We start from the raw sequence: 72,089 nt of genomic DNA, 5'->3' as shown, positions 1-72,089 counted from the left end.
TTCTCCGCGCGATGCATTCTCCTGCGAGAAAACTGATGCATCATCCTGTCGATGGCGTGATTGCAACGTGCCCGCGAGTAGCGACATTAGCAGGTGAACAATCACTCGTAGTCAGAAGTCTCGACCACGGTGAATGGGCGTGTCTCTTCTAGGTCACTAATCCGCGGAGGCGTGCAGACTGACTCGCCCTTTTATAATGGGAAGTCGCAGATGAGCCCCAAAAAAGGGCCCCGTTCGATAACAAAATCAGCGCATGCATGAAACAAAATACTGAAGCGATAATGTCCAGCCCTAGTCACGTCTATAGCTTTGAAAGTGTCGTTTTGATTTTCGAGCACGGCTGAATGACGTGAAATATCAGCAACGATAGATGGTAAAAAGGACAATCACTAAATATCAGATCACCAAGTCGTTTACTTATTTTGTGGTCACGAGCCACTAGGTCCTACCACTGCTCCTGATCAAAATTGATCAGGAGCAGTGGTATATAATTATGCTGACATGAAGTGGTATCCTGAAATGCGTAGATTATAGAAGGTCCTACAGCGAAACATAAATGAGGAGTCGTTCTTACGATGATTTTGACTTCCCAGTACCCTCAACCATAACTCGAGGAGAACAGGGGTGAGAGGTAGAAGACTCTATGCATATATCCCAATTCAACAGAGATTTTTCTCATCGGTCACTCATCGGAAGCAAAGATTGTTGCTTCCGGCCACCCACCGCATTGTATCGGATCGCAGTCTGATGAATCCGACTTGTGTTGGTCGAGTATCAGGTGAGTGTCAGACATGTTGAGCGTGATCCTCATCGAACAATCTTGCCTCATCGTATCACCCCACGACATGTCTGATACTGACCTGATAGTCAACCAACACAAGTCGGATCCATCGGACTGCGATCCGATACACTTCGGTGGGTGGTCGCAAGCGATAAACCTAGCTTCCGATGAGTGACTAATGAGAGAAAATCTTTGTGGAATGGGGGTATTAGTGGTGGTTGCCGCTTTGCTCGTGTGTGTGAGTCATGATAGATATAATGCACGTGTATAGTGACGTCATTGAACAGTTGAATGAGAATTGTTACTTTGCACACACAGTATACCGATCAACATGCATCTTGCTGTGGAAACAGCTTAAAGTCACCGGTCTCTATTATTACGACGCCAGTGGCGTCAAAAATGCCCAAACTTTTAAGGTGGCGTGGCGGATCGAATTTCATCTTCTTTCCTCGCATATTATTCAGCGAAGAAAGAACTCACAAACGAAATGAATTTTTCTTAAAATATAAGATTACACTTCAAGCCAGCCTTGAGATCTGATGTACGAATCTCTGCGGAAACAATGTTGAAACGCGAAGCAAAACAAAGCCAGAAAACAGTCTTATAATGTGATTCTACAAAGTGTGTACTTTGACCTGGAACAATAATCAATACACCCTTTCAAAATAGGAGACAACAGAAGAACTGATCAGCAATCAGTAAACAAAGCTCGAATTAACATGTAGATAGAATGGAAAGAGGGAAAGAACAATGAACAGATAGAAAAAGAGACCGAAAAGGATACAAATGATAGAGAACAGAGCCAACAAAAAGAGGACATATGAAGAACATATAGGCAAAGGAAAGCTGAAAAGAACAAAATTTGTATGTAAATACAGCCGATTATGATGCCCAGACGAATCCGCAAAATGTATACCGCTCTCTCATCATTATCACCATCTAATGTCAACATGCAGATTCTGAATACTCAATTTAATCATTTCGGAGGCGGTGTGTGGTAAAAGAGTTGTGTAATCTGTGAGCAAATTTCAGTTAATCTGAGGACAATAGAACTTATAGCGTCTCTATAAATGTCGTACTCATAAGCATTCGAAGAAAAGCAGGAGTCAAAAGTACTGTAGCTTGATGGTTCGTCTCATTTGTGTAATATGGATTGCAACGCTGAATTTTTTAAACAAATTTATGACGTATCAATACTCTGTAGGAAACGCGATATCCTTCCATTCAATACAATTCGATGAAGAGTTCTGACAGAGACGAGAGTTACATGAGGAGTGCTGTCTACGCCCTTGACCTTTGCTCAAGTCGCTGTCTCACTTACACCGCTGTCGTCAGGTGCAATCATGAGGCTATGGGTGACTGACAAGACTGAACAACCATAGGACGACATAAAACGAGCAGCCGACAGAAATAGAACTAAAGAGAATCGAAAAGGAGCGTAACACCAGAGACAAGACACCCTACTTCAAACCCGTGGGCTATTATGATAGGGACAGATGTGCACAAACAGGACAATCAGGAAAAGAAACAGCACAATAACAGCAATGATAATCCTCGTTCGTCACTCACTCGTGACAGCAAGACTCTGTTGCCATGACAACTAATGTCACGTGAGCCTCAGGATGCGGCAAGATCTCAACAGAGGAAAATTGTATCATAAATATTCATGGTTTAAAACCGTACCTCGAGAGGATGATAAATTATTTCGAGGGGCTTGGATGGGTATTAAGAGGGGGTGACTTAGACTCGCTTCAAGACTGAAAAAAATATGGTTGTCGGGGGTGGGGCAGGGTGCTTAAAAACAACATTTTACACTTTTAAATTATGTTATATATATACCTCTTAAAGGAAGTAAGTTGTAAGATACTTTTACGAGGGCTATCCAGCAACCTTTCTTTCTCTAACTGTTGATTTACACACGCGCTCACACGCGCATGCACACAAACATCAATACACTTGGTGCATAGCACTTATCTCGCGATGACAATTCATAGACATGAATGCATCAATCATTTGCAGAAATTTCCAGTTGTCTGAATATTGACCAATTTGTGAAGGATGAGCTCATGCAGTTTCATCGGTGCTGAAGACTGAATTAAATAGAAAGGCTGAATGTGAACGAATAACGGTGAGAGCCAAATTTTTAGTATGGATTTGTACTGTCGTTAAGAATTTAAGGAAAAAGCAGGGAAGGTCTGAAAGCAGGCTGAATTAATTCTTGTTGACAAAACAGAAATATGTGCTTCCATTATTTTGTGTAAAAACAGGACAATAAATCAGATCACTGAATCTTATTTTATGGAATTACATTTCATGGGATGCACTTTACAACCACGTTGTCTTCGCACTTCCGATCTGTGTGTGTATGATTGTGTGTTTGGATTAACATCTCTTTTGAATATTGGTTCTGATATGATAATCATGTTCCTCTGTCATGATGTTTAGAGCATTGAAAATTGACAAACCTTGTTGATGATTTAGTTGTGATGTCTTCCGATTACAATGATCATTATCATGTTCATTATTCTAAATACTGTAATAATGATAAGCTCTGAATATTATTCAGGGTAATGATAACAACAATGATGCTCCTTTTTGGTACTCCATTACTTATCTTGAAGAAAACATTTTATATCGATATATACAGTTTTATCGAGTTTGTGTTCCAATTAGCACTTAGTGGTGATTCGGTATGTGCTTATAGCACACAATATTGGTTCTTCTTCTCTGTCTTCAAAATGCCAATTTGTCTTTATGTTTACTGTGTCATTAAAAAAAAAAACCGACGACGACTACAACAACAACACTTCGAGGGTAGCTTTTTCGCTCCTCCGTGCGGAAATCTTCCAAAGCCCGCCTTCGGCGCAACTTAACGAATCTCTTTTTAAAGGGTAGACGCTTTCTCGTCTGCCGGGCAAACTCCACAGACTTAGAGAGCAATAATGAGCAGCGCCGAGGGTACTCTAATGATATCAAGATGAAACGGAGAGGAAACATTCCTAGAATCTTAGATTTGGATAGGATGTTGACGTATGAACCTTCCGATTTTCGAATAGATATCAAATTCCTTAGTTTTAATAAACTCACCTTCGCAGTATTTTTTTTTCGGCCGTAATATTCTGCTAGTCATAAACTGATTTGATTACACACACACATACACACAGACATACGCACACGTACGCACGCACACACACATACATTGTTATATACTTGTTGGTGGATATGAAGACAATGAGACCTGTTAGAAGGATGGATTGACAGAAGAATTGAATGCGTCTGGAAACCGATTTAAAGTTACAGAGAACAATTTCAAGTTACAAGAAATATACGAAGTGCTACATGCACAACGTTACGCTAAAATGGCTACATGCGGAGATAAACAGCACAAGAATTAATGGAAAGTCATGTGGAAGACAGAGTAAAAAAGAAAAAATAACATCGGTAATGAGAAACTTAAAGAAAAAACAGTTTAGCCTTTTGTGACGTACACATTTCAATTTCGATATCAACATCGGTTTTTTTTTCCTGCAACTTTCTTTTTTTCTCATGAACACGACACAAACGAAAATGCAGAGCAAACTATAACAGGAAATTCAGTAAAGTAACATTTTCTCTGCAAATCTCAAGTTAACAAACAAAACAAATAAATCGTTATTTTAGGGATAGAATGCAGTTTATTGTTGCATTTTCTCTTCTAAGACAAGTTCCATGTTGCAGGGCCGTAACAATAAACATACATCATTATGACTGCCCTTTCCTCGTGACAGAACGACTAAAATCTGTTTTCAATGATTTACACATGAAAGAAGGGGGGTGGGGTGCTGGGGGAGGAATCGAAGGGAGCAATCACGAATCTCCTGCTTTGATTTTACTTATAAAGATAGTATAATGCCTAAAGGAACAATAATTCATATCTAATAAGCTGAGTAATAGTAAGGGGAGCCATTAGTAAAGGTATAGAAGACGAAGTAGAAAATGAGGGCGGCGAAAACAATCCCAAAACACAAACAAATAAAAAATGCATTTCTATACTGACGAAGCACTATACAGGCTAATTCACAGGTAATACGTGTGCGTGATATGTTCATAGGTGTATGTAAACGCACATATGCTATGTTGAAATACTTATGCATTTATGGAAAGGAGATTAGGGAAATTGACCGTCTTCCCATTACAGTTGCAAGAGCAATCCCAGTGAGTCAGGGCACACAGCTGATATTTACCCGCAGCCAGACCGGATTGTTTCCGAGATCTCTCAAATTTTTCCCACCTCCCGTTCCCATGGTGATGAATCTGAATCACATATTGAGTTTCATCTCCCGTTGTGCTCTTCCACATCTTGGCAGAGAGGGGTGAAAAGCTCTTTTTTTCTCCTCTCAATACACGGAGGCTGCCGAAACTTTATCAGTCTCGGTGAAGATGCCATACTTAGTAAATGGCTGTATAGAGCTTGCTGAACTTTTACTAAACACCTTAATTCAAAATCACTTAAGTATAGAACGCACTGCCTTTCCGAAGGTTATCCAAGACAACTGCTATTTCTGACTTGACTATCAGGCTCTACGAAAATATATGCAGGGCAATATATGTGAGAGCAAATATGTGCCGTTGACATGCCTTTAGTTATGAATAACTCACATTGTGTACCAACAATAGGTAGAAACGGTTCTTACTTCGAACAATATTAATCAAAACCGACATTTGGATTGAAGATAGCTGAGTTACATATTAGTTGGCACATGAACCTCATTACGCAGCATATAGAGCAATGCCCCAGTCACTGGTTTTTATCATTATTTCCCGGCAATCTACATGATGATCACAATAACGTGGGCAGCTCTGAATAAAAACTGAGAAACAAAAAGATATACACATTTGGATGGAAAGAGTTCACCAAAGAAAGGGTATAAAGCAGACGATCAAGAAGAAGAAAAGGAAATAAGAGAAAAGGCCTGAGGAAAGAAAAGGAGGAAGAAGAGGACAAGTCAGAGTCAGGAGAAAAAAAGAAGATCAATGAGACAAAACAATAAGTCTGCAACTGAATCGATGGATGAGGCTCAAAATGTAACGTGTCTTAGATACGTCAAAACTAATTTTATCCAACAGATGAAGATGAACGAGGGGGATGGGTACGAGAACAGAAGTGATGAGAACAGACGCGGTGTGCGTGTGTGCAATTATTAGCGTTTCGCACAACCAGATGACTTTGGGATATTGGCAAGAGTTTCAAGCCAATCCTCTCATGAGATTAGACCTAGGTCGCTGACTATGAATATGAGGTTTGAATAAGCACTGCCCGGACGTACACAAATGCGCAACTTGAAACGCCGTGTTCGAATATCATAGTAGTGGTTGAAGCTGCACAGATCCATTGACGTAAGCTCCAACAATATCGACACTGCTTGCAGGAGTTTTCATGGGAAGAACTTGGATTAACCGCAAATATAAATAACGCAAGCCTTCATGAAAATATATAAGGCCTGTTCACGCGTAACTTTTTTTTTTTAATCTACGTGCGATTGAAGAACTCTGGCTGCTAAAATTTCCACGGGATTTCCCTTCTAAATATTAACGCCTTCCTTTTCCTTTTATATATGCAATGTAATGTGTTTGCAAATGGTCGACAGTCGACTCACCGTGTTGTCTTATACCAGCATCTTAATATAAATGCAAACATCTGACAATATTCATTGAACATATAGGAATGCCAGTTTTTCAGGCAAAATCGGAATTCAGGCCCTGATAATATGAAAGTTCAGGCCCTTTTGTGTACAAAGTAGCTTTATGTATATGTATTTCAATCCTTCCCTTTCATTCTAACTGGCATCCCTGAATTTGAACGTCAAGAAGCCTGCGTTATTCTTCATGTGAAGTGTAGTATTACAGTTCAATGTGCCACCATGGATTGATATATCTATAGCTCTCGTTGTTTTCTGAATTTTGACGAAAACGCGAAGAAGCATACACAATCTCAAGCAGACTGTATTTTTATAGATTGAATAAACTTCATAGTTATCACTTACTCGATTGTTGTACCAGTGGCCTATTTTATACTAATCTTCAGCCTCCGAAATATGAAAATTATCCATTATCTTCATAACATGATATAAATTTATCCTTTAACGAAAAGGAGTATTTGCGATACATCTATTCATATTATTTGTGAGTGTGTACCTACGTTCTTGACTGTGAATGGTATTTTTTTTTTTTTTGGGGGGGGGGGGAGGGGAGGGGGTAGTGTTTGTGTTTTGCGTCTTGTTTTTATCTTTGTTTTGTTTTTTAATCATGAGGGTCCAACCGATATTGTTTGTCAGTATACTTACACGATAGCCAATACATGGTTTCCGGCTAGATTACAGTCACTGCGAAAAGAATCAGTTGCTTGACACTATAGTAAAAGCTCGTTTCGACAGAAAAATCAGCATTCATGGCATGACGTTTTGACATACGTTTTCAGAGCCTTGTAAGAAAGTTTCCCTTCTGGGGAGAAAACACAACAAAATGAGAACAGTAAAACAAAACTGAGCCAAGGGACTGAGGCAACAACAACAACAACAACAACAAAAATAGGTTGATATACGTATAGTTAGCGTAGGACCCGGATGGTATAGACGCGGGAGGAACTAACAAATGCAATGTATAAAGTTTGTTTCCTGTGTGAACACGTTAATATTGAATTGTCGATTCATGCAGGGAGGTGGGAAGAGACCTCCCTGGTTCATGCGTGTCAGCCTATCACTCTGTTCGTTACTACTCTAACACCGCCAAATACTACTTGTGTGTCCCTGTACCCTTCCAATCTACCAATGCTCAAACGATTTGAAAATCTGTAAGCAATTGGATGGTGCTTCAAAGCAGCGAGCATTTTCTATTGTTAGAACGTAACAGATGAAAAAAAAAAATAGGGCGTGACGTTGACTTATCATCATAACGATATCGGGCTTTATCTCATAGAGGAAGGGTAGACCTCAAATTGACACCCCGTAGTTTGTTCGGAAGTGTCTTTGTTTGCTTGTTTGTGTTTTGCATGTGTGTGTGTGTGTGTGTGTGAGTGAGGGTGTTGTATGTATGTATAGGACTCCCTATGTATGTATGTATGTATGCATGTATGTATGTATGTATGTGCGTGTATGTATATGTATATTAGGGGTGGGGAATAAACGGGGAAGGCTGGAGCACGAAAGATAGGTATGAACTTTAAGTAGGCTTGTAGAGGACACTGCTGATGATGGAACCGTCGGATACGAGTATGAATGATGAATATTCAAGAATTGTGTGGGCGTGGTGGGAGAGATGCTCCACTACTAATACCACATCACAATACCCGAGTTTGACCTAACATGATATGGGTGTATGCACAAGCGACTGTTGGGAGTAACCACGCTTCATCTTATTTACTTCTACATTGTATTTTGAGTTTGACATCGTTGATTGCGTTTTCGGCCAACAGTCGGGCTTTTACTTTTTTCTACAACTTACTTTCTAAAATGATCTCGACAACTCACAAACCCTTAAATTCACACACACATGCGCTTTTATTCTGTCATCCATATCAATTTGACCAAAAAAGGACATAATGTCCAATGATAGAATTATGAGCAAGGTCGAAAAAGAGGAAATGCCATGTGGTTTAAAGCAGGCAATCTGGAATTTGTTTCCTGTTCACACTTGCTTCTTCTCCTTCTTATCGAATCATCCAGGGCAAGACGGAGTGATATGTGTCTGTATGTTTGAAATGTGTCATACCTACACTCCCTTGTTTGAAGTCACGCTCTTCTCACTGGATGTCCACGACCATCTCGCAAAAAACCGTGCCAAGCAGCACGTTTTCTTGCCTGCAGTAGAATAGCACGGCTTGCGCTCAGACGCCTGCAATAAGGAGTTAGGCATTTTGCATGGTTTTGTCTAGTTTTACAGCTTTCGCCCTTCTTTCAAATGAAAGTGGTGAAACATAACTGTTCCAATATACTTTGTTTAAACGCTTCAGGCAAATCGATCGCACGTTTTTCTAAATCTTCAGAGAAAGTTTCATACCCTCAAAGCCCTATGGATAAATGTTTTCGCACGTTCCGTTTCGTTCTGTCAACAGCATCGACGCTCTATCTTTCATCTCGGCCCTCTAACCGTCAGCGAAATCTTACAAAAATCCCAGGTCCGTCCGGAATGATAGCGACGGACAGATCGAGGTTCATTTCTAACACACTCAGCGTATTTCTCTTGCCGTGTTTCATTGCACATAAACATGATTATTGCTGAACAGTTGATCAACTAGTCTGCCACTGAAGTCATTAGCCGTGGGTATTATTTCCATGATATGTACGTAACTACTACAAACAATGCATAAACCATTTCCGTATGTAAATGTCACGGGGATGGCAATGGCATGATTTGATAAAAGGTTTTTCATCACTATTATACTTCAAGATATAATTGCAATTTTGTTTGGAACCTATGTCTTACATGTAGCCAAGTCGTTGACTCTTATCCGGATGCGAGAGACTTCAGAGATAATGAGAATTTGTCTACGAAAGTTTTATGAGACTGTAGCCATGGTTACATACACTGTACTCTTTGTCAAGAGTCCTTTTCCCATTTCTGTTTTATTTCTCTCTTGCGTGTGTTCTTGCCTTTCTACTTACGTATCCCAATCGGCCTCAGGACATAATGACTTTGGATGATCATATTAACGCCGACGTACAATAGTGGATGATTGCTCTGAAAAGATGCGAGCGCGAGGACAAACTGGTTGCATTCCTTGGATGTAACGACTTTTGTGTGTCACCTGTACCTTGGGGAAACATTCTCGAGTTGTACGTTGGTGGGGGGAGTGAGATTTATGCTGAAGGAGCCAGAGGAAGAGAAGAGAAAGAGGATTAATAGAATGGAGGAAGAGAGGGGGAAGGAGGGGGATGAGGATGAGGATGAGGATGCCTGGGAAGCGACGAGAAAAGCCTCGAATAGAGAGAGCAAAGGAGATAATACAATAGTAGGGACAAAGGGGCTGTTTGTTTGTTCACTTTTTTTCCAGTTACAGAAAGTGGGGGAAGAGTGGGGGATTAAGAGCCAAGGGTTCGTAGTGGTAGGTTGTGGGTTTGAGATGGCGTGTGCAAATCGAACTCCGCGCTACATATTGCACCAATACACTGTACTGTTATTTGCTACCCTGACTGTCCTCTCCGCCCTCGTCCACGATTATCTATAACATCCGATTCTCCATTCATTTACAACGGAGATGTCCAACACAATGCACATGGTAAGTGTGCAACATTTGATAACATAATTGTGTACCTGACCATGACTTATTAAATAAATTGGCCTACTCTAGTTGGAATTATCGATTTTATTTCGACATTTCATAGTCATGATCAGAAGTCTTTACACTAACTTACTGTAGAATACAACTGTATCGTCTGAACCAGGCGCAACATGTGGCGGCTCATTCAATAATCATGTTTTAAAGCCTTTAATAAAGGAAAAGTGCTCTGTGAAAAAAAAAAAAAAAAACACCCAACATATCAAAATACTACCCTTCCCCGGATAAATATCGAACTAAATGTAAAGTTTGTATTTGATACATTATATCCAATCATATTATTTGCACTAGGACAATGCTGCCACAGACCACAGCACCGTCACAAGGGCAGTGAATACGGTGGGAGAACGCTTCCCTCGCTGTTTGTTCATGCCTACTTATGTGTTGCTGACATGTTCTTTACTGATTTGATGTAGAGACGCTCTTTCAGAGAATAGTGTTTGCTTCTATGATGTGCAATTTGAGCGAAGAGTACGAGAATAGGGAATATCCAATATAAATTGAGAGTATAAAGTTACATCCTGAAAACAAGAAGAAGCTAGGCGGTATTAAAGATCAAGAACGAATTAAAGAAAGTTGAAGTTGCTCGAAGATTCAGAGAAGATTAGAGGCTTCAGACGCTAATAACTCCCGGGAATCTTTGAAATCATATAAGATTGAAAAATAATGAGCACTACTTCTTTACAGTTGGAATGCAAGAGCTTCACTCTTTACTGAATGCTATGGTTTTAATGTTCGCAATGAAATGGCGCCATCTCTCGGTGTAAATCTTGTCAGGCTGAACATGAGGAATATATAAAAAAAAAAAAAAAATCATTGTGACGGTAATCGTGGGAACGGTGTCATGTGTAGCATGTCCATGTGCTTTTCATGGAATTTCAGCCGTACCATAAAAGTTACACCTACCATGCACTTTACATTCAGAGTTTCGAAATTAACAAATGTCAAACCTTTCTTATTTGCCATGATCACAATGTGACTTTGTTTATTCATGGCATTGTCATATCTCTTCTGAAACTTTAAAAAAAAAAATCAAATCTATTTCATGGTCCATTATGTGCATCGCTATTCTGACTGAATTTATCTGCCATGACGGCAATATTGCATTTATGATTTTTTTTTAATCATATATGATTTTTTTCCTTTCCACCGTGTACAAAATCTATTATTCATAAATTCTAACATCAAAACGAACTACATAATGAATGTGATGCAGACCTTCATCAAATTGCGTTTGCATTATTTGGTATCCAAAATTTATTGTAATCTTTTCATTGTTTCAAGCGATCAATCTTACAAGGAAAGAGGTGATATAAGTATTTATAGCATGCAGATGGTCCTTATAGAAGTGATAAAAACACACAAACGCACACAATGGCAGACGCACGCACACACACACACACACACACACACACACACTTTGATACACAGAGATTCATTTTCCATATATAATCGATAATCTACACACAAACGTAATTATTCATTCATATCATGGCTATAGCCAATTCCTCTTGTTGTGAACATGAAAGGCGACAGACTGATTTAAATTCTTCTCATTTATCCTGTAGAAGGACAAAGATAGTGAGTTCATATCCAGTCTCTATTTATAAAGGCGATACTCTCGAAAATAGTGACACTTGAGTATCATTATATTTCCACAAACATTTCCCGAACCCCGTGACGTGTGTGCTACACTCAGAGGTCAATTGCTGCTGCAAGTATCTCGGTTTGCTGCCCTCTATCGGATTACACTAGCAATTTCAGTGACAATCATTAATTTTCGTAATGATTTTATTGGTCATCGAATGCAAATAGATAAATATTCGTTTGTACAATCCCTTGGATTTATATGTCATGGAAATTATATGGTCGTTTACGTTGACTAAAATCAGGTAGGAAATCATGTCCTGTGAACTTGTCGAGATTAACGTATCATTTTTGCTAGTATTTTTTCAAATGTTAGAAAAACATAAACTGTGTATAGTGTTGAGGGCTTCGAGAACTTCAGTGTAGAAATACTGCTACAAAGGTGTGTGGAGCTGGCGAGTTTACTACATTTGTTTGTGTAAATATTTTCCTTTCTCTACCACATCCTCATTCTAGTCAAGGATACTTCCGACGGAGAATTAAACTCACTATAAAACAACTTTGTGAATACTATGTGACATAATGTTGGGAGCCGGGCGTCTTTGAATGTTCCACCGTTAAATGGTGCTTTATAAAAATGATGTTACTCTCCTCATCCTCATCATTATCATTATCATCAAAATCGATATCGATTCAAAGATACTTAGGCCTACATGACATATAACAGTTCGAACAAGCGGTGTCACAGTACCGTATAAAGACCGCTAGTATTTATTAGACCTCAAGCGTTCCTTAAACTAGTAAGTGACTCTTCTAAAAACTCCAGAAAGTTCAAAAAGTTTGCGATTAGGTTGTCTTTCCGTGGATTACTTTGGCATCTTAATGCAAACTTAGCGGTTTACCATGGGCACGCGACGGTGCCGTCATTTGCGCACAAACCATTCTTTATCTCTGTTTTCTGATTTTATTTCTATCCCACTGACACAAATCAAATCTTGTTCGAATCTGTTGCGTGTACTCCACTTCGTATATAGCCACATACAACTGTTGCTGATAATCTAGACACCGTAAATTGTGCATGCAGTTAGTAACGACATTCCGCATTTTAGGAAAACACGTATAAGGCAAACACATGCACACAAACATGAGAAAGATTTCGGCGAACAAAGTCATAGTATTGTAATGAGACCATTATTACTCCTATGACCACGAGAACTAAAAATCAGTGTAGAGCTCATCCGAAGCAGTTGTCTTACATTTAGCTTGAATGTTTATCATACATCTATGTCATGTGATGTTTTCTTATCGATCGTGATAATGTATTTGTCACAAAGTTGATAAACAACACATTTTTTTTTTTTTTTTTTTTTTTTTTTTTGCTGGTCTCCTTCAACCCAACAGTCGATTAAAGTTGCAATATTTTTCCCCGTCTCATTCGAGACATGAAGCGATTATTGCTTATCACGTTTTACTGTCACGGCACATTCTATTAGCTTTCAACAGTTTTTAGATTTCAGAGAGAAGTAGGAGACTGAGATATCTGATTAGTTATTGCAGTCACAGCGGTGCATTGTTTCAATCTGGCACTGTTATGTAAGCAAAGTTCATTTCAATCTCAACCTACTGTCATCAGAGGTCGTATGTGACAGGTCAAGGGACTGTCCAGTATTGTTTTCCCCAATTGCTTTATTTTGGCTTCGTAGACCTTTCAAGGAGAGTAGCCTCAAAGAGGGGAATGCGTGGCCAAAAAACAACGAGTAAAATAACAATTTAACTAGATCAATCAAACTTTTAAGAGCAAAGGTAGAATACATATACTAGTAATCGATTTACTGCATCAGAATAAGAGCACTGTCAAACATGACATCCTATAAACGAAGGCCTCAAAATATAGCGGTGTTCTAATTGGTCACATGGCTGCTGCTCGTCACGTACATTTGTGAAAATTCGTATTCATTTGGCGATATTGATCCACTTCAGAAACCGCACTTAAAACAATAATATTTTCCTTTGAAGTAAATGTGTGCAGATTAAAGCCAAATCACGTCCTCGCATAGGACGTAAGTTAATTTCTCATGACCATTCGGAGTAAAAACAACCACCCAGGTTTTCGTTATTTCCCATAAGATTTGGGTCGTCCCCTTACATGCATACTCGGGTTGTCGTCTGTTTAGCACGATTGGAAAGTTTGTGTGTTTCTTCCCCATCTATGAAAGTGCAATTAGAGTTTTATTGATTTCATAATCAAACACGATGCCCGTGGCTGTACATGCACAAAAAATATAATTGTACATAGCAACTTCGAGGCGGGACGGTAAACAGAAGATGGCGCTGTCACTCCTGTGACTTGGTTTTGAATTAGATGACTGAAACCAGTCGTCGCTTTGAAAATCATTTTGCTAATGATTGGAAGGTATTCGATTCCTGTCTGATTGTCGAGTTTCATAAGGAATACATGCATTCGAGCGTGAGCGCGTGTACTTTGATCATGTGATTTGTTTTGTGGTGACTTCATGAACAGTGGTGCGTCTTTTTCTGTTCAAGAAATGAAGTGACAACCGTGTTCCCATTTTTGTTTGGATTGGTTTTTATTTGGTTTTATTTCTGCGTTCAAGCAAATACAAATTCAGCACAAATTCTCAAATTCTAAAGATACAGAAAACGAAAAAAATGCAGTAATTTATATTATCTATCAATCAAAATATTACACAAATATACGATAAGCATAAGCTATAGTGTTGTACAATAAACATATACAAAACATGTAAATAAGATATAGATTTTCCTCCAGTAAATGAGAGAGATAACTTAACGTGGGGGACCGCAATCGTGAGCTGTTAAGCTGTAAATTGATGGGTCCTCAATAAAAAAAAAAAAATGTTCGGCGACGTACATGTAATTCTCTTGGGAGAATTGAGTAATCAAGTGGGAGCAGTTGCGCAGGTGTAGGTGCAGAATGCATAGTTAAATGATAAAAGAAAAAAAAATTCCGGTTATTGGAATATGCATTGCTTTAAATTAAAGAGTGGGAAGCATAATAATTGTATTAAATAATGTAGCTTTTAAGGAGCAAATCCCTTCCCATCTTTAGGGAGTAAAATACGTGTTCCCTTTTTGCGGTATTTACGACTCGTTTAAAACATCTGCAGGCGAAATAAATTCTCGTTTTCAACATTTTCAAAGTTGTAATATCTCTTGTCTATTTGTGACATGCAAGTAATAATAATCATTAGACAAGACCTGCATTCTAGATGTTTATCCTAGTCCATGTGAAGTTTGCCTATTCATGGTCTTCTGTTACTTTCTACAAACATAAATGGTATAAAAGTCTCTTACTTTCTTTTTAATTCAAATATTTCATAAATCAAAACATGCACATTCTGCCTTTATTATTTATTAGTTGTTTATTCCGGTGACTACAAACGTTTGTTGACTCAAGGTGAAAATCATCAAACGGGTTTGATAGAGGCACTCTGTCATCATTCCGTCAATACGAGTGATTAAATATCTTTCTTGTCCTTTACTGTTTTTCTATTTTTTCAGGTAACGTGCATAATGCCGTCACACTAACGTACAAAGATATTGGTATTCGCTGCTTCCAACTCCGAGCACCTGTCCCGCTGTGGCGCTCTCCCGTCAGCAATGAAACGCCGGTCTTTCGCTGAGCCCCATGCCACTTTGAGCCTATTGGCTGCTCACCACCAATCTCCGAGTAGTGGCGTCGGTGGGGGAACGGGAGTCGTACAGCCATGGATCAGCGCTACGGACACACCGAGCAAACCTCGCCGGAGTCCCGGCAAGACCGCACGTCGATTCTCGGCGTTCGTGGGAACAAACATCGGGCTAGCGACTCGAAGGGGGTCCGCCATGCCTGTTTTGCAGCACGAACCGGAATTCGAAGCTTCCACCAAGCCCCAGCAGGTTCTGGGACTAAGGAACGAAGAATGGAACAGGTACGTGGCTCAAATTTGTCAAACCTTCCCTCTTGAATTCTTTGCTGTTACGCCTACCTCGCTGCAGGTGGGTGAGAGAGCTGTGTTAACCTAATATAGCTTCGTGTATTATGTTGGTGACCCGCGAGCGTCCCGTGAAGTGTGGCTTGTCGCGAGCCGCGCGTATCGTCTGCTCCGTTTTCTAGCTTTTCTTTTGCACCGCTGTGCATGCGATCCCAATCTTCAATTCATCATGATAACCAGACATTTTGACGTCATGATCAATGTGTTCAATGTGCAGTCAATCTACGATGTTAAAACTTAGGATTGACACTGAACTTGATATCTAGCTGGCTTGATATAAGCTTAACTACTTGCAATAAACGCATCGAATTGAAAACATGGCGGGGATCGAATATGCATCTCCACTAGCTTATCACCATCCTACCTTTTTGTATGGTACAATGACCTCGTTGTATGACATTACAAACGTAGAGTGGAAAATAATGTCCCGTGACAGAAATAAAGGCCTACCCTTCTGCGAAAGTGTGATAACGACATGAATAAAAGGACCGGCAAGTTCGTATGTCTGAAGCCAGATTCCCAGTAAAGAACGAGTGTTGGTAAACAAATTAATGGAGCATGACTTCTGCATTGTCAAGAACGGGAATACAATAGTTTTGCGGTTCACACATAGTTAGGACATGTTTGCTCTAGTATTACAATGAAAACAACAGTGTATCCCATCTTTGAGCAGCTGAAATATTTCGTGGGGTACTTTTACCCAAGTGGATTAACGTGGCACTGTGTTTTACCAAGGCCTCCTTGGTTTTACAGCGTTGTTTTATTAGTATACTGAGTAAATATCAGGTCGGGTTTTCGGCTGGAAAACTGATAACAAAAGCGAGCTCGGTCAAAGTGCACTCGAGGGCCTGCGGTGTTTTCAGTGTTATTCTATACGCTGCCGGGTAGTATGCAGTTTACGATGGGGGTAGGGTTGTCGTATGTACTATAGAGTAGCCCCTTGTGACGCGAGGGGGAGGGGATGAGTTTGGAGTGGAGCGTGGATTGGTACTAATGGAGGTAAGTATAGCGTGTATAGTGAGATGATGGTGATATCAGATTGCAACACTCATAGAGTGTCAGTTTTGTGAAAATGTGATAGCGTTCCCACCAGTTACCCTTCTCATTTTCTTCGCAGACAACATTTCTTGGAGTGACATTTCAATCGGAAAATGTGGCATCACATTCTTTGATACATCTGAATGTCTTGTAAATTAGAAAAGATAGGCAAGATTTTGATGTGAAGTATACCTCTGGTTGAACAGTAGAAACAATTCTTGCCTCATATACGTCTTTCAGTCATGTCACTTTAATGTTGCAATATTTAATTAGATACTTACATTCAACATTATGTTGCAAGCATGTACTCTGAGCATGGAGCTACTCTGTTAGTAGCTCCATGCTCTGAGTGATTGATATTGCATTGAAATGGGAGAGAGGAATAGAATCTTCAAGCTAACGAGCCATTTTGTTGACCACAGGGCCTGCTTGGTAAAAGGATAGTTGTGAGTAAAAATTAAAAAACAAAAACAAAAAACTAAACAAAAAACAAACACCAATGGAAAAATCAAAAGCTTCGAAGCCTTCAGCTAACGATTGCTTTTAGTTGAATACATTCGAGCGTTTCAAAACAGATCATATGCACCTCCTTATCTCATGCAGTGGAGGTGAATAGGCCTACTCACATTACGGTTTGTTGTCCATTATTTAGTACATATGATGCCCTTTTTTCCCCACGCAATGGCAGCGAAAATTACAATGATAACGGCAATGGACAGTGACAATAACAGGATGTTCAGGAAATCAGACAAAGTTCAATCAACCTGGCAACTTGCATGTCTTCAATGTATTGAGTATAATGCCCACTCAGCAAATAATGAAAGTAAACACTTTTTTTGAGGTTAATATTTTTCAGAGAAGATTTTGATGAAAATCAATGTATCATATACGATACTGAAGGTAATTCAATTAGCTATCAACCTAGTAGGTCAATACAAAGGGAAACTTTACGTATGAGTGAGCACACATATGTTTTGTCCTCCAAGGCACAAAAGTAAAAATTGCAAAAATGGACATGTTGTCTTTCATTTGCATATGTCCTTCAAGATAACAATAATAACAAAAGACCAAATAGGCTTAAAGGGATGGTACAGTATTGATGGAGATGAGAATTGAGCTTTCAACTTTTTGCAAGATACCAAGAAAACGCTGATGAAATAGTGCAGAGCATGCCATTTTAAGAGGAATTCAAAGTTTATTTGACGAAAATCGGATTTGGAGTGACTGAAACATCCAAAAACAAGGTAAAACAAAGCGATCGTAAAAAAAAAATGTGGGTCCCACACTTTATTAGAATCGCTCTGTTTTGGATATCTCAGCCATTTGAAAACCAATTTTCATCAAATAAACGTTGAATTCCTTATGGAATTACATGCTCTTTCATATTTCATAAGAGGTTTCTCATTATCTCACCAAAAATGTTAGAAACCTGAAATTAGGTCTCAACCAAAACTATACGATCCCTTTAGCACAATGAAATAGACGAAAAAAAAAAATCTCGTTCTCTTTATCTATTTATAACCTCAAACAAAAGCAAAGTGAGAAACTGAACGGGGAAAATAAGAATTTTCTGTCAACTCAAACTTCGAATCACTAAGGGAATAAAGGCACAAAGATGATTAAATCAACAGAATTTCGTAAATTTAAGAATCCATAAGACAAATTCAATAACCAAATATTATTTACAATTTTTCCAATTTTGTTGAATAAATTCAAATTTCTACCACATTTTGTTGATATTGCGTCTTCTCTCATTATACCCCCGCCAAACGAAGTTTGAAGGGGGTATATAGGAATCAGCGGACGGTCGGGCGGTCGGGCGGTCGGTCGGGCGGTCGGTCGGTCGGTCGGTCGGGCGGTCGGTCCGTTGCAAATCTTGCGTCGCGAACTACTTCCTCAGTTTTCAACCGATTCCCATAAAACTTGGCACAGATGTGTGCCTTGGGTTGTAGATGTGCAAGACGTATTTTTTGACAGTACCCAAAAGTACGTTGCCATGGTAACGGCATATTATGGGCAAAAATGGGTACAAATCTTGCGTCGCGAACTCCTCCCACAGTTTTTGATCAATTTTTATGAAATTAGGTACAGGTGTTCATCTGAATATGTTAATGTGCAAAACACATATTTCCGCAGTGGCAAAAAGTGCGTTGCCATGGTAACGGCATGTTATTGGTAAAATATAGGGCAAAATGCTTCATGGCAAAACTGCTTCATCAGTGTTCTTCCAATTCTCATGGAATTCATATTGAATGTTTGTCTTAGGATATAGGTCAGCATGACACATTTCTTGACAGTGACAAAAAGTATGTTGCCATGGTAACAGCTCACATATTATGAGCCAAAATGATGGAAAATTTTGTGTTGCAAACTACTTCCTCAGTTTTTGCCCAATTTCCATGAAACTTGGTACAGATGTGTGCCTTTGGTTGTAGATGTGCAAGACGCATTTTTCGACAGTACCCGAAAGTACGTTGCCATGGTAACGGCATATTAATGGCAGAAGATCAAGGAAAGATCTGGCGGATTTAACTACTTCCTCAGTTTTTTGACCAAAGCTTATGAAATGTTGTTTTGACCAAAGCTTATGAAATGTTGATTTGACCAAAGCTTATGAAATGTTGTTTGGCGGGGGTATAACCAGTCGCTGTAGCGACATTTCTAGTTTCATTTGAATTTGGATTTAACACGAAATTATTCATTTCGCCTTTTTTGAAGTTTTTGCCTTCAAAGATATTATAGAGATCATAGGTTTGATTTTGCAACTTAATTGATGTTTGTTGATGTATGTTAAATTTGTCTTTTGTTCTTATTGTTATATGGAAGAGCACTTACGCATGAATGATAACTTGTTCATTTTTTTTTCAATTTTTGTCGGCCTCATGCCAAAAGGGCCATAACAGTGTACAACGTCTATGGTGTTAAGGCCATTTTGGCATGAGGCCGACGTTTTTACTTTTGTGCATTATAAGAGAAAAGCAAAGATGTTAACTCATGCGTAAAGTTTCCCCTTTTTATTAATCTACCAGGTTGATAGTCGATTAGATTTTCTTTAATGGTCTAAAATACATAAATTTTAGCCAAATATTCTATGAGAATATAAACTTGAAAAAGTGTTTACTTTCTTCTTTTCTTTTTTTGCTGAGTGTATATAAAGTAGCGGATTAGAACCAAACGCAAATGAAATTACAAAAGAACGGGAAAAAAGACTCAAAAGAGGTTGACGAGCCTTAATTGCATAGATAACTTTACAGATTTTGATTTTGAATATGTCAGGATTCACACTACATTGTATGTGAGATGGATGAGTACCTACCAGTGGCATTCTGTTGCAGATACACTGTATCCACACTGTCGCACATACTTTCTTGAATATTTTACAGAGTGTACTGCAATGGCTCAAAGGTAAAACATGATGATGCTACAGTTACTTTCGTATGCATGGCGTATTAAGAACTATTCCAGTTTGAATTTAGTGGGACCATTCACATCGGCCTTTGTACCTCAGTGCGGCGTGTGACAATAATTTGCTTACATAATATTTTGAGCCAATGACACATGAATATGCCTTTTCCTCCTCACGTTCACTTGGGTATTTAACCCTGTATCACAGCTAGATAGGCGAATGATCGAGCTTATTGTACCGTTGAAAACTCTGCGTAATTACGGTTGCAATAGTATTCATTTGGCCCGGAGTTTTTTTCATCAAATTCACTGAAGCTTCTGCGACGATAGTGTACGCTGTGTATAAGTAGTTCGATGACATAATGGAGAGCCGAACTGGTAATCATGCAGGTGATATGCTTTTTTTTTAAAGTGTTTCATAGTTTTAGTGTTTCATATCATGGACCTATGTCTACTGGAGAGATAGGGAGCGGGCTTGGCGCGAATTTCCTTGAAATGTACCTGACAAGTGACATTTTACCCGCATTTTAACTCATACCTGTTACACTGTCAAGAATGGATGTAGAACGGGACGGTTGAACTTCAACTTAAAGATGGAGTTGATTGATTCATTCAATTACTGATTACACTACCACAAAATTATGACTTTGTTTATGATATGACTTAGATGGATAAAAAGGAGACACTTAACGCGAACATTCAAATCGAGTCTGGCACCTTTAGTAAATTATCTCCTCATTAAATGCTTTCAGCCAAAATGTGACAATGTATTTGTGCCTATGATTACACCTATAGCTGAAAGGTATCATGATACTATCACTCATTTCTCTATCACTTATTCTCATTACTGGAAATGATCGTGCAGCAAAAATGACATTTTCATTGAAAAATACATGGCCAAAAGGGTCGACGATTTGGTCTCATATTGAAGCCGGTGTCTTGCCTAACCCGCGCGTGATTAAACAATACAGGTCCAACCCCCCGCTGTATCATCTTAATTTAAATCTGGGAGCTTTCCACGTCCCTGCTTTCGTCATCCGTCACGCTTGAGCATTCGGTGTGCGTCGTCGTCTATCAACTTGTCATTTCCTTTGACAGTGAAACACTATCTTACGGGCGGCAATGGCGACTTAATATGCCCCATGCCGCACTCGATCAGGTCATTTTAATTCAGCTTAATCGAGGATATGATGAGCGTAGAAAAGTCGGCCTCCCCATCCATCAGTCCTATATAACTGTGAGAATCAATTCCCCACTTCGCAATTTCGCGTGCCCATGAGAGGTATGCAGCATTTTTTTTTCTGTGAGTCATTATTCTTAGTGCAGTTCTTGTAGCTATGGTCATGCGTGTAATGAAATAACGAAGAAGCCTGGTGGTGGAATTTTTCTCTCCATTACCATCGATTACTCGACTGGGACAACCCAGCTTCCACGCTGTTCTCCTTAGCAAAACTACCCTACATAATGGGAGACTGGGAAGTCTTATTTTAGCGATGCCTTCTGATGCCACGGAGGTACGAGAGAACCTTGCTGATACCAACCACACACTACAGGAGTGAGATGTACGTAACTGGACAGAAGTAAAACTGCACTAAAAAGTGCAAGGTGCATTTATCAACAAATACAGATGTCTTGTTCTTGTTTCTATAGTGTTGCTCTCATCAATGCTAAAAAAAAAACAAAAGTGAAAAGAGCAAAATCTGAAAATTAAATCACGATGACGTCAAGGGGAAGGGGATGAATTATGCAGATGGCACACTTATAAGAAAACTTTAAGAAATTAGTCAGTGCTACAGAATTTGATTATGGTATATCATCCCTGCTGATCGACGTTCCATCAACTTGCCTCCTCATTTTCAGCAGTAAGCATAATGTTTGTATAACATGTAAATTTGACCTTTTGAAACAAACAAATGACCCTTCTTGTTGTTGTTTCAATTTCTCTGTTTTCTGTCTATGTCATTTTTACTCTGTGCGACCTACAGTCTAGCGTGAAGGAAATACGGAGTGTTTCCTGTAAGATCGCGTTGATTGCTGCATCTTCGCCTAATGATAATTCCTAAGGCTGAAGTCGGGTGTAATACGACTTTTCTCGCGCTTCCGCATAGCTCTCCGGATCAAACCTACTGAGTAACCTGTGGATTTAGACCTTCTTTGGTTTCACCACAATAAGAAATAAGATTGCTGATAAATTGATCTCAACTTTGTTCCGCTGTTGACTCTCATATATAAGATCTTGGCTTTTTGCCCATCATTTATTTATATATTTATTTATTTTTGATGAGCACAATACAACAGAAAGAAAGAAATTCAGGATTCCCTGCGCTTCTTGGTACACATAGATATATATCTGTTCAATCTCTGTACGTCTCCTCTCCACTCACCCTTCTCTCTCTATAGTTATCTATATCTATGTGTCTATGTAACTATGTATTATAAACAGTTATATATATATGTAATATTATATTTGTTATATCATGTTATATCATATCATATAATATACAGAGAGGGGGAGTAGACGCGATCATGGATAAACGTGCAGTGTGCTTGCATGAGTGTGAAGCTTGTGCGTAAGTGTGCATACAATTTGTATCTACTTGAATATGTGGGCGTAATTAAATTCGTGATAACGTGACAAGTGTTGCAAGTGAGAGGGCATATGCTTTATTTCAATATCAAGTGGTATCATATGACAGTGTGTGGCTCGCATGTTATTACGTTTAAATATCACCAGTTCGTGAATTATAAATGTCCTGTATATATGTTCCAATAAAAAACAAACAAACAAACAAACAAACAAACAAACAAACAAACAACTCGTATTTCGGTCGTCTAAGTCCGTATCACGAGAATACGAGGTTACAATGCAATCATCATAAATGTGAAGAGTAGATAACATCAAACATTATCATTGCTGTCTTGTTAAGTTTTGCATCAAAGACTCAGCCTAGTGGTGTGTTTTGCAAAGATGCCTGCAATTTCTATATAGTTGCAAAGATCGCAGTTGCTATGACAGCAGCCAGGAAATAATCACTCAGTCGAGAGTTTTCAGATTGTTGCCGCAGTAACTGCTACTGTTGTAACTAACAAGGACTACAAACATATTGAAACGGGTCACAGGAAAGTGAGTGGATTCAGTCGTAGTGTGAAATGCAAGTGTGAGGGACGAGAAGCGAACGTATACCCCAGGTCTACCGAGCATCCTTTCACAAATTGCACGAAGGCGTTTTTTTTTTTCTCCCCCCAAAGAAGTCGAGCCTTCTTTATTAGCACGATTCATGAATGTGTCCACAATTTGTGATATGATCTAGCTTTTTCTTCGAGTGCTCGTACAAAGTTCAAACGCACAAAGTTCATAAACGTGTCGGTACGATAGGGTCAGGTGGAAAGCTTCATTTAAGGGCAAAAAACGGTAATTCATATCTGGCTTCGGAGATGGGCGCAAATCTCAGGTTACTTCGTTCATTACATTTGCTAATTTGAAATTATTTATAAGGCAAACTCTGTTTTATATGCTTTCACAGTCTCTCAATAAGAATATCTCATTCTGTAGAGACAGATGGTGATTCGAAAGCAAACAAACAAACAAGAAAGGAGAATCAGTAATCACAACTCATGTCATCAATAGAAGGAAGGAAAGTGTATTCCGTACTGGGCATGGTTTTATCATGTGTTTTTATTTCATATATAATATGCCCCTGTCGTTGACTGATTTAGAAACGTAAATATGAATACGACCTCCGAATAGGCCAGTGTAATTGATAAAAATCAGCTTGTAATATTCAAATAGGCTTGTTCCTCAATCATGCTGATTTAATATAATGTAATGATTTGCTTTCCATTTCCTTACTTGACCGTAGATTACCACTCTTTATATCAAAGGAAGTTTGTCTCAAAATGTCTTCATGTAGACGTACAAACAATTCTGATAGAGAGATATATTGTGCAATAATACTTTTCATAAAGGCTCATCTTTGTGTGTGAGAGAGTGTGTATTTGCGTGTAGAAATGTAGGCATTTTCCTCCTAACATGTCTCTATATCACAATATTTAGGCCTAATATTTTATTATGATTTTTTTTTTAAAGGTTAGGCACTGCCTTCCTATCGGCACCCAACAATTTTATGTGTAAATTAAATCATAGTTATTAATTTGTTCGAAGTTCGTCTTTTGTTTTTGTTTTTTTATTTGTATGAAATGTGTTGAATAAACGCAACGAAACAAAGGTAGAAATGACTAATACTATCTATGCTTAGATTGCAATATAATTGTAATCTGCATCTGAAATAAGACAACACTCAACGATGATGTAATCGCCAGATAACCGTCCGTTAGGTTTGAGAACTAGAGAAAAATAGAGAAATGATATGAAAATATATTTTTTTCTATATTCAAGCAATAAACCCTTCCGAATAAAAATTAATCATTTGCTAACTCGTAATAACTCCTCACTCATTTAATTAATGCTAATGATGCAAAATTGTCTGTTAATATTATCTAAATTTTAAAAACAAAAGAAAGAAAATAGATGGATCTGGACAATTTCAGTGGTAAACTTGCGCAGAAATAACATCACCGCATATGATTATCATAATGTGATTATGACCTATATACAACTGTTTCGAGAAAACTGTGTGAATTTTAGTAAATCTTTCACTGTTTATTTGACTTCACTTCTTGTCACCGTAGAAACAACTTGAGCATAGTGTGGAGTTTCCCTTTAAACAGAGTCTTCGCAGCGAGTCATGCTGAGAGTGTCAATGCATAATGCGTCACCTTCCCCACCTCAACTCGTTGTATAACAAATTCAGGGCAATTTCTCTCGTGGTCGAATGAACAAACTCGCTTGTCTAGATCGCATTATTTGATTTCGTGTATCTCTGCCTTTGTGTTTGCGTGTAAAATTTATGATATCTCTCTCATCCATCTATAGGACAAAATGATAATTATCAAACACACATACACACACGCACACACGCACACACACACTCACACACTCACACACACGCACACACACACGCACACACACACGCACACTCTCTCTTTCTCTCCCCTCTTTCGCATGTGCGCATGTCCAACAAATTTTCATGAAGACAAATTAAATCAAATTTTTTTTGTAATTTTTTTTAACTTCATTTGTGTATGTATGTAGGCCTATGCATGTATGTATGTGTGTAGGTGTGTGTGTGCGTGTGTGTGTGTGTGTGTGTGTGTGTGTGTGTGTGTGTGTGTGTGTGTAAGTATTGTATTTTTCCACATCTAATGTGGCCGCATGTCGCGATCTCAAGTGAGGCAAAGGTATATAGTTTGGAATAAAAGAACGGAAGTGATGCCGAGGATATCAACCTTGATAGCGGTATAACACACTGAGCAAGGGATACAGTAAGGAAAACGAAGCAGCAATGTAGGGGAGGGCAGTGCTGCGAACCAGTGCAGAAATCGGAAGTTTACTGTAAACTATCAAATCAGCCGTTACCATGGCAGCAGAATCTGAATTCTGATTCCATTCGATACGTTTAACTCTCCGTGTAGCTCTTAATTATTCATCATACGCACTACTGAGTATTATGTTGACGCCATAATGGAAAGGTCCTGCAAATACATTCTGTGAAAAGTACTGATGAATTTAATTTCCTTCAATTACGTAGGACGAAGTTTTAAAGTGCAATTCCGCTTTATAGGTTAACCTTAGCATTAATGACGTAACATCTACATACTGAATGGGACGATTTCATTGTAATCGTATACGTGAAACAAGAAAGCTCGTGGGATTTAGAAATTGCACGTATTTTGATAAAACGGAGTAACCACATAAAACATGCAAGTGGATGAAGTCGTAAAGTCACGGCTTTACAAGTCTTCTATTGACCTATAGGCCTACACGTATTCTAATTGAATTTCCTCTTTTTACCATGAAATAAGAAACTGTAGCCTTGACATTAAATTTTGGTAGCATTCCAATAAGTTAGGAACGTTACTCTACTCCCCCCTCCGTGTGTTTTGTGTGTGTGTGTGTGTTTTCTTTTTTTTTTGGGGGGGGGGGGTGGAAGTAAAGTTGCTAAATGTTATGCTAAAACGTAATTCCTATACATGTTCATATGATATGTATATACATCCCTTTTTTTCTGTGATGTGAATTGAACTGGTCGACACCTCAGCTAGTTTGCATTATGCGGCGCGACCAATATCAATATGCATTTCAAACATGTTCCCTTTTCCATAGAATAATATCTCCAATTTTGATGAAATCATTTTCATGTTGTTAATCTGATTATATCTCTATTCATTGTAGTCAATGTGAAAACGGTGAGAGATGCATGACAGACGTTCGCATTTTTCTTCAGTCACGAAAGCAACATGTCAAAAACAAACACCGTTATCATATTCGCGTAACTTATTATGCTTCCTCAAATCGAATTCCCGTTAGTTTTTGTTTATTGACAGACGTAAACATTTATTTCAAAACTCTCTTTAATTCCATGATATTATGTAGTCCTACATGTATAATCACCGATTATACCAACACCCAAATTCAATCTCATGAAAATACAACTCTACTTCCAGAAAAAAAAAAAAACAAACCCGAAAGTCACAGTTATTTACACTAGTGACCCCGCTTTAAGTACTCATGTGGTGGTGCATAAAAAATACGATGACCCATTAATGCAATGATTGTATTATAGTCGCTTTTGCGCCATGCTTTTCAAAGATGCTGCACGCTTGCATTGTAATTACATTCGACTCTTATTGGATGACACGATACCCTTCAATATTTTTCCGCCGTCTACATCATTAACCCAACAGCGCGAAGCAATCACCCGCCACTTCAGTTCACCTCTCGGCCTCCACCAGACACGTGTTTCATACGCCTCGTAATCGCTTCGTGATTATGTCGAAATTAATCTGACATTTCGGCCCAAGGACGCCATATTAGGCACTTTGCTGCGCGTGTCGAAATTGAATATGGAAATCTCTCTCCGTTCGCGGATTTGCGGTCTTGCACGTATAGACTAAGGGTGACTCCCAAAAATCATGTAGTACAGTGTACATACACAGTGCACCTGTATATACGTGTATGCACAATCACAGTGATAACCATTTCAGCCGATGGTGATAATTTCACATTCCTTTCTAGTGCTCATTACGCTCCAATAAATCAACTTAAAGCTCACGAGATATTGGGAAAACAAAATGTGGCGGATGCAACTACTTTATACTGATATGTTAATCGCACGTAACATTGCATATTGTGAATAATGATTACAATACTCATAGTAGTTGTACTAGCTAATATATTTATAGAGTTTGTTGGAGTAACAGCATTTACTTGTAGGGTGATTTTGATTATTCTAGTGTTGATGACATTAAATACACATGTAGTGATAATGAGAAACATGAGAACACTGATGTAAATGCAGTGATGAAAATAAACGTGTACATTTGCAACTATTACTGATACCCTTGCTATGCAAATGTTATCGGCAGTGATGAAATTATAATCATCAGTATTTCCGTAATAATGAGTTAGTTTGTTGTTGTTGTTGTTGTTGTTGTTTACCATACCATCGTGTCATGATAAGTGATTAGTCTGCAATGTACTAGTAATCGTTACGAATGATCCCGAAGAAACAGAGATGATGTTGGCAAATCGCCTTGCGCTGAATGAATAAGAGAAACCCAAAGGTCGGCATCAAGCCATGTGCAGACGAAATTACACATAAACGCGAGTAATTGATAACAATTGCTGCAATCAGTGGCCGTAAGATCCCCAAATCGGATATTTACAGCTATATAAAAAGAAGAAGTTGGCTATACAGTATTTAAATGGCGTAGGCAGAACGTTGCTCTTCTGAAAAGACCAGACGTGTGGTTGCGAGACTATTTTTCCTTGACGCATTAAAACACAAGATGGCACTGTGCATGTAATTGAATATGTCAATGAACGGTACGTGCAGAGGAGGAAAAATGTGCGAATTTAGATATAACGATTAGATCAATATTTTGAAGAATGATTCGTACTGCTTGCGTCAAATAACTCACTGTTTTAGAGTGCAAGTCGTGCGTTCGGAACTGTGTATTTTGATGTTCCCATAGTAAACCCGTTCTAATGCCTAGGTTTAAAGGCATTTTGACCGAAAAAAAAAACCAACAAAATGTACACGTCTTTGAACACAGTCTGTGCATAATTTGATTACACATTCTTAGAGAGGGGAGAGAAGAGGAGGGAGGGAGGGGGAGATATAATAAAGTGAGAGAGAACGAATTGGTGACAACGGAGGAGCTTTGCGGGTAAAATTTACGGCTGATTTAGGACTTTAAATCAGTACGCAGATTCTAAAGTATTTCTCACTTTTTTGAAAGTGCATCCTGAAAACGTGTTCCCCAACAGAATTAAAGATCCTATACATCTACGAAAATCACAACCTTGTTATATGATAGATTTTTTAACCCAGTCAATGGGCGATGTTGTATAAAAAACTAGTAATGTCATCTAACCTCGAGCAGACTGGACGAATGACACGAGATAGTAGATTTTCGCAGACTGATATCAAATTTGTACGTAACTTGGGTGTCACCTATATTATGCAGCCTTCGTAACCAGTCTTTCCATTTTTTCTTTTTTAATCCAACCTTCTAATTCACTTTATCACCTTCCATATACAGGAACATGGCAATGGAAAATGAGGTTTGAACATTTTATCTTATTGTGCAAGTACATAAAAATCAGATTTATGACCAGAATGGCATATCTCCTCTTCAGACTGAATTATGATATTGTGTGTAATCAGGAAAGTAGTACCCAAACAGATTTTGCTTATGAATTTTTAATTAGAGTGATTAGTCAGCCAATGAGATGAAGACCGTATAATATATGAAAAGAACAGCAACATGAGGCAGACGTTTCGGCTAGTTCTGCCTGTGTTGTAACAAGGGCCCTGTCACTCGAATCCAGTGTTATTAATCAAGTTTCGCACTCATGTTCCATTCCTCGCCCTTTCAGTAAACGGTGCCTTACTGTGGTTTGTGTTAAAGCATCAGAAGCCACAGGATGTTTGTTCTGTGCATACTAGAATCTTTCTATCATGTCGTAATTAGGCTGTATAGTGAGATAGAACATCATCATGCCTAACAGTCTGACATTCATGACAATTTTTGTCTCCAGAAGCATCGTTTTGAATGGGCTCTATTGCAGCAGAAAATGTCCTTGTGAATTTCTATTTTTTATCAGTGATATTCAGTTATCATAAGGAAGGACTAATGAATCTATACTCGCGTACTCCGTGCCAGTGCAGAACAAGTATGAACAGTCTTGGAAAACTTTTCATGATGATTACCACTTATTTATCAATAATTGCAAGGACCAGTAATTCAGCTTTCCCCGAATCAGTGTTATCGAGCGAATTAACAATTTGAATTTCAAGCTTTTATTCTGATACGAGACGAAGACCTCCGAAATAAAGCCGACATTGTTTACTTACTTATTGTTTACTTACTAATATTGAATTCTTTTTCTTAAAGCCTCCAACTGCGCAGTTGACACGATGGTGTTTTCCTCCTGGCAGTAAAAATAATTGTAACATGTCGACATATCTTACTTTGTAGTTTTTTTTTAGACGATTACCTGAGCTTTAATACCAGTGTAATTTAAACACATCCTGTTACCTGCAGATGAAATGAAAGAAATCAGAGAATGTTTCTAATCGTCCTTGCTTGAACGGGAGACATGTTGATGTGTGGAGTGACTCTCGCCGTGCAAAATACATGTTCAATACGCCGTCCTCGGGTGAGCTGTTATCTCTAAATCAACTGCTTCTGTTGCAGAAGCCTACTTCCCGAATCTCGACTATCCCTTTTGTTGTTTTTCTCTTTTTGATTTGTAAGATACATCCAAAATATTCCTCCGCCAAGACTGCCAGTGTCTCTCTCTGTCTCTTTATTGTACCTTCTTCTGTATGCTCACAGAAACCGATGTTGCTGCATTTGGCCTTGTATCAGTCTCTGTCTCCTTCATTTCTGTTTCATCAAGGAGACAATTTATTCGTCGCCCTAGATGTTCTTGTTTGGCCTGCCGAACCGGCTTTCATTCAGTCTGTCGTCGGAGCGTGGTGAGGAAGGCCGTGAGTTGCGTTCTCATCAGCCCGCAATATTGTGCCTCCTTCTGCCGGCTTCTCGATCACGCTCATCCACGAAGAGAAAGAAGACAAAAAAAATAAAGAAAGAAAGAGAGAAACTGCCACGGCATTCCTTGAACTTGTCCTTATACATTGTTATACTAGCTAATAACATGATATGCTCAAACAAAGCATTTTATACCTATGATAATTACACATGATCAAACAGGTTGCAAGTTACTGCTACCCCTTTTGCACGTCCCGAACACGTAACGTTACTACTTCATGATTAGCATTTCTTGGTTAAGTCCTCTCACCTTCAAAAGACTAGAATGTAAGTTCCTGCTCAGATGAAACCATACTCCATTTCCATAGGAAAGTCATTGTGACGGTAGTGATTAAGAACAAATCCATATTCCGTGGTTCAAGGATAATTTTTTTCCGATGAGCGAAGCAAACCAGCAGATATGTTATGTAATTCGTATAATGTATTCAATTTTCTTCACAACCTGCGAATACAAGAAACTTCTTGACAACAGCACTTTAGTTTTAGAGGTTAACATCTTTCTGCCAGAGAACAGTGAAGTTTAGGAGTAGCCTGCATGTTTGCTGATACTGTAGAGGCAACATCAGTTAAACGCCTTCAAGTCTAAGCTAAATGGTCATTGGACACAGAAGCATAATGGATTATTTAAATCAGATTGCGTAAATTGACCACTCAGTGGTTATTACATCACATTGAACTATTCAAGCTCAGGATTGGATCTGTTGAATGGCCCTCTACAATAATACTGGGCATCACCATAGGTAATTCAGGTAAGTCAAACCTTCTTCGACTCAGAAACCCAAGATTCACAACAGCTACGAAACAGGTAAAGAATAACTCAGATGACCTTGAAGACACAACATAAATCAGAACATATTGCCAAAATCCCGTGTTAGTTTACAAAGCGCAGTATTTAGAGTTTAACGGCGATTCATAATTTCGGCAGCACATCAGTATAGTCCGTCACCATCACGTTGACCATGGTGCCGAGAAAGGGTAGATTAAAAGTGTTCCCTTGGTATCATGTTGAGTAATAAATTCTACTTCATTATTTTCAGCATTACTCTTCATTATTTCATCTTAGCCGTAGGTTGAGGATCTATCTACCTAAACAGTTAGAAAAATGATTGGGAACAGAAAGGAATTCATAGTGCTATAAAGGATCATGAACCAGAAAAAAAATGTATACTATACTATAAGCAAAATGTAATGCGAGTGTTCAGGTACATCGTGCGCTAGCTAGTCAAACGTGTACTCCGTATTCATCGTATAGCCTTTAGATTATAATATTTTCCTCCTCGAAACAACCTGTTCACCACGCTCCGAAATTCCGAGCTCTTTGACATTTAATCTAATAGCTCCATCGAAAGCCGATGCTTTCACAGATACGTGCATGTGTGTGGGGGTATTGCAGATCGGGGAGGAGGAATGCATGGAATAATATAAATCGTGGAACGCGAAACTTCACGTGACTTGATACCGAGAAATGTATTGTAAGCATGCTTCATTCCCGTATTGTGTGGATACTGTCCATTGTTGGTAAATCTCAATGACCGAAGGATGCAAAGCGGTGCGAGGAATGACCTTATGATATTTAAACTGAAATTCATAGCTGTTTCTTTTTCTTAACTATGAGATGGTTTCGGACAAGATCTCGCCGTTGTGTATAGGTGAAACTCACTACATTTTTTCATCCTTCTGTTGTGTATTCACTCGTATATCATAAGCGATGTGATTGTATTCATTGGCAAGCAGAAACATAGAGCTAGACGTTAACCTTTCACAATGTTAACAGAAGTGGAAGTAATTCTGGGAGAACATGGAGCTGCTCAAGGCTGCTAACTTCTTGTCGTCTCGTATGCAGGGAGATAGTGTGATGGAAGATGCAAAGTGATGCGACATTTCTCGTGTCCTGAGGTCCCTGTTTGATTATCTGGCAGGTTCGTTCTCTCCTTTGAAGTCAAAATATGTCGTGATGGGACAAGATCTTTGGAGAGAAGAGGGGGCTTGGGGCTCGGGGCTGTATGGGGGGGGGGGGGCACAATACACCTGTTCTGACGTTAAGGAGATAGCAGTGGGAGGGAAATAGGTTGCTGTAGGACGAGTAATGTCAGCATTATATTATCTTTAGCAATGCTGTGCATGCAAATGCAGGCAGCAGCGTTTGCTTGAAATCCGTGTAGAACACACGCACCGACGTAGGAGAAGTGCAGAATACTTGATGATAATTGCATTTCATTAGAGATAACAGTCATATGTCAACATGCACGGATAGTAGATCGCCCATCGTCGCACTCGTGTACCGCACTCACGTGGTAAGAATGACATTTAACGGTTTGGCGATGTCGATTTGCAACCCTGAAATACGGGGGCATGATGTATGACTTTTCACCACATGCTGTTGCACGTGTACTTTTTTGAACTGTGTGCCGGGTTGACATCGCTGCATATCTCAAGTGGGTTTAATGATTAACATTATGCACTGTATAGCCTTGTAGTTAAAATCTCACAAGAAGAAAATTGCGTCATATCTACACTCGTATCACTAATTTACTTAGACGATGTTATCGCGTGATAAAACTCAGATATTTGTGTCTGAGTATCATGGTTGTTTAATAGCAAAGGACTTTAATATCGAGACAGTCGACACACTTCATAATCGTTGTTTTGATTCGTATCTATTCGTATCCAAAATAATTATAAATAACCATAATAGGATCTCCAGTAGATGGAAGGTTATAACAATAGACTTGTAATTTGCTCTTGTCTTAATTATCACAGGATCCACATGACTTTGATATAGATCCATGGCTTGGATTTTACGTGGATTGAACCGCATTGAGTTCTAAATAGAAATCTATATTTCATCCTGCAACTACACTGATATTCATTACAGAGTGTCATATTTGGAAACAGCTTGTATATAAAGTATTAGGATCATCATAGTGAGTGCAGAGTGCAATCACAAGAATTGTTGTCACTACAATGCTAGCAGTTACTGTAAAGCATTAGCCGTGGAGTAGAAGAGGATGTACACAATGTATATAATGTGTATATTACACGCACACATACATACACACACACATACACTTGTGTGGGTGTGTGTGTGTGTGTTGCGATTTTCATATCTACTGAAGAAAAGGAAACACTAGATGTAGAACCTTCTCTTTGTCAAAACAGTGTCTTTGACTTGGTGCTTCTGTTGTGTCCAGATGAACGTATACACTGTCGCTTTTTCTTACACACTAAATTCTTGTTTGTCAATTGCTCTAGAAACCTTAGATATCTAACTGAATTATTGTTTGGAGTCTTATGTCGCCAGCGTTCTCTTTTTAAGGAATGGGGTTTCAACCCTTCTATGTTCCTTTAGGCGTCTGGACAGGACTACTGACACTAATGAAAATATCATGCTGAACATGTGCAGACTAGCACAAAGTATCTAGGCCGTCGCTTCCACATCTCTGAATAAACTTGAGTCCAGTCACCCGCGACAGCGTCAGCTGTTGGAGTGTTAAGAATTACACAGCTTCCCTTCTACCGCATCTGATAACACCTTACGAGATCGCTGCTTGAACTCACTCGACGAAGCTTAAGTGGGACAAAATGATTACGCCATGGCACGATGATTGTTAGATAGTGAGAAGCATAATCTCAGAGAGGGCCTTTGCCTCAGCGATGTTGTCAGGAGTTCCTTTTTCCTCTTTTTTTTTTATCTTCCTCTTCCTGTTTATTATTATTATTATTATTATTATTATTATCATCATCATCATCATCATCATCATCATCATCATCATCATCATCATCTTCATCATCGTCATAATCATTGTGCGTTGTGCTAGTTATGTCGTATTTGATATGGAGGAGCATCCGCCTTTGACATGGCCGTAACTGTGACAAAAAAGGACAAAAATTTTGACGTTAACCATAGGTTACCTTTGATCATTCTTTTTTTTTTCATCTGATTTTCCTAAAAGGCGACGTACAATAAAAGATATCGGTAAATAATGCTTGTATTTTTTTTTTTCGTAGGAGGAGGTTGCATGAAAGATGGGCTGTTTTGCCCTTTGCTGTACTATCACTGCCTTGTGTTGTCTTACGTGGTATGAACTTCCGATTATTTTGCCTTTGAATTCTTGTGATATACGGAAAATCTAACCACAAAACAGCCTCATAAGCAAGGAGAATTAAGATGAACATACAAGCAGGTCGCTGTCGAAAAACCTGTCTAATTATGCTGATGTTGGCTGCGTCTTCGGCGAGGCAGATGCCAAACACGCATGGCAGCTCTGTTGATAATGGATCATGAGTGGTGACTGATACGTCACGATTTACCCAGTAGAGACTTGATTGATACTGTCTGCGATATAGCGTGGACAGACAAAATTTGGGGATCATTCCTACCACCACACAAGCCGTGTACCAAACCAATTAGCGTTTTTAGTCAGCAAACAAGGCAAAACGCATTGTGGGCGAAGCGACATCACCATCTGCAAAGGTGTGCTTCAGTGTGACCGCCAGAACGGGCGAATATCATTATAGACGGAATCTCTGGCACATGAACGTAACCCCAGGGCAATCCTTTCATTTCTATTGCTTCCCAACACGATGAATATGAATTAGGACGAGTTCGATCTTCGTGTCGACGCACAAGTCGTCTGCAGCCAACCGTCTATGTCTCGCCTGATATGGTGTCAAAGACATTTCCTGGGCGTGAGATTCAGAAGCATCTAATAGGAGTAGCTTTTCAGTTAATTAAAAGTCAAAATAAAAAGCTCTGTGAGTGCTATTGTTTAATCTTGGTATTCTAATTCTATGTAGAAATTTTAGAATGACAACATAATGTACGTTGTGGTGCATGGTAAAGCAGCCTATATACGCAACTTTTCTCGTGTCGCACGTAGACAATAGAGGCAATTCGTATTTATTTCACATTTTAGACAAACCACAAAATTTCAGGTTTGCCAAGGTATTCTGTATTCACAATGGTGGGGGTATTGCGAAACAAGGTTTTCGTTCTTTGGAATATAGGAGTATTTTATTGGTTTGATACCCACCAGCTGAAGTACTGCCGTGATGGAAACTGCACCCATCACCAACAAACAAAGAAATATACCACGGCTTGTGTTTTTTAAGCCTGAGCCGAGATCTCACTGCAGTACATATCCTCGGTGGATGTTGAGGTATAGAAGTATCAGTGGTCGCTGTTGTTGCACAGTGGACGCGCCTGAAGGTGTTTTTCACCACGACGTTTGAAAGCCTCAGTGCGATCAAATGACAATCAGTCGAGAGTTGAATGCATGCTTATTATTTGCTGGGATGAAAGAAGACAGGCTGAATAATGTTACTTTGAATAATTCTGCCTTCTTGTTTCACATGCCCAAATGCCTTGCCCAGCGAATATTTTCATTTCTGAGAGTTTGCCAATTTTTTCTTCTTTACTTTCTTTTTCCCGAAAGAAACAGTGGATTCGTTCGATTTATCGCAATAAGATTTTTAAACAAGATTTAGCAGTCATAGTCATTCAGGAACTGTCAAAATGTTTCCCTCCTCACAGAGTATTATTTATTGCTCCAAACATAACACATCTTTGTATTTTTTTTTTGTTTGACCCCTTGCAGAGAGCTGATGTCACTTGTATAAAACACGAGTCACAGTAATTACGGTTTCCATTTTGATGATAAAGGGAACATTAGTTATGCGGTTTGCGATTTAATTATGAATGTACATGTACAGAGAACTTACATTTAGGAATAGTACGAATATTTATTCTGGGAGAGGTAAAAAATCAGAAAATAAACTGAAAGCAAGAACTGGGAAAGGCGGCATCGGAAGGTCGAATTGCTTTTATTTAAATAGTAATGCATTTCGTTGATATGATAATGGGAGGGGATAAAGTTTGAAATCGAAGATGACGTTCACTATACAATTGTGTTGAAACAAACTGACATGTTACAAGCCAAGAGAGAGAGAGAGAGAGAGAGAGAGAGAGAGAGAGAGAGAGAGAGAGAGAGAGAAGAAGACAGAAAGAGCAATCGAGACAAAATGGGATGTCGAGAAATAGATACAGGTAGGTATAGGTTGACAGTGGCTGATACGTTGAGATAGATGAAATAAAGGTAAAGTGTGTTTGTGTGTGTGTGTGTGTGTGTGTGTGTGTGTGTCTGTCTGTCTGTGTCTGCGTGTATGTGCGTATGTGTGTGTTTATGTTCGCGTTTGTTTTAAGAATACTGGTACAAGACAGTGTCTTTGCTAAAAAGAAGAAGAAGAAGAAGAAGAAGAAGAAGAAGAAGAAGAAGAAAAAAAAACCAAACAGTCGCCAGATCGCAACGAATCGATTAAATAGGAAGCTGTGTAGAAGGGCACATGCTCTCTAGGGTGCTTCGTCTTATTCAGAGTTTATTTCTTTCAAAACGACGGCAAACGGCGAATTCCGCATCGCGTTAAAAAGGCGCCTCGGAACCATTCGAAGATTTTCTCTTGCCTCGTGCATGCCGTTAAAGAAATAGATCGATCGTGGAGGGAATCGTTAAACTGTCCACGGGGAAACTTTAATGGAGTCGGAATCATAATGTATTTGAGGCGAGACTATTTTGTTACCGCGATTATGCCCATTTGTACCGCCGACACGTGTTTCCTACGTTTGAGTGTGTGCATGCATGTATGATATTAACCCTCTATGTGCCATATTTATTTCTTGTCCGTAGATTTGTGTGTGAAATTTGTGCTCATTTGACCCATTAGCACAGAAAGAAGTTAATGTATATGCAATGTATTCTTATAATAATTATGTTGTTTGAGACATTTTTTTCCATTTTTGTTTTGTTTAATATGACCAATACCTTTATTAGATTTTACGAACATAAACATTAAGTATTGCATTTTGAGTAATATGCAAATCATCAAAACGTGGAAATGTATACCAGAAAACATAAATCAAATGAAGACATACAGCAGTACCTCTCCTAGAATTGCTTCATTATTTTTTCGTCAGTGACATGACAAAAACACGTACAACTTGTTTTCTGCCCTGTACAAGCGTAGGCTCCTAAGGAAGGGAACTGTCCAGACAAGTTGCCTATTAGGCTGTTTCATTATGAACCAGTGCGCATGAACTGACTAAACGTCTAATGATTAGAAAGTGGAAAAGACAATTCATTCCAGCATATCACGTCAGGACCCCGCTTTATCAAAGATATAATCGATTATAAATTTCCATACCACACAGGCTGCCATAGACTAGAAATCAACTATATAATCAATTATAACTCTTCATAAAACAGGGCCCAGGTCTACATACAGAAGACACCGCAGAATTAAATTCGTCCCTCTCAACCTTGTAACATGCATTCTTTGTCATGCGAGCAAGGAATGATAGGATATAAAGGATACAGTCCAATCAAGACAGTGTGAGTTTTGCTTCATCAATATAAAGCAACTAGGGAGAATACACATACATACACACATACACACACATGTACGTACACACACACACACACACACACACACACACACACACACACACACACACACGTGTTTGAAGTAGTCAAAGTTTGGAGTATTTTATCTGTTCATGATGCAGATTTGGTCAAAATTATTGACGGAGAAATTACGCCAAGGAATGTAATCTATAATCTATATGCTGCTGTTTTGTTAGCATTCCAATGGCGATTTTAATAATTTTTGGGTATATAATAAGCGTGGACAGTCCGGTTGGCACCAGCAAGCAGAAAGGGAAGTAGAAGATGCATGATGGAGAGCAGGAGGAGTGACACCATTGCCCCGGAGGATTCTAGGAGAGACGAAATATCGCACCCCGATGACACCACTATGATAATGTATTTGAAAAGTAGTAGCCATACAAAGATACCACCTCTCTGTAAAGTTGACCTTTCTATATCTTTTTCTCTTTCTTTCTCTTTGGAATCCCTCGAGAAAAGTACCCATTCAGTTTTCCTCCTTTAACCCTTTATAGAATAATGATGAATCAGATATTTTTTTTTTTTCGTAGTTCACTAAATGGCTAATGTGGGATTATTCTACGTGGGAGTTGAAGCTGCATAATTCAGTCCATTCTAATTCTCTTCAATTCAGATCGATTTGATTCAATTTTGTCTAGTGTTGCTTCTCTATTAAAATAGATATCTGGCCTTTAATTCGTCGGGTATTTCTAACACCTGCCTGAAAACAACATAGATCATCATGTCCCAAGGAAAATATACTCTTCTTGGAAAAGAAATAAAACATTAGAGAGATGAAAATAGAACAGCGAAAAAAAAAGGAACCTGGTCGAACACAATAGCAATACAAGTACGAAGTATTCCATATAACGAATAACACAACAAATTGTTGGAATCATACAAAAGTCACATTTAACATTAACTCATAAATAACAATCGAGATATAGCTGTACGTATTTCATGATTATTAAAGTATAATTGTACATTAAACAAGAACGCTGTCTTTGTGAAGAATTTGTTATTCATGATTTATTTTCCTCCATTTTTTGCCTATGGTCATGTCTGTCTATTCATTAACTTTTTAGGAGGTATATAAACAGTCTTTCTTGAGGTAAAACACTGTATTTAGGTAGAATTTTCTGCATCTCGTGTGGAAGTGGAGAGAAGAAATATGTAAATCAAAAGACAGTGGAAGATCCAGTTAGTATTTACACTGTACATCTTCTATACAGTGCTAACAACTGGGACAGTACAACATATATCATCATCTTTAGAGGCATTGTGGCTTTACAATCCATTTTTTGACGAAACGCCTCGAAATACCCGGAGTGTCTTTTTTATCGTTCGCACGTATTGTTATCTTTCCCGTGTGATATTGAAGTGCACACATTCTTAGTGCGCGTCAAATTGCCTCAAAATGAGTTGTGGGCCAACTGAATTCTGTACCTAGTATGTTATTTCTTGATGTATTCCATCTACGCTAGATGTGAGCTTGAACGAAGTGCGTGCTTTTAGTGATGGCTGACGTGTGTTTTACAAACCAAGGCATGACGTGTATAAACAGATGCGGCACAGCCATGGCTCGATATGTTAGTGCCTTCAGAACAGGGTGCAATATAAGTTGGGGATAGAGACAGGAGGGATATAGGACGGTGGGGGGGGGGGGATAAGTTGGCGAGGTTACCCCAGCCTCGATTCTGCCACCACGAGGGAACGCTACGACTTGAGGGCGTAAATCATTTGATGATGGATTTTCATCAAGGCCGCTCACTCCATAGTATATCATAATCTAAGGCTCACTCTCGTGAATTGGCATCTTGAAAAGACACTGCTCTTCATACGTGTAATCTGCAATATCCCTTTATAAAGCGATTTACCCATCGATACTTAGCGACAACGTTAGACTTTTCGGTTTCCCCTCAAATAACAGTTTGAGATATTCATCTCAGTCTCAGCTTTTTACATGATTGTGATGAGTCAGTCACTTTGCTGACGATGGTGTAGGTGAGTTTAGCCTTCAGTGAAGCAGGAGGTGTCCGTGTGAAGGCGAATTACTCGACATTTGTCACTTTTTGCGTGAGAGAGATTGGCTGCAATTGCCTGCCTCTCTTGAGTAATGACCTTCATCAAGAGATGCGGAGAGTTTCAAATCAACGAAGAATTCATGGCATTGCCAACAGGTATACGCGGCCGCCATGCACAATATACTGATCATAAAAAGGATGATGAGTACTGTTTTCCCCCCAAAAAACACCCACATCCAGACACCCACATCCAGACACTCTGACCTTTCCATAGTGACGAAGGAGAGAAGATAACGCAGATATAAAGACTGGACAAAAATCAGTTCCTTCGTCTCTTCCCCTCCTCATAGCACAGCAGACACATACAAACGTTCACACAAACGTACGCCCCCCAAAAGAAATCAACAAAAACGGTGATCACCAAAATATAGAGAGCTTATATTCCTTTATGTCTGTTAGTTACTTGTCTTTTTATGTGGCCAGTTGTCGATTGATTTTGTCATGTCAAATCCCAGCATTTGGTTACGGCAAAATACGAGGAAGGATCAGTCCACGCAAATCTCCATAGTTTCATTTCTCCCACGCAGTTATCATTTTCACGAATCATCGCTGAACGTCCAATATCCAGATGGCGTCAGAAGAGATGGCATAAATCGGTCGATCGGATTTACCCTGAGTAATCAATCACATTCTTTTTCGTCGACAATCCAACCGTCTCAAATGCTAATACAGATATTCGCATCGTTTTGAAGAGTGCAGTATGCTGAATAAGGGCTAGAAGAGAGAATTGTTTCAATTTCATTATACCAGAATTCTTCAGGCGATGAAATGATGGCGCGCTTGTAATCTGCAGGCTGGCGACCTGAAAACGGTTCTGTGATGTAGCAGATCCATAGATTTTTTTAAACGAACGTAAACCTTGGTTAATTTATACGGTTGTTTTTGTTGTTTGTTTTTTTTTCATTCAAAAAAGTAGCAATTAGGAACAAATGAAAGCACATATTGTTTTGTTTTGTTTTGTTTTGTTCTGTTTGTGATTTTTTTTTTCATGACACGTTTGGATAAACGTGTTTGGTATATTCCACTCTCCTGATGAATAATGTTATGATAAAAAGAGATATCTGTTTGTATATCAGCAAAACGTGTATGATGTAATTGATAAGGATTTCTGATCTAGAAAGATTGGTGCCCAGTTAAGATAATGTATTTTCTCTTCGCGAATCCGATTTTTTTTTCATCCCCAAGCGGACTTTCTTTTTGTTAGTCCGTCGAAAGTTAATCTAAAACTTGTATAATTGTGTACCCTATTTTATTAATCCAGCACGGTTTTGATTGATAGGTTTCTATAAAGCTACGTGCATATCATGTCAAATATAATACTACCTCTTTTCAGTCTATCAAATGTTGAGTTAATACAAATCACAGTGACATTTTCAGTGGTAAAGTCAACAATCGATTGTAGTATTTTATTAAGCTATTTGTGTCGATTGAACTTTTGTTAATTAGCTTCAAAAGAGTATACGATATAAATAATGTCTTGTTGTTGCTATAATGGTATAATAGTAGTAATAGTGTATAATATAGTTCATGTATTCGTTGAGCCAGTGCTTGGCTCTGGCTGGTCTTGTGGTAATGAGTGCGGATCCATCATTTACCGTTTTTTTTCGATGAGTTTACAAGCTAAAAAATGTTCACTGTGATTTTACATTGGGGAATGGGTTTATCACCGCGCTGTTTCACCCCAGCCTAAAAAAACAACGACAGAAACGTGGCCACTCTCCATTTGTCCAGTGAAGAGGGAGAGAGTGAAGTGTGTTGAAGCACTGGCAATATAACGGTAAATCGTTGTGTATGATACCATCTTGTGAAGCCCAGACCGATATATGTGTACGTGTTTTAACGCATGTAGAGGAGACATTCTATGAGAGTCATTAGGATTAATTAAACCAGAAGGAGTGAATGGAGGGAATGAAAGGAGGATTGTGTTTGTGTGTATGTTGGTCTGTATGCATCTATTATGTTCGTCAGTTGAATTGAAGGTGAGAGGGAGAGAAAGGGCAGATTTTTTTTTTCCCCTGACGTAATAACATCGATGCAACGCGTTGATGGAAGAAGAACTGCTTGTTTATCTCACAAAGAGCAAACATGACTTGAGTGCGAATCTTCTAAATCACCGCGGTTTGGAACGTACAGTTATATGAGCTGAAGGTACTCAGAATGACTTTATACAAGAGGAGGAAGGATGCCCTCCGGCGGCCAACGTCAAGACAAAAATAAGGAAATATTTCCAGCCTTCATTTTCTTCCCTGTTAATGCACCTGCAATCACTCTCTTTAAATCATCGTGTGCTGACGTAGACATCGTGCCGAAAACCATAACTTTATGTAGTCACGCGGGAAAAAGACGCGCCACTTAAAGTAATCATGATACACCATACCTCTTTACGGGAGGGGACGTGATGACTAGCATTACAACCCCCCCCCCCCCCCATGTTTGTTCCGGGTCATCCCACAAGACAGACACCCATGAGTCATATAGTCTATGAGTCCTACAGCCCACGAGTTCGACACTAGGTAAAAGCCCACGAGTTCGACAGATACAACGCGGGGTTCAATGTGTCGGTCTCGTGGGCCTTGTTTGCCTATAGTGTCGAACTCATGGGCTGTATGACTTGTGGGCTGTATAACTCGTAGGCTGTATGACTCGTGGGTGTCGGTCTCGTGACGTATACCCGTTTGTTCTCTCATTTTTTTTTTTTTTTTTTTACTGAAAATGGTAAATTATTAAGACGTTGTTTTGGAATGGGTGATGCAGAAAGGTATATAAACCGTTCTATTGTGCAACTTACAGTTTTAGTTAGAAATGACAGTCAATGGGATTTTTTTTTTTTGCATTAAAGATATAAAGAAACTGAAATTTGATAAAGATATGAATCATATTCGGTGAAAACATAATTTCTCATTCTATCCAACAAGGAAGTGGTGTGCTATACCTATGGAGGATTTTACCTATAGAAGGAAGATAAGGGTTGATGATATTATTAAAGGACAGGTTCACCTTAATATACATGAGGATTGAGTGAATGCAGCAACATTAGTAGAACACATCAGTGAAAAATTAAGGAAAATCACACATTCCTTTCAAAAGTTACGAATCTTTTGAAGTTTCTTCTTAGTCACTGCTGGATAAGAAGACTACTACAGTTTATGATGTCACGTGCGTAGAACAATACAAGGAAACTGAAAAGAGAATTTCACAAAATGTCGTTATTTGAAGAAAGTGCACATTCCCTTGAATTGCCACTGACTTATGTTAAGGGTAATAGTATTCCCCTGCCTTCCACTGACTTATGTTAAGGGTAATAGTATTCCCCTGCCTTCTGAAAGAGACAAGTCAAGTACTCCTTTATCATGAAGACAAGTGAAAACATGTGTAATTTTCTTCATATTTTCTTTATATCGTTCTACACATGTGACATCACAAGCTGTAGTAGTCTTTCCATCCAGCGATGGCGATAGTGAAACTTCAAAAATTCATAGTTTTTGAACAGATTGTTTGATTTTCCTCAAACTTTCACTGACGTGTTCTATTGATATTGCTGCATTCACAATGAAGGTGAACTTGTCCTTTAATCTCATTAAGACTCCATCTTGCTCTATAACTGTGAAAATGGTTCCTGTCACGTTATCATGACTCACCAATGAGGATACCATGTAGGAACCAAATTTTCTCTATACTGGTTTTTGTTTCTCTTCCTGTCTTTGTTATGCCTATCTTTAGTTTGTTTTCCTGCCTGTTTCGTCCCTGCTTTCGTTCTTGTCCTTGTTACAGCCCCTTCTTTCTGTTTGTTTCGCCTGACGTCATGATATCAAAATTTTCATACATGACTCCTTTACAAGCTATGCTTCTCTTGTGAATTTCTCTTTTCCATATAGAGCTACAAAATAGAATTGTATTTCTTACTTCTTTATTTATCTGAAAACAAAGTTGATATTATTATAATTGTCAAATATCCATGTTTTGTTGAAACTTATGTGATTAAAATTCCTTAAAATATTATGTACTCATGTAAGCGTTATATATATTGGTTTGTATTACTTTATGTGGAAATAAAATCATTTGAATTGAATTGAAAGGTGACAACTGCATGGAGATGGCTGACTTCGTGAATATCACTTGATAGATTGATAACAAGAAGTCCTGTTGCGTAACGATCGTCAATAGATATTAGAATATTAAAGCCACTTTTTACCATTTGCACATGAAAAAAAAACAACAACAACACAGCCTTAGTGTTTCAAAATAGTTCTAAAATTATGAGCTAGGGATAGACCCACTAATGTAAACATGTTAATCAGTATAATCAATGTTAAGTAATGTTAAATATACAAAATATGAAGAATACTTTTATCAGAATCGTTTCTCGATTAAACTGTCTACAGTTATGATTTATTGAGAAATTAGTGATGCAAGTATCTCCTAAAATTCGTGGCTTTATTGCGAAATTTTATACGGTGGGATGTTTTGTGATACAATTTTACTATACATGTGCATTATATGTGATAACTCGAACATCTTTTTCATCACTGCTCCCAATAGTAAATAGTGACTTTAAGATCGGAATGATTTCAAGAAGCTCGTTAGACTTCTCATAAGATCTGAGATAGAAAAGCAAGTTGTCGCTCTGCAAACGTAAATGAGCGGTATGTAAGGACGTTAATGTACACCTACATTCCGCCAAGCTATGTACTGTAGTATCCTTAATTTGCCACGACATTGATAGCCTACACTAAGTGAAGAGCACGGAAACTAAAATCGCAAGGTTTAAGGGGCTTTAATGAAACCCATGGATCAAGCGATCAAGACGGCAAATTATGAAAAATTGACTGGGGGAAATTGAAAGGACAGGTATATACTATAATATAGCGCTTTTCCTAAGCTGGGGATATATCGTAAGTATCACGATGTAGGCCTACTCACTATAAATATAGAAGTGGTGTTCTCATTTTCGAACAAGGCAAATGATATCGTCCATATGCGCGTAGGTGTAGGCTGTTTAAAAGGTTCACCTTTAGAACGTAATTTGTCATGAATTTGCTCCCCTCTTCTATCTTTTTCTTTACCTAGGGTTTTTTTTTTTTTTGTCAGTCTTGAATTATTGTAACAAGGGTTCTAAAAGACGAGGACTGCACAAAGGGGACAAACCAAAATAACTCCCGGTGTAAGTTCTTCTTTTATTAGGGCGTACTCCTCGTTTGTTCATAATTTCAGAAGTCTTGTCACAACTCCAAGAACAAGTGACATTGTAGTTGCAACGATAAACCTCACCCCCCCCCAAAAAAAAAAAAAGAAAGAAAGAAGCAATAACAAAATGGTTGCTACCATCGTGTACGTTTGACGACAGTAGCAAGGTGCTGTGGGATGGTGGCTGTCGCTCCTAGCTGTGCTTGCTTGCACGGAAGAACTCCTCTCTGCTCTGTCTGGTGAAATTGCTGCACATTCTGTGGGTCCGTCACACCGATTTAATTCGTCTTGACTGCAGAATTAGATGCCGTACTCCCCCGAGAGCAATGCGAACTTGGCCCCTCTATTGTGTCGCCCGACTTTCTCGGGCGTGTTTTTCTTGCATGAATTATGCACGATAGGTGCTTGTCGTACGATGCGGCGGTCACCGACCACCAGACTCCCCGCTACCCACCTAAAAGAGATAGGGTAAAAAACCGCTCTCCTTGCAGCAAGATGAAGATGACATTTAGATGTAGAACACAACTTAAAGCCTGCAGTCAAGTCAGTCTATGAAGTGCATGGCGAAAATAATAATGTCATAGACAGACAAAAGGATATAACTGTTCTTAGTTTTTCCATTAAAATAAGATAAACTTTTTTTTTTACTGTTTTCTACGTCATTTTGTTGTATTACACATCAAAATACCCGCTGGCCCTGTACGCCTTACAGCGAGAGAGGAAGAAGGAAATCATTTAGGGAGAAATCAACCAATGCAGTGTTCTTTTCACTTTACTAATTCATTAGGAAACCGATATTGCTACAAGAAATGATAACCACATACCAGAAAAAGAACCGCGATGAGCATAATTTGCCTAGTGCAATTCATTTCATCGTGAAAGGCAAATAATTCATATCACATTTACAATATTCAAAATCAAATATCTTAAATTCCTTTTACATTTGGCGCATTTGACGAGATTAACGCAAGAATAGATTTTAATGAGTTTTTTTTTTTTTTTTTTTTTTTTCACCAGCTCAGATTGCCAGGGGACCCAGCATTAATACATGAGCATGACTATACAGCTTTTAAACTTGGTGCCGTTTAAGCGTGGCTAGCCAAAAGACAAACTGGTATCCCGTTTTCCCGGACGTTTGCGATTGGAGTCGGCTCCAGTAAAGGGGCACAAGAATGCTCCAGCTGCGTTTTTCTTTCATACAATCTTTTCCACTCCAGAGCAGGTGTGATATCAAAGGAGCCCACACATCTTCTAAGACTAGTAAAACCATTGTAGAGCATTTAGTCAGATGGGAGCGTCTTTCAGTCCTCACAATTCACCTAATTTTACTCATCGATTAGAATAGGGATGATTGATATAATGTGTGTGTGTGTGTGTGTGTGTGTGTGTGTGCGATGCTATTCATCATTATGATTGTGATTACGTTTTATAAGTGTCATCATTATCAGTTCTTAGTCGTATGGACCAGTATAGTACCAGTCCCGTACGGTAGATTGTGTCAATTTTGTGTCACTATAGCTGTATCATTTCAATATCCTGGTCAAACAGAAAATAGAATGAAAAGTGCATGTTCTCTGTCCTTGACTCCTCTATCAGCGTTTGAAAAGTGATATCAAGTCTCAGATGTCACCGCTACAAGAGTTAGTTGAAATCGGCCGACGAGAGCAAGAAGGAACTTATCTTTTTTTCCTTTTTTTTTTTGTAGTGACAGAATGGATCATATTCGAGTATTTCTAAAATTGAATGTCATAATTTACGTGATGTATGCTAGTCAGTGCTAGTAGAGTACTGCAGACTTCCAGAGCACGTATGTCCATCAGGACAGGTCTTCCAACGAGATACAATCCAAACGTGTAGAGATTAGTTTGTGTGTAATGACGAGACAGCTTCCATAACAAAACGTAATCCACTCACATTGCAGATGTTAAGTTCACATCTACTCCTTGATATATATAATATACTCCAAGATGATGAGTAAGCATAGTAATACCACTGATAAACTGACTCATCTACTTGTATATTCATTTTAATGATTAATATGATCAGGGATAATTTGTTTGGAAATGTTTGTCAGTTTTGTTTTGGTTTTGAGTTTCCAATGTGGATTAAAGAAAAAAAATCTTATCCATTTTCATGTGAATGGACAGAACATGTAATATTCTTCATTTAATATTGTAAATACATAAAATTGAGTATTTCATGAAAGAGGCTAACTTATTTCATTCATCAGCAAATGTATCACAAACCAGAAATTTGTCAAATGATATTAGACCAAAAGCCAAATCAGAGTGCATTATATTTATAGTTTTGGTGTGTTTTTTTTTCTCTTTTTTTTTTTAACGAACGATGAGTGATCTTATCATTCTGTGATGAAACACAAATATCATGCCGTACTTCTTAATTAGCCCGTGGTTGAACATGTCATATAGATGTTAATATTCACCATGGAAGAATCAACAGCAAATGATGGTGAACTTAAAACCATGGCGGGTACAAATCACCAGCTTTTTGATGTACAGTTGTCTTTGCTCACTCGCTAAGCTTGTCAACTGTCCTTACATTTGTAAACGAGCGCATCAATGTACGATCCCAGGGGTCCCAAGGCTAGAAGACTAGGTCTCCGAAGCATTGACAGGATTTGATTGTTGCCAAGCAACCGTCTCCAAGAGTGTGAATCAAACCGATATATAATATAGACAGGGTGACGGAGTTTAATTTCATCTCGCTACTCATGAATGTTCAATTTGACAGAGAGGGAGAGGAAGGGAGTAGGAGAGATAGAGATAGAGAGAGAGAGAGCGGCGGGGGGGGGGGGGGGGAGGGGAGAGCGATGAATATTGAGCTGGAGCTTCAACTCTCTGTTGTGCACGAAGCATCGCTTATTTCACAGGGGATTTCAATGTCAAATGTATTCCATACTACGACGCCGAATAGCGTAATACGGTACCTTATCGTTTCATGGAGTTCCGCTGGTTTTTTTTTTTCCTCAGTCTCGCTTTGATATTAATCTGATAGGTTAATTGAGTATAAGGTGCTGTGCCGAGGGGTACTATCGGTTTTGTACTAAACAAATTTTCTCCCGGGAGAAACTCGCTCACGCTCTTGAAATTTCCCACGTTGTTGTCCTTGCCAAGAAGGGTACGTTTTTGTTTTTGTTTTTTTGTTCTGATTTGTTTTTAGCTTGCTGTTTGTGTGTTTTCTGTTTGTCTATACATGTTTTCCTGTAGACAGCTTTTCCAAAAAGCTGTCAACGGATTTGGGCAAAATGTTCTGAAAACGTCAGGAATGCATTTCTGACGCCGCGGAACAATGTAATCAGGTTCTGGTAATGAACCCGTCCGCCGTCTTGATCCAAGATTTTTTTTCCCCACATATTCCATTATCATTATGAAACGGTCAGTGTCAGCACGTTACGTTAACTCCTCCTCCAGGAGTACCTTGACGTTGGTCAAATAATGCAGGATGACCTCATGGCAAGTTCAATAACACCACACTTTTTCATCTAGATATTGAACACATCCTAGATTCGGCAAGCCAAAATAGTTGGGCGACAGGATGCTTTAAAGAAAATGCTTCTGGGGCTACACGACATTAGGGGATATGAACTGCTTTGATAGAGACATGTGCTTTGTGAGCACTTTGTGATTATGTTATCCCATGCACGCAACATTCATTAATTCACAGACTGTACACCACACGCGCACACACGCAAATACACGATACTTCATGTGAACACAGAATATCATAGGCAGGTGTGCATATGCGTCAAATCTGTAGAAACTTCTTCTCTCCCGACCTATATAGTAAGTGAGCTATTCCAGTCATCTATACGGTATACGTGCTGAATACATTTCAAAACTATAGTCATCCAGTGCGTACTTTGTTGTTATATCGCAAAATTCTTGGGCAGGTTTTCTAGCAGTCAGGAATAACCTTTGTTATAGAGGTATGAGTGCATTAAATTTGAGTGTTACGTGTAAAACAAGCCAATCTGCTCATGCTGTGTAGTTAAGTGCCTCTCTGCGATGTGGCGCCATCAAGGCATTGTATCCCCACGAGCTAAGCCTTTTAAAGCTGAGCACTTGAACCACTCTGGATTGATGATATAACTCTTCTCGAGACTCAAAATGTATGGCAACACAGCATCAGGTGTCGTGCTCCAGATTTCAAGTCAGTTCAATCCAATAATAGCGACATATGATGGATGATCTCGTATATATGAATACCAATCAAATCGATCATGAATTTTACATAACGAGAGGAGTTAAAAGAAATTGAGCAGCATGCATGCCAGTGGGAAGAATGCAAAAAACAAAATATGTGAACAACCCAACCCCGAGAATCCTTTAAAGGAGACCTCCGGATGATTTTCAGACTTTTACGTTAGAACAACTATAATACCGAGTACAGACTTTCAGAATTTATAGTGATTGGGTTGAGGAAAAAGATCGTTTTCAAATTTTACAACAAAATGCATTGAACAAGGATGATGACATGGCAGCCTCACCATAAGAATGTATGAGTTGGGGCTCAAGGAAGCAGAACAAAAGAAGATGGCATGCATACATTCTACACAAGTGAACTTGTTAAGCAAGTGGTATTGTATAAATGGAATTACCCTGCTCTATTTCTGAAATTTGTGAGGCTCCTATGTCATCAACACTGTTCAGTGTAATTTGTTTAAGATTTTTCAGAGTATACAGGAGTTTCTCTGCTCAAGGACCACAATATATTCCACAAATCTATACATGGAGCTGTCGATTTATGTACTATGATGTGAAATTAGGAAAATCGTCTGGAATGTTCCTTTAATAATTTCATATACGAATGTGAACGTTACAATGTCAACGGGGAAGTGACGATGCAAGCTGTTACTATATAACTTCTTTATAATATTCAAATTCACAACAAGAAACTGCTATTATCTTACTTCTGACGTTTAAATGATATTTAATCAACTAGCACAGACAAACATACACAAGGACACACACATACAAACACCCAATGCACAGACAAACGCGATAACAGATAAACACTGGTACTATATCACACGCTCGCAGACACAGGCGGATGAATATTGCATGATTATCAAACAGTGTCAAAGGTGCTAGTGAGCGTCTCTGTCAGGGTTGCTTTGTAATTTGCCCCCATGAATACATTCATGTTTACCGCCATACCAGGCACAGCCAGGGTTCAGCCGATCACAAAGTCGTCATCTGGTTTTAAATCTTTGAAGCGATACGATCAATCAGGCAACATTTGGCGTGACATTTTTGACAAGCCACCGTGCACTGCCAACTGAAATTCGCTTTTCAATGATATTTCCAAAGCAGTATAGTAGTTCTACGTCCTTCAGATGTTAATCCATCGAAAAATCAATTTCTAATCAACGTGTCGTGATACATTCATTAGGAATATGTTTTCCACAGATACTGACAGAGTCGGGGAACGCAGATATAATCACTGTAGTCGTGACATTCCTTAAAACCAACACTTTTTTCGCTCTCTTTCTCTCTCTTTTTCATTTTCCACAGGGTTCAAAGTAAGGTCCTATCAGTATTCAACAAACGCAAACTCCAACCAGGCGAGCTCTACGAGCTCAACAAAATGGTCAAGTAAGTAACGTCCTCGTAATATTCAGTCCTGTAATATTTAGTCCGTATCTAAAGTGATGCATATTTCATTCTTCCACGGTCATCCGATATCTATGACGTCTACAACCTGTCGCATTGTAAACGTGCTTGCATGCATTCACAATGAGGTTTTATACGAATGGAATTGATCATCATCGTTTTCCTTCTAGACAATCTATCAAAAGACAAGTCTACTAGATGTGGCACCAATGTGCTTCTACAAATTCAGTGTTTATTATTACTCTTTTTAGTTTCAGTGCAAATTTTTGTGTAAGGTTTACTACTCCGGAGTTTTATTCATTCGAGAATGGATTCAATCACTAAATCGTATCGTGTACAAGCATTTTTTTTTTTTGACAGAAAAGACCCTAAAAACTTAAAGGGATAATATAGTTTTGGTCGAGATGGGGCTTCACGTTTCCCACCTTTGTGTGAGAAAATGGGAAACATCTTGTAACAATGAAAGAGCATACTATATTCTATGAGGAATTCAAAGTTTAATTCATGAAAATTGGCTTTGAAATGGATGAGATATCCAAAAACAAAGAGGTCCTATCTATAGAAGGTGGAACCCACCTTTTGTTAGGACCATTTTTAAAACTTTGTTTGGTGATATCTCAGCCATTTCAAAACCGATTTTCATCAAATAAAGAATTGTATGCTCTTTGATATTTCATGAGTGGTATCTAATTATCTCGCAAAAAGTTAAAATCTGAATCCCCAATCTCAACCAAAACTATACCATCCCCTGAAGTGAAACATTCCAGATTGCACTTAAGTCGTTCCTCCTTCTGAATGTCATCATTGCCATCGAGTAAATGCACTTCTCACAAACCCGGCAAGGAAATATTGTGACATTTCGTTTACAAAACCCTGTCTTAAATAAGCAAGCGTCGACGCAGTCACGTGACCAGCTATATTTGTCGAAGCCCACAGGGTCTGATTAAAAGGTCTGATTGGGCTTTTCAGATGCTTTCAGTCAAAATAGCTCTCATTCTGGGGGTTAATGCGCCTTTAATTCCACAGCCATGACGTGTTTAGTGGAGTAAAGCATTTCAGATTATTGTCGTTGTTTGTTACTTATGCTCTATACATTAAAATGTGTGGGCTGCCAGTCATGGAGTCGACTAGAGTTGCGAGTCGCGAAGATTCTACCTGACACAAGAATTTCTTGGTTTGCATTCAGTTGCAGCACGAGGTACAGTGGTGATCAGAACGTTTTATTCTCAGCTTTCAACCATTTGACATTTTATTGCCACAAATTAAGACACACGCCGAAGTCTCCCGGGAAATCAGACATTCTGGCAAACACAACCGTGACTAATAGTAACTCCTCGGGAACGTTGCCGGTTCCTGTAGAATATTCACCGCTAGATGGCGTTGTACTATCGATCCATCTGAAGGTACATTGTGGCTAATAATCAATAAATTCAAACTGATGTGACATTTTGTTGTGTCGTCTCTTTTCTTTTTTGCCTATTCATCTTTCGTTGTCTCTTTCTCTAGTATTTCTATTACCTTAGATATCAAATACCTGTTCATACAACAAATCTTAACGTTCATTCTCTTAAATGTTTATAACTGCATCTATCATTCCTATCGAGTTCGTATTAAATGCCTACTTATGCCGTTATTCAAGTGAATTTCTCATGTTTACGTTTCAGAGTGGCTATAAAATCGGAAATTGGGTCTTTCATCTCAGAATATTACAAGGTAAGGCATTAGGATTGATGGTACCAGTCGTTTAGCGTAAACTTATGTTTGATAACAATAATAATAATAATAATAATGATAGTAATAATAATAATAAACATTTCTCGTTACATGATGATGTTGCATTAGCAGTTTTACAGTCTTTCACAGAATGTTTTCTTATTTAAATCAATTTTCTTCACTGAACATCACTAGACTGTTTAAGTCAGTCTACCCTGTGTAAAAGTGTGAATATTCGTGTGAATACTTCCTGCACCGTCCTTCGTAAGCGCATGGCTTTCTTTCACACTGCATAGACAGACATAGTTATTTTTTTTTAATTCTCCCCTGCATAGTCATGTCCTGTTGAACGTCTGTATGTTCAGATCTGTTTCATTTTCAGTTATTTTATTTTTCCACTACACATCTTGTAAAAATGAAAAGAATTAATGTGATGAATCATCAACAATTTAACAACAACATAACAGAATCAGTTATAGTGTTTAAACCTACTCATGACATACATAGACATACAGGTATAATAACGAAATAATAAACATGGAGATAAACGTGTCTCGTGATTTTGGCTTATGTAATGGGTATAAAAGCTCAAAACAACAAAGAGAAAAATATTGATTTTGGGTTAAATGAGTCAATTTCGTGTGCTACAGGGATCATTACAATACTGACGGAACGAAGTGTTCGGCCGTGGGGGTGGGGGGAGGGGTAAGTTTTCACTGGAAGAGCACTGACTTCTTTGATAATATTATTATCGAGTACCATAAGAAGTCAATATGAAACAATATGTAGCTTATTGTAAACGGACCCCTTGTGTTAAGCGCCGGTTTTTGTTGCAATCCTTGTGTCGTAGCAGTAAATAAACCATACCTTTTTGATCACCTTTTTGTTTATCAAATTCTACAGAAAAATTTACTACAGCGAGGGATGAAGATCCTGTACGAATCGCTGGACAACGATGGAGGTAAGACCGACATAACCACCTTGTATTTAAGTTTCAACCAATCATGGAGCTAGATACCGGAAGTTTGTTTTGACTTGATGTCACATTGATGTTTGTAGAATGTTTGAACGCTTTGTATAATAGGCTGAAGTCATCTTATCGTGCCTATGACGAACCGTTTCCGTAGCAAGATTTCCACGTGTTGCACGCTCATTTGGCTGATAGAATCATTCCCAAATGAGAAAAGTAACATTGTAGACTTATTTCTATTTCTTACTGTTTGAAATGGAAGAGGGTGTATCTGATTTTGGTGGGGTCATTTAGTATAGATGAAGGTAGATCTGATCTTACTGCATGACTTTTTGAGGGCAAAAAAGACACAATAAGATTATGAATTATTCTGAGTCGGCTAGCTCTTTCACGGGAGTATGATCTCATGTTGTTATAATCAATTTTATAGAAATGCACAAAAAGAGGTATGCAGTGCCATGGGTACACAATTTGCCATGCTTCTCATCTAATTCCTAAATTGATGCAAACATGTCGAGATAATTAAGCATTTCACTCATATCCACTTTACTGGACCCTGTTAGTCCCGCCATCAACCGGACTGAAGCAGCTTTCATACTGAGCATGAATTATCCCACCTGCAGACCAGTCGGGGTTCAAGCTGAATTGTCCGTTACGAGATGTATTTCCTCCGTAGGTTGTGGGCTAGTATTAGGCGAGAAGCAATCTAAGTAACTATGGCAAACCGTATGCCGCCCTCTATTGTTTATTGTGTCAGACAGCGTCTGTAATATTCCGCAAAATCCAGCAGGAATTCTCCGTGAGGGTAGGGAATGCTGAGTTGTTCAGGTTGTTTCAGAAGGTTGCTCAAGACAGATTGTCGATTCTACTATCAGTTGTATGTCGCCAAGTCCCTAACGAGCACCCGATTCAAAGTATACTTTTTCTGTCATATCGCTATTCTAAGCCCGGACTAACTGCCGTACACATTTCTGTTTCGGCGTAAAATGTGCTTTTTTCGCTCCTGTCATGACATTTTTCCCTGTACGTTGTCTATTTATAATGTTCTTGCAAATTCAGTTCATAGAGTTTCAGTATTCTTTTAAATCGTTCATTGTGTATATTTATCAGAATGATTATGTCTGAAATGAAATATATCTTTTAAACCATGACAAGTTTGCATTTTAGTTTTCAATGGGGTATGTGTACGGCATGTGAAAAAGTGTACAGAACAAATGGAATAAAGATCATCATAGATTAGATGGCAGTGCGCGAATACAGAATATGACTGATTGAATCTTTGAAACATTTCATATGATTCCACTTTAAAAAACGTTCTAATCGTCCCAGTCTTCTTTAAGAAATATAAATGATAGCACATTAGTTCATGCACAAAAGGACTGTAAACAAAATAAATTTTTTTATAGAGCTGCCCCCCCCCTTCGTAATGAGGCCATTGAATTGAGAATATAATTATATATATATATATATATATATATATATATATATATATATATATATATATATATATATATATTTATATATATATATATAGATCAATTTCACTGAAAATTAATCGAGTAAAGTGTCTTTTAATTAAAAATGTACTGTATTTTTTTTTCATTATACCTCTTCTACCAGGACCAAGGTTGCTCTCGAGCTTAGCTGACCTGTGGAACTGTTTCTTCTGTGAAATTCTGCCCACATTACGTGCTATTTTCTACCCCGTTCAGGTACGTCGTGTCCTTCTCCTCACTATTCTGCTTTTCACTGTGTTTTCAACCAGGCCCTTCCTAATTAAGTGAAGTCCTTCTGCACATCTCATAATGATAGCAGAATTTATGATACCCCAATTCCACCTATTCTCTGGGAACACCGGGATTAAAAGAAATGAATGAATGAATGAATGAATGAATGACAGAAAGAAAGAATGACTGTATTCACTAACTCGAATAAGTGTCGAAAATAAGTGTCAAATATAATGAAGCAACTTAGCATGTCATAAATCATATGTATAAAAAGATATCTTCCACAGCACGAAAACAAAGATGATCATTAAACTTTTCGTAGTTTTGAGTCCACGCTCCTAAGTCTGCATAGCTTACCTTCTTCGTTTTTCCCCTTCTAGTATCGTTTCATGATGCACCGATCGGAATTTTACATCTTCTTCACTTCTCTCTCTTATCTCCATGAGCAGATTTTGAGGGATGAGTATATTTTTGAAGAAAAAATGATTTGTGACTGTTGTTCAGAAGCATTGTAAGCATCACTTAAATCTGCATATCCATGCATTCTCACATTCATTGATTCTGTTAACTTTCTCTTTCGTTGAAGTAAGATGCTCATTCTTCCTCATTTTATTATATGCCATCTTATTTAGGATTTGTCGTGTTTATTAATTAGATAACGATCACGTTGTAGAAAACATATCGTGCCAGTTAGACTCAGTCAGGTTTTCGAAGAAAAATAAATGACAATCGGTCTTTACTTGGGTTTTTACAAAGTACCACGTGCTTAGTGCTAGAACTCGACTAGTCTTAGGTCAATCTTACACTACGCACGGAAACATGAGCAGACTGTATAAAGTTACTTTTGATAACGCGGTGAAAAAAAAATAAAAATCCTTCGTCTTGTTGTATTTCAGACCAAAGGACACACGATGTACCAGCTCTCACTGCTTGGTTTTCGGGACCATGTGGTACTGCAGTTACCCTTATCGAGTGAGTTGCGTATATTCTATCAGAGATGATTAATAAAACACCAGCAATGTGCAGAAAACACATTCAGACGAGGTCTGAATATAATCTTCGTGAGTCCTGGAAACCGGCCTGTATATACGGAAAAGAGCGGTGAAAGGAAAATAAAATCAGTCCCGAATCACGGTGAATGATTTAAAAAGGGATGATAATGATGATGAGCATGAGAACGACGACGACGACGACGACAATGATGATGATGATGATGATGATGATGATGATGATGATGATGATGATTACTGAGAAGAGAAAGCGTCTCCTTTTGTACTTGACTGTCGGAAGTCACATTGCAACTTTAACTTGCATAGTAGTTATGGCAACTGATAAAGCAATTTTGTGTGGTTTGTGCTTTGTTCTTGTTCTGTTACAAAAAGTTCATTTGGTGTTCTTTAAGGATCTATTTTGCCATAAAATCCCATCTGCATTATTTACAGCAATTATGACTAAGCACCGGGGGCAGAGACATCATATAATATTGCAAAGTTCTGAACCCAAAGAAAGGCAGCAAAATGCTGCAATGTCTGTGATAATGATGTCGTTTTTCTTTTTGAAATACATGACTGTTTACTTTTGTAGAAGCATTATCAGAGTGCAACGACAGCGAGGTACCACCTGAGATCACGCAGATGCTTCTCAACCTCCACGCCGTGCATGAAGCGGGTAACCCGGCAGCTACGCCTTCGGAGGAGTACGTACAGCTGGAGCTCCTACTAGCAAAAGTAGTCTGCCCGTTCTTGGGCTCCAAGGGGCTCTACCTGCGAATGGGAGAGTCCGACCCCGCCGTGCCGGCCCGCGACCCTAACGCCAAAGAAGACGGCCAGGGAACGTCTGGAAGCCCGGCCGGGTCTCAAGGCCGCAAGCATGGTCAGTATGTTCCCCGGGTGAAGCCGAGGCTAAAGGACAGCTTGAGGCTGCTCAGGGCAGGTGGTTTCATCAGTTCTCTGAGCATGTCTCACCTTAGCCTCTTATGACACGTGATCACATTGTAAAATTCCCTGCACATTACTACCTCTTTCTAGCAAACGTCTTCTTCTTTGTATACTGATTCAATGCAGCTGACAATGTCGTCATAAGCTACTGTTTCCAAAAACGCAATCAATCACCTAAAATGTTGTCTACGCGATGAAATCTGTAAGATTTAGAGATGTTATTCGGATGCTGGCAGGAACGACAGAACACCACGGGTGACGTCAGCCATTTGTGGCACACTGGTATTAAGTTTTGAAACAATGTGAAACTATTCACTCGATGTTCGACAAATAGCTTTCCTTCAATACAGCCACGCTGGCTACGCTGTTCCTGAAACAATCATTATGCAGTCCATGCCGGATTTAGTGTGCATGGCATGGAAATCATTTCACAAAAGATGTACAACACACTTTTAAGGGAATCACCAAAATGCATAGAAAGAGGTAGGCAGTGTCAGAGGACACACAAATTGCCATGCTACAAACAAACTTGATGAGGCTAAAATGTGAGAGAGATACGCAAAGATCTGTTCAACTGTTGAGGGGAATTGGGAACATTTTGAAAGTATGACAAGTACCATTTTTATCATACCAATTCAATACGCACTCTTAGCATCAAATAACGACATAATGCTGTTACAGGCTTTCAGATATTATAAAGTCCCAAAAGGGCATTGGTTTTGAGAATTAACAATATGAGTGGAACAATACTCGGGCAAAACAAAATATGACAGCGAAACGAGAGAGCAGTCACACAGATAAAGGAAATAAGTTTACCTGCTGTTATATTTCTTGTATTTTACTTCTTAGTATCGTATTGATATTTATCAATTGGTGTTGTGAATGCAGGAAGGAATGTGCACTGCATTTCAATTTCAGCATACAATGTGGTAGGATTATTTGCATTCAAAGTACCATGGCACTAGGGTGTGGCAATGATGAACGATAAGAAAAGTTTATTGATTCGTGTTTGCTCCTTGTACGAAATGCACAGTTTGTCATTATTGTGCCATCAGATTCAGGCTATGTAAACACAAAAGTGACTTTAGGCAGCATTTGTTTTTGTTTTATAGAAAAGGGGAATCCATCGCTTGTGCTCTCTCGAGAAAATGTCTTCGAACTTTTATTGTTACAGTTTCTTCTGTTTTTACGTGCCCTTCCCAAACCTCAGCTTTCTTCGTCTCTTGAGTTTCACTTTTCTTTCTTGAAGAAATCAATAATAAGCGAGACGTTTGTTCACAGTCTTTATTTATCAATGAGCACAAAAACTCATTCAAAAAAGAAATACCCCATTGTACAATAGTTTTCACATCAAGTAATTCATAGAAATCCTGTAGCATTTAGTAACGTTCTAAGATCAATATCTGTTATTTGTGTGGCCATTTCATGTACCCTTTCCCGTAGAATAACCTCGCCCTTTTTACGTGTAGAGGCTAAATGAGTTCATGGTATGTGGAGCTAATTTTCGTCCCAGCAGCTTTAATATGTTAAAGTCTGCTCTAAAAAAAAGAACACTGCGAAATTTTTTTAGAGCGTCTAACCCTTAGCTTGCCCCAGTAGGATAGACACAGTGTAGAGCCTGCTTTCAAGTTCAAATCACGATATCCTGTTCAGAATATTTTGCCTTTGCTTTGCTGATTTTTCCCCAAATTCTTAACACGTTTCCCGATTTTGTCTGTTTTTTAAATTTCACTCCTTTTCCCTTTTCTACTTGCCTGTTATAACAACTACCACACGTGCTCCTTGTCATCGTACGTATCCGTGTCATTGCACGCTGAACTGCATGTTCCGTTCATTGGTCAATTGCTTTGTAACTTGTCATTTCGTCATTGTCGTGCAGCCTCAGGATACGTACCGCGCGCATTTGCTTCGCCAAGTTTGGCGTTTCTGCGCAGGTCGAGATTCAGTTTTAGAATCAACAACGTCAGGAGAAAGTTTATGCGCATGCGCTTTTCCGACGATACACCCGACTCCCCTTCTGAATCCATGCCCGAGTTCGAAAACAAACTTGGGTCTGCGAAGACGAATAGTAATGGATGAGAGATCACAAAATGTCTCGAACTGATGGGATAAACGGACAGAATACCGTTGAAAGACAGAACGCCTTTTGAGCGCGTTTGTCGCCCTAGCCACCCTAGCTGGAAATAAATGAAGGAGAGAGAGAGAGAAAAAAAGAAATGAAAATACTGTCTTTGTTGTGACTGGACTTGACAACTGTGGCAAAAGAGTGAATTTTTGGAAATGTTATCATGGTTCTTTTTATTTTTTTTTTTTTTATTGAATAATCAGTTTATGTACCTAAAAGTCTTTTTCCCCTGAAATTATTTGTCTATCTATAACTTGCCAAGGTGTGGAAATGTGAACGCTTAAAAAGCTTGGTTTAGAGTTTTTCATGTGTTAATTATGTGCATGATCCATGTCTGTTTTTTATTATGTTAGTGTATGTCTAAGTCTGTATTTGTATGTGCAATATCAAATGCTACTTGTAAGGTTTTGACCGTAATTGATTTGATGTATCACGATACATTGCTTTTGTAACTGACTCACGATCTCTATTCATGTTCAAGAAATAGTTTTATCTAACTTTGCTTTTATTATGTTTACTTTTGTTTTGCTCCCTTTCCCACAAATTAACCCGGGTTGTACGCTGCATGCTGTTTTTACAGGGCATTTAGTACAAAGACTCACAATACTTCTGTAATACTTCAACTAAGCTCACCTGATTATTGTTATTTCTTCCTCTCATTCACCCATTCCCTGTGTGCTGTTTTTAAAACCCACGATCAAACATCTTCTGCCTCAACTCATGTGCCACTGAAATTAAACAATAATAATCACACACGCTTGTTGCAATGTGTTTCTGTGTCCAACTATGTCTCGCTGTTCAAATGAGCTGTCGTTAATAATTTAATCTTATTTCTTAATTGCCGCACATTTCATGTGAAATCATTTTCTCCATTACCAACAAAGCCACGTCTCTACCCTGTTGCTGTATTATTGTTACAAACCCATTCCTGCTTTGATAATCTATACAACGCTAGTGTGGTTTTATTTTTCTATAACCCTCTTGTCGATGTGTGATTTACGTGATGTTTTTACATGCGATTTCCTATTTGATTATTCCAAAACAATCACTTATTGTTACCATCATAAAATAAACGTAATGGACGTTTATATTCGTCCCTCTCTTCGTATTCTAATTGACGAATACTTCACCGTTTAATACGCTTTGTTCACCTGAAAAATTGAACGTCCTCCATTGGAAAAAAAACAAACGAAAAAACCCAACACCAACAAATTGGGACACAAATCGCTTTGCTATTAATATTTGGGGTCTGACCATTAAAAAACTACTTTTTCACCATTTCTGTTCAACCAAACTGATATTCTGTCGTACTGTGTTAATTGTTGCTTTGGCGTTATGCACTGTGCGCTATTATACTTGTCAACTCCGCCGGTCTTTATAAAACTCGCACCGTTCCGCATCATGCTCACGCTGGATATTCATTCACTCGGCTGTATTGTCGCTGTGGTCATTTTTCATCCCCGTTCTTGCCGAACTGAATGCAACGCTCTGTGTGCCGAATGGCGCGCCTTCCTAACATCTTTGCACAATTTCTCATTTCATTTTCCCATTTCGTGACGAGCATGTCTCTGTTTCCGCACTGCTCCATCCATCCTTTTTTGGTCAACCCATAACTCTTTATAACTTCAATCAATATCCTCCGCATTCTCATCCCCTTGCCACCCTTTTCCCCACTAATATCATAACCCATACCCTGAACAATCTATCATTGCTACCGCCAACATCCATCCCGCCTTCCCATCACCGACTTACATCACTCCTCCCCTACATTCATGCGCCATGACGATTGAAAAAAACATGAAATCACACCCACGAATACATACAATGTAGACCGCCAGCGATCACTACAAAGGCTTAGCCTCCAAATCCAGCCCTCCAGTTTGGATTTTCCCACGAGCACATTTGGTGGGTCGACGCCGTCCTCTCCGTCGTCGTACGCACGCGACCACGCGGCTGCCAGGAGGCTACAGTTGACTCACCAGCGGCGAGGTAGCGCCCTCGTGCTGAGCTCCTTGGAGACGTTAGAGGAAGTCGACCGTACAGGAATGATGGGATCGTTCAGGGAGCGCAAGCGGTCAAAGTCTGAGATCGACTTCGACAACCGTAGATAACGATTGCAGTTACCATTCTGTGTATTGGGTACTTTTGTCCTCCACTTCCTGTTTGATGTCCTTTGGTCTTTATCTTCCCAATGCTTCCGTGTACATGTACAAGGCTGCCATCATACTATATGGCATTTACTAACTCTCAGTTAGTCACATAAAAACACAGCCCATGAGGTCTCCATTTCTTAGCATTTTCACACAGGTGAAATACAGGTGTAAGTACAGTGTGACCAGTGTCTGACTTGATACGTTATAGAAGTTAGACGTAGACCTGATATTTACCTCATGGTTGGCCCTAAATTAGATATTAGTCACATGACTTGGTTACAATGACTATAAATCTGTGGGCTTGTTGTCTGTATTTGTTTCTTGTGTCGGTGAAGATGGAGAGTCTGTATGGATTGTTGCAGACACACTGCGACAGTGCCCCCTCAACGTATACATATGAAGAGTAAAACAATGTGAATGCGAGGATCATAAATTTGTATATGCAGCCTCTGTAGATAGACAAAAATTTTGAAAGCAAACCCAGCCAAGCCACACACTAAAATGGCAGAAAACATATGTAGGAGTGGAAACTGTCTACAAAGGAACAAAGTGAACCTCCACAACGGATTCGACTTGACTCGTAAAACGAATGGAATGGGTCAGTGAAACCTTCACTACATTCGGACATAAATGAATAGCCAAGTCGGTCTCATTCACGTTATGCAAATTAGAGGAAGAGATGATTTCATTGCCTAGGAATAAGTGACCAGCTTCACTCCTTCAAGAAACGTGTGAATCCCCAAACAAAAACAAACGAACAACCCCCCCCCCAAAAAAAAAAACCCAAAACAAAACAAAACAAAACAAAAACAAAGAACCTAAACAAACGAAAACAAAACAAAACAAAACATCCTGTCCTGTTCTGTCATTTATTTCTCTCCATTCAGTCAGTCAGACTGAAGAGTGAAGTGGAGTTTCCCTCTGCCATGGCAGTTTCACTTCATAAAGTGACACACTGACTTGCGAGTCAATTAAACATGTCTCCCGTCCGCATTACATTTTTTTTTGGATGTGTAACTAGTAATGGCTACCACACCGTACTAAATAAAGGAACTATATATTGTCAAATCTGTGCGTCACAAATCACCAAATTTAACTCTGTGCTGCGAAGTGCCATCAAGCAATTCATCATTAAACTATGATATTATTGGAACAAAAATAGCGAACAAAAAATGCAAAACGATAAAACTCGAAATTCACATGTGATGCTAACAGCATGGTTCCAGGAAAAAGTACTATGTGTGTCGTCACCAGCCATGTACCAGCCATGTTTAGATTCTTTTATTGTGTATGTGTCTGTGTGTGTGATTATAAATCATCTTTAGACATGTTAGACCTGCTAAAACATCCTCCAGCTCTGTATTGTACATAATGGAAATCGCAATTAAGGTGAACAAAAGAAAGCGCGTTGGCATTATTCTATTTCAAAGTATAGTCTGATTCTTCGAATGACGCCTATCGATCCATCTCAAACTCAGATTTAGAGACCTCTGTTTCTTTTCTCAGCCTACTGTGAAGTATGCTTTCTTTGCTTGTATGCATAGATGCATATCAAAGATTTTATTAGAGTTCCTCCGTATCGGAGATCGTCCTCTGCAAGCAAATTCACTAAGAGCTACATTGAATATGGAAGGGAGGGATATTCCTCGTGGAAGGGTAATGCAAAGTTCGAGAATTTTGTGAAGAAGTACAAAGCACAATCTAACTTCAAAGGAAATCATAATGACGTGAAAGATACTCAGTCTAAAGTATATGTTCCGATTATGCAAACAATATTAATGATTTTTATCTTTCCAAACTTCCCTTAATTTCCTTTGCTATGTCAGTTTTTGGTTCCATCATACTTATTTATGGTAAGTCGTTGAAATGAACTTTCAGCAATCTATCGTAAGAAACTATAGGTGTCGTAAAGATATGGACAGAGATATGAACAAGTCAAATACCACTTCATGAAATGAAATAATTATCATTAATAGTTATTCTACCGATGGAGGCATCGGGTGCCTTCGTCAACTAAATGGAGATTCCTCATGAATTGGAAAATTAGAGCAGCGGGGACTTTGGAAAAGGCGTAGCTTGTGCCTGTGCAATATGATAGGAACCAGTAATGTTGGAGTGTGGAATCATATGGCTGACCTAAATGTCCGCAGCATCATCGGGTGACTCTGGGAAGCTTGTCTTGAGTATCGTGCTGTAAAACGAGCAGGTATTGGTCTTTAAACACACGTGTTCAATGATCTTCATTATCAGCTCCTGGCATATATCCAAAGTAGATCGAAGCTATCTTTCACAGGTTGAAAATTAACACGAATTATTATCATGAAATGTCAGCGATTATACTTGACGCACAACCCTTCACCCTACTGTCATTCAAATCGATGGACTTATTATGTCTAAAACTATGTAAACGGAATGGAACTTCATGGATTGATATTCCATTAGGACAAGTAGTGTAGATTGTAGAAAATGAGCTTGATTTCAAAGATTCAACTGTAGAGCTAATGAGACACTAATGAGACACTAATGAGCAACGTGTATGCTAGGTAAGCTATTGATTTCGATGATGGCCACATGTCGCCAATTTAGATTGCCAATGGTAACATACACCGAATACCCCTGATGCCGCTAAATTGCTGGATTTCTGCCATGGCACTGAAGACACGTGGGCCCATTTCATAAAAAGTTGATATGATAGCAACTCTTGCTGGAATGCAATTGTCATGGTAATGACGAGAATCTAGCTTCCTTATTGACTGTTACTATTGGAAGTTGCCATTCCAGCAAGAGTTGTTATTCTAACATCTTTTGTGAAATGGGACCCTGGAATTTAGTGGCTCAATGGTCTTCATCAAGAAACATTTGATGCAATGAGATCTATGTACAAGACCATATCTCCTAGGGTCATTTGTTTTTGTTATGTGTCCTGGTCCGTAACAATTTCAAGATTTTATAGATCAAAGTGTCGATAAATCTTGTGTTTGTCCTCAGGGCGTGTGTGTTCCATTTTTATGCAGATTACGTGAATAAAAAGTATCAGGTGATATCCAATTAGGCCTATGCCTCGTTTGGCGTAGTTTTGAACACTATTGTGCTTAGTACATTTCACCCGATTCCGAAAATGCTTCCCCAAAATGTGTCAGTAAGTAGTGATTTGTGTCTTTTCAGAGAGTTACTACCCATTATTACTGTTCTTTCTCTCTGCTAAATACAATCTGACTTTTGGAGGTAAATGAGAATATCTACCTGTCTGAAACAAAGGACAAAGGAAGTATAAAGAGGTGCATTTCGGACTGGATATGAACAAGACGTATAAAGTACAATACTTAAAACTATTCGTCAGGTCACACCTACCTTAGTCAAAAATAAGTTGAGATAAATTGTGCTTGTGTTTTGTTCACACCAAACTGAAGCTGGACTTGTACTCTCGTCAAAGGTGATATTTAATATTCAGTTTTAAGGAAGTTCACCGTACATCATGTAAGCTCAGATACTCTGTGTATGGTCCACAGATCTTTAAAGCAATATGTGTACTTACGATGTTGTTCTGTTCAAAGTTTAGCGAAATTTATTAAACTGTTAACACTAGAGAAAATCTGAAAAGGATCCTAAAAAAAATACAGTCGCTGCAAAAAGACAAATTTCTTACCGAGAAAGAACTTTTGTCATTCATGTAGAATACATTAGGAAACAAAAAGTTTAAAGCAGATTGATATCTGGTTTCATCGTTGTTTATCTTGTATTTTCATTTGATATTACTGAAAAATCTTTAGTAGACAGATTAGAGATTTTTTGTACGTGTGACCCAAAATGTTTGATAACAGAACATTCCCGCCATATTAAGTATCGTCACCGGACACCGTTTAGACTTTTTCCAATGCAACAAAGTAACAACTACATGTATAGATAATACAGGCATGCGACATCGGTTCCTGTTTCGTAATATTTCCTTGCTAGAATTAAAAAGCAAAATCTTACTTCACCAGAAAAGTATCAGCATGCAAGTGAATGCTTTCATTCGGTTCCGATTCTCATTATTTGATGTATGTTTTTTTTTTCTCTGTATGTTACGTTGTTCCTAGTCATAAACATTATGGCCAATCGATCATACACAAATGATGTGAGATAATGTATACATGATAACATTCAGAAATAGTATGTGTGAACAAAGTTTATATGTGTGAACAAAGTTTATTTTTATGAAGTACGCTATATGATATTTTGTGACTTTCTGATTGAAAAGACAGATCGGAAATACATAACACAGCTTTATGTGATGTAAGATCAAGACTTAATAGCTTATGTACAGACAGAATTTATCAAATGTGGGACATATTGTATATACTTGTGAACATTTTGAAATATTCCTTTTATCAGATGTTCATTCTGAAAAGTATTCAAAGCTGTTATTAAATTACATGGACAGTGAAACATGCACCTGTTCAGTATTTCTGTGATTTCGTTGTGCCAGACTCCCATGTGATGCAGGGGAGGGGTGCCCTGCCCGTGTATCACAGATTTCTCTGTTTGTTTGTATGTGTGCGTGTGTGTGTGTGTGTGTGTTTGTGAGGGCGATGGGTGTGTATTTATGTGTAAGAGTGGTATGGGACTTGCCATGACAGCTGTGAGAGTATACATTTTCATTTGATTCACATCTTTTCACATTCATTTTCATTTTTGACATAAAATATTTGCGTAAAGTATACCTTACGCAAATATCACTTTTTTATTACTTTTGTTTACATCACTTCTAATTTAATTTTATATTACTTTTATATCACGTTTGATATTACTTTTATTCTGTATTCATTTTATTCTTTTTAGATTACTTTTTCTGTCTTCATATCTTTCCGTCTTGGGGTTAAATTCCCCGATGTAAGTAAAGTCGTTCCCGGAAAGCTTTCATCAAACAAATCATCACTGATCCCCGGCGTCCCTTCTACAGAATTGCCAATATCTATCTCATTTCTTTACACGTCCGGGAACGACGATTAATGGAGACACCGTAGATGCTCTCGGGAATGAAACATGTGTGTGTGTGTGTGTGTGTGTGCGTGTGTGTGTTGTGTGTGTGTGTGTGTTTACCCGTGTCCCACCATGCTTATTGATCGAACCAGAAAGCGTAGATTTGTGTATTCTATTTTGTTCCGGTGATGGGATCAATTTTATGACAATTGTAATATTCGATGAGTGGCCAATACACTTGTATACATGGATATAGACGTACAAGCAACAGTCAGTTTTAAAATCAGGAAGGTATAAGAAAAAATATTTTAAAGCCCCTTAAAGGGGCTTTCACACCGGACTTGCGTATTATAGAGTTGCGTATAGTGTTGCGTAGTTATTACGTCGAGCTTGGCCTTGTACTTATAAACGTCATTTTGACGGACGCAAGTGACCGCAAGAATGAGAGAAAGAAGTGTTTAATTAAGTCCTTGGATTGAGACTCACAGGATTTCTCGTGGGACTGGCGTAGAGTTAGTAGCGTACCTTTGCGTACGAATTGGCGTTTAGTATGTAGCGCAGTATTGCGTAGTATTGCAAGGTATTGCGTAGGCACGGCGTACAGAAGCGTAATAGCGTTGCATAGACTTGGGTAAATACATAATATACTGCGTATGCTTGCCCCCTGTACTCTACGCCAAAAGCACGCAAAAAACCCCCAAAACTTATTTGATTTTTTTTTTCCGCGTTAGACCTCGCGTACCCCTTTCCGTAGCTCGGCGTATTGTTACGTTGGCTGGCGTAGCCACAGCGTAGAGTAGCGTCAGCTTGGCGTAGTCGGTACGCAACACTGCAACTCTACGGAAGTCCAGTGTGAAAGCCCTAAAGAGCTCCACAGTGTGTATGTAGTGTGTGTGTAAGATATGTGTAAGGCATTCTTTTATACATAATTATATATATATATACATAATATGTGTGTGTGTATAATGTGCGTAAAAAAAATAAAGCACAATAACTGAACTTTAGAGCCATTTCGTGAGCAATTCAATAATCCAATGTCTTTTTTTTTTTTAATGATATAAAACAGAATAACCAGCTTTACGAGTGGGTAGACAGGTGATATGCCAGGACATCATAAAGTGTCTAGAGATGACTAATAAATTTTGATATATATCAGGATTTAAATATACAGAAATAAAAACTGTGACTGAAGTTTAAACGTCCATTTGAAAGTCCAGAGGTTTCTGTATTGACTTAGAATAGAAGATGAAGCCTTGATACAACTATTTCTCTACGATATAGCTGCCGTCATTCTCACCTTTGGATCGACTTTACAACATTAGCACGCTCGAGTCGTTAAGGACCACTTAGCGGGGTGAAGCTTTCGGCCCTGTTTGCTGTTTGGTTACCTATTCAAGTGGCCAGCGTCTAAAAAGGTCTTACCACCCAAGTTTTTACGGCGCAATGCTTGCGTCATTGACATTTGGGTCACTTTCTCTTGTAGAATCATTACTTCGCGGGCGGGCGCTGATAAATGCTCACAAATTATTTATCTATAAACATGGTAACGCACGAAGAGAGCGAGCATGTTCCTATTTGTACTTTTCGTAATTCCGCATTTGTAGAGACTCAAACCGTTGTAGTGATACCGTTTAATTTCCTTGGTTTTATACAGTAGACAGGGTGGGCCATTGTGATTCAATTGAATCACATTTCCTTTTCCGTTTGGGTATTCATCAAATATCAAACTGTGTGCAGTGTTTTCACGGGCAGCAGTTGCGTCAAACAAAACGAAAGGGCACGTTGATCAAATTCGACAGATGACACAATTCACAAACAATGCGTTGTATTTAAGAGAAGACCTCTCATGTATGCTGATTATCAAAGCAGAACATGTAAAAAGAGTCAGTTCATAGAGATCATGGTCAATTATGTTGACATCACACTGTCAACAGTGAAGTCAGAAAATGTCTATAAATCAAGGCTACCTGTTGCGCGTGTGTCTTTATAACAGAGGAAAGTCTTTTAGTGGTATTAAAAATCCATACAGTGTTAATCAGTTCCATAGAACTGGACACAAAATGAAGCTTAAAATCTGTTTATGGGGTGGACAGAACAAAACACGATATAACTGTCTGAAAGGAAAAAAAATGACCAGTAGAAGCTCATTGCGATGTGCAACGAGGGCATTAATAACCGTTGATGACCAATCAAAATGTATCAATGGCTTTTCAGAACTTACAAATAGGAATTGGTGTTACGACACGACACCATCTCGATTCCCAGATTGGCAGTGTTGCAATCAGCAACAACGGAAAGAACGACCTCTTTTTCATTGCCTTATTTTGTTAGTTTCGTTATTTACATACTTGGTAACACCCATGAACAAGATGAATAGTTACGGACTTTGTGTAAAAATAACAATGTAGGCATCCTTTAAGAGAGCGTGGCTGGCCGTTTCGAATATTTCTTTGCCAAGGGATCCGTAATTCTTTCTACAACTTGGCGCGAAGGTTTTGTTGTGCACTCTAAACTTATCCCAAGTGGTGTTCCTGCTCATGACGCCAAGTTCTACGATGCGTTTGTTTTTGGGTTGCCTTTACCATAAGATAAACTGGTCAGGGATGGTGCCCTTTATAAGGATAAATGTCATAAGTCCGTAACGTTAAGACTACAAACCTACAGTGAAATTGAATTGTATATCCTATTCTTTATCTTTTAACTTAAAGGTCAACAATTATACGGCAGAATAGAATTGAAGGTCTTCGTGGAAAGGTTGAAATTCAAATCGGCTCAAATAAACTGCTGTGCGCTTCACAAGGGCTCAAATCGTCACCTTTGCATGGAAAAAAAAATCACAGAATTTAGATGGACACATAACTTATTCAATTATGGTTTAAGCAGAAACAAATCGGCAGGACATACAAACCTATGTGTACGCACAAGGCTGTGTAGCTGGCACGCTCACCAAACCTCAACCGACCGCATTGTTCTCTCTCTTCGGACGATCAACGATCTGCTCCAGCACCCTCCGAGTGTGTCAGATGTCCGCGGACCACTCAACATTAATGATGACAATGCCGCCAGGTTGTGACGTCATCACGCCACTCACTATCCCGGTTTATTAAACAGTTAAAAGTGCGTCAGGATATCGAGATAGCCGTGCTGACAGCGCGCTGCGTTGGCTTGACGGTCGCGTGTGTACAAGACACTTCGCAGCATTCATCCATTTATCGTATTAGGTGGTACTCCTTTAACAACATTCTTTGGTTGGCCACTCGGGAAAGAAGAAAAGAGGGGGAAAAAAAGAAAGATTATATCCTTATACGGTAGCTGTGAAATCATTGTAGAGTTTGATTTCATAATGTTTTTATTCTGGCAATCTGTTTTCATCTGCGGGATAATTAAAATGATTGTGACAATTTTCTGGCAATCTGTTTTCATCTGAGGGATCATTCAAATAATTATGAAAATTGTCCTTTCATCGTTTCAAGCAGGACGAAAAGAAAATAAGATTTTCGCTCTTTATAATGTATCTGTTTGACATTGGTTTTCCCGGCCGATTTCTTTGTTTTGTCATTCAATTTCGTATTAAAACGCATTCATTTTCGTCATATTTACTCAGGCATCGAAAGGCATCGAGGCTTCCTTCAAATTGACTAATTTGGCAAGTACGCATACCTTTTCGACAATGGTTATTCAGCTTCGTCTCCACCTGTCGCCAGCTCTTTCCTAGTATTCAGATTCGCATAATTGGGCAACCAGGTTCATAAATAAAGGAGCATTCATACATTATACATTACGAAAATGAATGCTGACTGTGAAAATCGCTTACTCGAAAATTAAATTGAAAGTGCTTTTAAGTGCTTATCGAGCCCATCGCACTAATTTGAATGCACAAACTTGGAAATCCATGCCCAAACGTGAAATTGAATGCTTACATCCGAATTTGAACTTATGACCATTTATTTGTGTACCTACAACGAATTTGAAAGCATTAAACGTGAAATACCTTGACCGTTGACCAAGGGTCACATCAACGCTTCAAACATACATACGAATTTGAATGCACATAAATGAAATTGAATGTAAATTTTATGAAATTTTCTTGGAAAACCTATACTTTAAAGATCAGGATAGTATTGTGATGTGATGAGTGTGTGTGTGCGTGCGTGTGTTGTGTGTGTTTGATGATGGAGGAGGAGTAGGAGGAGGCTGTAGGTGGATCTCCCTGTCCATGTTTAGAAAAGCTCTATCCTTCCTGCCTATTTAATGCACACACGCACACCCACAAACACACACACCTAAAAGCACAAGCACACATTACACTCGTGAACAGGCTATCATGTTACATGTACATACATACATACATACATACATACATACATCCGATGCAAGAGTATTGTCGAGTAACGGTAATAGGCCTACCTGTCCTAAAATTCAGAGAGGCGCCACTTCTTCAATCTATTAAAGAAAGAAGCATATCTCCGTTCATTATTCCCGGAATAAGAACAGACCATTCTTTTGCGGCTGGGCAAATTCCGTTAACTTTAATTCTTTTAGAGGTGTGATAGTATTACTGATACAAGAGACTATACTCGTAACCATAGCAACAATCACCATGATGATAGGAGAGGTATATTACAGCCAATCCAGCTTACACCACGTGAAGAGGCGAATGTGTTATATTTGCCTCATTAGTATCTTATTTATTCATTCATACGAACATAGTTTATTCAGGATAGCTCGATCAGCATGATGATTTGCATCTGGGTCTTGATACATACAACCATAATATAATAAAATGTAAACATTACAATAAAGTATATGACAATTACTCTGAAACAGCTGCAACTTGACTTTTAATGAAGGAGATCATGTCAGAAAGAGAGAGAGAGATAGTTTGGATGAATAAAGATTTAAAACATTTAGAATATAATATAGTTTATTGAAAAGAACTCTCTTCAATCAATTTCCTACTGTACCCATGTCATAAAATTTCTACTAGCATTGACTAATGTGTCTGCGTTTCATGATTGGCAGTTGGGCATAACTGCATGAATTTGGACATTAAACCAAATATTTGTTGATGCCGGGATAATTGGTATCATGCCGTCATGTTGAGCGTTTTGTTCTCGGATGTATAGCGGTGATGTCTTCCGAAGTAATGACAGCCGTGGATTCACGAGCCAGACTCAATCCATTCGGGCGGGAGGTGAACGGCCAAGTCGGCATATTACTTGAAGGAGTGAATGACATATTTACAGCAGGTGAGGTTAAAAGAAGAGTAAGGCAAATTTGCACGGTATTGATCGCTATCGATATTCCCCTGACACTGTACAAAGTCACACTAATACGATTCTAGCTCACATCGTCCTGGATCCTCTCTCCATGTCTGTTCGCGTCTCCTGTTCCTCAGCTTTAAAACGGCCTTATCTTCTCAATCCCTCCTTTTTTTTTTTTAATAGCGTATCATTCAGCAATATTTAGATAGAACTAGGGAAGAGAGAGATAGATAGATAGATAAAGAGAGAGAGAGAGAGAGAGAGAAGGAGATAGGGAGAGGATGGGAGGGAAGAGAGAAAGCACATAACATCGGATTTTGGCTATCTAACTGTGTAATTATGTTATCTATATACTTCAATTTTTTTTTTTGGTCGAATACGTCGTGAGTTACTCCATTTTTACTCATCCATGCTTTACTGCTTTGATATAATGTTTATGTAATTATCCTAACGTCAATCAATATATATATATATATATATATTTTTTTTTTTTTACGTCAGATTACCACCATATTGTGATTTAATATCTGATATATATCTTGATATATTATATTTACTCTTACACACTTTTCAACCTCGGTT

The 72,089-nt window shown here is 38.7% G+C and overlaps 1 protein-coding gene across 1 annotated transcript; it reads left to right on the top strand.

The window, feature by feature from the left end:
* The first annotated feature begins 15,323 nt into the window (after positions 1-15,323).
* On the top strand, positions 15,324-62,044 carry LOC140229184 (uncharacterized). The gene is made up of 8 exons (XM_072309450.1): positions 15,324-15,634; positions 50,558-50,638; positions 52,321-52,369; positions 53,273-53,330; positions 54,960-55,051; positions 55,963-56,038; positions 56,651-56,938; positions 60,959-62,044. Exons 1-8 carry the CDS (start codon positions 15,324-15,326, stop codon positions 61,237-61,239), a joined length of 1,236 nt encoding a protein of 411 aa, XP_072165551.1. The 3' UTR covers positions 61,240-62,044.
* Positions 62,045-72,089: the final 10,045 nt, after the last annotated feature.

Source organism: Diadema setosum, chromosome 5 (genome assembly GCF_964275005.1).
Source record: "Diadema setosum chromosome 5, eeDiaSeto1, whole genome shotgun sequence".
Classification (NCBI taxonomy): Eukaryota; Metazoa; Echinodermata; class Echinoidea; order Diadematoida; family Diadematidae; genus Diadema; species Diadema setosum.
The sequence above is the reverse complement of the archived record's forward strand: the minus strand, read 5'-3'. Positions and strand labels throughout refer to the sequence as shown.

Coding starts and splice junctions, on each gene's coding strand:
- LOC140229184 (XM_072309450.1), top strand. CDS start 15,324: ATGAAACGCCGGTCTTTCGCTGAGCCCCATGCCACTTTGAGCCTATTG. Junction 50,639..52,320: donor GAGCTCAACAAAATGGTCAA/GTAAGTAACGTC, acceptor TTTACGTTTCAG/AGTGGCTATAAAATCGGAAA. Junction 53,331..54,959: donor ATCGCTGGACAACGATGGAG/GTAAGACCGACA, acceptor CTCTTCTACCAG/GACCAAGGTTGCTCTCGAGC.